The following is a 71023-nucleotide window of genomic DNA, read 5'->3' as shown; positions in this document are numbered from 1 at the left end:
ATTTACAAAATACTCAGCTGAAATCAATGATTCACTCAACAAAAGAATCAGCCACCCTACTGGCAGGGGTAGATTACTGGATCTCAAGGGACCAAAGTCACCCCAAGGTGTTTGATTTGCATAGGAATTGTTGTGACATGGCTATGGTGTAATTGACTACATGCCTCTGAAGGTGAGCCGCTGCAGGCTCAATCACATGGCGAATTTACAGCTCGTACTGCATGCTGCTGCGCTCTCTCAGTTTGATTTGTTGTTGGTCCTAGAAAGCAGAGCTGAAAAAAAAACCTCTGATTTATGGGTTTGGTCCTGCGTACAGTTCTGATGATTTTGTTTAATGTTAATTTCACATTGTTAACAGGCGTGCACGAGGGGTTGCACTTGTTGCGAAAATGTCGGTTGACTTTAATTTTACTCGGCCTTGTTTTCAAGGATTGCATCAATATCATTTGAATGGGGAACAGATCAGAGGCCAATTAGGCTTTATGTAACACTCACCGATTGTTCTCGTTTACAAAAATGACGTCTGTTTTTGCAGTGATCTGAAAAATTAAATAAACACTGTGTGTCGTCAAAACCACAGATGGTTCAGTTGGTGTGGAGTAACTCCATCCCCACTTCCCATCACCCATCTGTTTACAGCAGCTCACAACCAACATTACCAGTGCAACATAAACAGCGAGCAAAACTGGAGCTATCCAGCTGTATAGCTTTGAGCCAGATTCCAGCTCAGACGAGGAAAACGAAGACAAAAATAAATCTGTGTCTGCAAATGGATGCAGTAGATTTTAATGGACCAAGGAGCTTGTGGCCCACCCATTGTATTTCTACATAAGAAATAAACTCCTTTTCTAACAGTATTTTTTCCCGTCTTCTTCTGATTCACAACTTGAATGAAAAAATACTCAGAAATACAATTTTAGGCCCATTTTTTTTTAAATAATCTATTTCATCAGAAAACTGCCACAAGAACATATTAAAAACACGAAAAAACAAAATTTTCATCCGAGTGGGTCTTCAAGCCACTAGTAGAGCTGGGTTAAAAAAAATCTAATTATACATTTATATCAAATTTTGCTTTCTTCATACTGATTCACGAAATCCCAGATAATTCATGTCTCTTTTCCTGAATTTAAAGATCTTCAGTTGATAAAAAAAAAATACTGAACTGTTCATTTTTAGCAAGAGCAACACCAATTTACTCATGTAATCTTTGTCTGGGTTAGATTACTTGTTATATGGAGACTCATTCTTTTAATCAGGCAACAATGTTTTTTACGGAAGAGAAGAAAATTTACGTTGAATTTGATCATAATAAATCATGAATCAAAAATTAAGTCATAACTTCAAAATTTCCAAACAAATCAACTAAAGAACAAGCGCCACTTCTTCTTCCTGAGTCTCACTGTATTTCTTGATGTGATTCTTTGTTAAATTCCAGTCTAGATAAAGCTTATTGTTATTACTGCAATTAATTCTAGGAGCAATAGAAATAATGCCCTTTAACATCATCGCTGGGTTCATTTGAGACAAGTTCATCTGCCTGGTGTTAATCTGTAAAACTGAAAAAGAGAGTTCAGACTCTTTGTCATCTGATCATGAATAAAATGTGTTTTTTCATACCTTAAACTGCACCAGGTGTAAAAATCTAAAGGAGGAAAGGGTCTTGTTCTGAGATTAAGCTAAGTAACAGAATGATTGTCATTGATGTCGTGGGAAGAAAGAAGTGACAGATTTGGTCGAAGGTGGGCTGTAATCAGAACTCGGATGCAGTGATGACAAATTATGCACAGCAGCGGATGACAGAGATGAAGTGGAGATGAGTGGATCAACCCCGAAAGACAGATTTAGGTGGAGAAGACTTCAAATTCATCAAGATTCCCTTGCCATTTTCTTCTCTCATGTTGGCGCTGTTCTTGAGCCTTGTATACTTGATCATTAACAGACTGTGAAATTAAAAAAAGTAATAACATTATCTGTAACAACAGTATGAGGAATGAAGCTTTTGTGTTGCAGTGCAGTGGGCAGAATGCAATTAAAAAGAAAACAAAGAGCTGGAGCCTGGAGATTTGTGAAGACTTGCATCTAAATCGTCGGGATGAGTTGTCAGTAGGATGATACCTCATCCCCGGCCTGACCCGCATCACAAAGGTCACCTGGTCTTAGAATGTTAGCTTGACACGTAACACCGTCATCTTTCCCTAACAATCTGCAAGTGTTCGGGGGAGATTAAAAATGGAGTAAAAAGTGAGTCGGGAATTGATCCGATCCTTTACGGCCCTCATCTGTCACGCCTGGTTTACTTTCAGCTGAACATCCATTTTTATCTGGATATTGTACCGTACATCACTGAATGCAAATGGAGCGGTTCATCTTTCTGTCACTGTACGGATCAGCTGCTTTCTCCTTGGTGTGGCCGTGTTCTGTGATGGAGATTGTTATGTGGTCAATGGCACTGAGGGCTCGTGAAACTGAGGTCTTTAATAACTGTCAGAGGAAATTGTACAGCTGAATTCTAATCACATTGATTAAAAGTATTGACCATTCGGTCTAAAGAGGTTTTTTACGGCTCTTTCCCTTTTATCAATCACCCACCATTGAGCCACAGCACTCTCAGTGAGTCCTGATACTATTTGCTCAGTGGCGATTTTTCTCATTTCAGTGACTATATGACTACAGTGTCCATAAATTATACAGTGTCATACCTTGTATGTCAGTTCTCTTGCCATACAATGCTGTGTATTTACTGTCCTCTCATTTACTAAAAGCACAGCCCAGTCACAGCATAAAACTGATACATGTTTCCTATTAGCATCAAGCTAATTCACAGGGACCTCTTTTCTGTTTTTACTTATTACTAACCTAAATTTTACAGTTCCTATTTTTTTTTCTCTATTGATATTTAGATAATCCCACTAAAACTATCATCTCTCCTTACACGGTGTCTACAGATATAGTGGAGGACATAAATATTTGATCCCTTGCTGATTTTGTAAGTTTGCCCACTTAAAAATAGATCAACAGTGTGTCATCCTAATGGTAGGTTCATTTGAACAATGAGCGATAAAAAATGACAAAGAAAAGACACATGTCCACAGAATCGGATTAGACAGACTCCAAACTCTCCAACATGGGAAAAATTAAAGAGCTTTCAGTCGATTTAAGGGAGAAGATTGTAGATCTGCACAAGGCTGGAATGGACTACAAAACAATCAGCAAGAAGCTGGAGGTTGAGGTGACAACTACTGGTGCAATGGTGCCAAAATACAAGAACATGACCATCAATCCACCTTTAGGTCTGGGGCTCAAAACTACATCTCACCTGGTAGGGTTTCCATGATCATGAGAGCAGTGAGGCCACGCAACAGGAGTTAGTTGATTATCTAAAAGCAGCTGGAACCACTCACACCAAGAAAACCATTGGGAGTACTTTACACCACAATGTCTTAACATCTTGCAGAGCTTAAAAAGTCCCAATGCGTGAGAAGGCACGTGTGCAGGCCCGCCCGAAGTTTGCCAGTGAACACCTTCATGATTTAGAGAGTGATTGGGAGAAGGTGCTGTGAACAGATGAGACCAAAATTGAGCTCTTTGGCATCAACTCCAACCCATCCTGTTTTGAGGAAGAGAAATGCTGCCAATCACCCCAAGAACACCATCCCAGTTGCCAAAGCATGCTTTGGGGTGTTTTTCTACACAGAGCTATTTCGCCGTGTGGATGGGAGGATGGGTGGAGCCATGTAATGTCAAATCCTAAGTGAGAACCTCCTTCTCTCCACCAGGGGGGTATTCCAGAAAGCAGGTTATGCTAGCTCCCACGATAAGTTTGAGGCTAAGGAAGTTGATAACCTCAGTTTTCGGTTCCAGAAATGGAGGTATGTTTCAGGGTAGGTCAAGTTGCCATAGCAACTCATGCTCTGAACATAATCTGGTCCGGAGCAGGTTTAGTTGAAGCTTAGTTTGTTTACAGAGAGATGAAGCAGCATGGCGTGTCCATTTGAAGATGATTTAGTGGATGAAGAAGCTCAGATAATACTTTTTCCACCATGAGAGGGTGATAAGACCACATATGGATGTTGGAAAAATAAACTTTTTAACTTTGATCTAACTTAATTATTTGCTTCAGTTAAGATAAATCCTTTTTTGTTAGGTCACCTTAAAAATAACACGTAGTTTTCAGACAATTATTTTCCTTTCATTCAAATTAATTCAATTAAGTAGGTGTAACTTTGGTGCTGCTGTTAGATCGGCACCGCAAGGGATTCTGGGATATCATTCCCTTTGCCTGTCTGGACGGATTTGGGTTTAAGTGTGGCTTTTTGACAAAATGTTTTTGTTGTTTAACTGTTTTAGCTGTTTTACTGTGTTTTGCTGAGTTATTTTGTCCTACTATACTTACGTCTCTGCACCATAAGTGAGAGTGAAGGAGAGGATGATGAGTTTATATAGCACTCCTACCTTCTCTGGCTGTAAGTATAATGATGGAGAATTCTTTCATGAATTTTGCACTCCGTGCATTTTTTCCCCCCGTCCTTTTAATTGTTATAAAAATGAGTATATCTGCTGGCTCAAACGTAAACATATGAGAGTTCAAGAATGATAATTATTTAAGATGGAAAAAAGATTAATTGAATTGGAGTAATGTGACATTTAGTTAAATAAATATGTAAATTTGAGTTGTAAAAAAAATTACTGAGTTTTATAGACGTAAGAAATGAGGTTGAATAAATTTAACTCAATTACTTGTTACCAATAGAACTAATTCATTTAAGTTGGCAAAATTGGATAAGTTATATATATATGCGTCACAAGGAAAATGAAAATAAGATCAGAAACTCGTGCGTTTACTTTGTCTGTTCTTCTACTACAAGCAGAAACTCTTTTTTTTGATGATGCAGCCGTATTACTTTTTTGATGGACGTATAATCTTCATACGCCGTCATTAAAATCTCAGACTCCGCCTCACTGAAGTGTCGCGCTCTCTTTTTTTCTCCACGCGTTTCCATGGTGACTCCGTAAATCGGCGATCCATTGAGAATGCCTTTATGTACCTGCCGCGCACGTGCACTAACCCAGGGTTACCAAGTCGAGAGTAATTACGCCAACTTATATCCGGTCTTTTGGAACCGACATACCCCGAGTAAGCAAGTTCAGGCGGATTTCCGCCAGAGTTCAGGCTTAAACTCAGGCTAGTTTAAACATGCTTCCTGGAATACCCCCCCAGGAGGCTTGGTCTTCCAACAAGATAATGACCCACAACATACAGTTAAGATACCCAAGTAAAGGCTGAAGAGGTCATGGAGTGGCCCAGCCAGTTTCTGGACCTCAACCCTAATGAAAACCTATGGAGAAAACTAAAGCTCAGACTTGCTAAACAACAGGAAACCTGCTCATGAAATACAGGAAACGTCTGACCTGACAAAAGCCGTCTTTCCAGCAAGGGGGTTTAAATACATATGTCCATCAAATAAATGCAAATTAATGTCTAAAAATTCTGTAAAATTGATTTTCTTTGTAACTTTCAATCTCTCACTGCTCAAAAGAACTCCCCATTAGGATGACAAACTGCCAATTTATTTAGTGGGCAAACCTACAGAATCAGCAAATCAAATACTTGTGTTTTACCCTGTGACAGAATTAGTGCACTTGCAGGGGACCAAATATTTTATGGTGCTCTGAGAATTGAATCAGTTTTTTTATTTTATTTTTTTGCTTTGGCAAGAGTCTTTGTCTCTGTGGCTTCACGAACATTATAGAAAAAGATCCTCCAGTTTGTTCTGTGTGCCATATTTCTGGTAGGTGTACAGACAAGATTTAGAGTTCTTTACCAGCAGGAGGAAATTGTGTTATATTATCCCCCTTTAATCCTTCTCTTTTTTCCCCTTACAGGGCATCTACAGCTGCATCCACGGAGTGCAGATTGAGGAAAAAAGCAGTTCTGCTTTGAACTCCCCATCAGCAACCATGAACAACACCCATTCCAACATTATGCGGCTCTTACGTACTGCCAAGAACATGGCCTCTCTGTCTGGGGTGAACGGATCGCCACACAGCGCTTTGGACTTCATTCGTCGAGAATCCTCAGTTTATGACATCTCTGAGCATCGACGCAGCTTAGCTGGACATTCTGACTGCAAACCTCCGTACTTACCAGAAGACAACATGTTCAGTGACTACATCAGTGAGGTGGAGAGGACATTTGGCAACCTTCACCTCAAGGATAGCAATGTTTACCAGGATCACTACCTGCACCACCATGGCTCAACCCTGGGGCTGACTGGCCCTCCACCCAACAGGCCCCACAGTCTTGGAGGCAGTGTGAGTTCCCTGGAGGGGGGCATGTTTGATTGTGATAGCCTCGGAGGAGGGGTGGCCCCCATCTTTGCCACCCAGCCCTGCTCTGCATTGACACACAGAAACATGAGCAAGTTTGACCTGCTGTCCGGACAGACTCCCCCTTCAGGCCAAGGATTCAAAGGAGGACTGCCTGACGTGTACGGGAAGTTCTCCTTCAAGGGCGGTGCTTCAAGTTCCACGTACATCCCAGGACATAGCTACTGTGGAGGGAGGGGAGGGGAAGAAGATGGAAATGTACGCTCGGATGTTTCAGACATTTCCACGCACACAGTAACTTACGGAAACTTGGAGGGTAATGCCAAGAAGCGTAAACAGTACCGAGACAGTCTGAAGAAGAGGCCGGCCTCTGCAAAGTCCAGACGAGAGCTGGACGAGATTGAGCTGGGCTACAGGAGGAAACCCTACCATATCAGTCACCACCACTACCACAGTCAACGCTCTGCCTCCCCACCATTCTTGCCCCCAGAACGAAAGAGAGGAACTGGAGGAGGGGGAAACAATGACGGGAACTCGTATCTTTTCAGAGAAAAGGAGAGCGTTAGGGATTTTTATTTGGATCAGTTTCGTCCCAAAGAGGGTGTCCCTCAGTGGGAGCATGTGGATTTGACTGAGGGCCCTGGGAGTCGAGATGGAGTTGTTGGAACCTGTACCTCACTGGTGCCAGTGGAGGATTTTCTCAAGAGTAAACCCAAAAAGACAGATTCAAAGAGTGGTGGAGGATCTGGGTTGGCTGGAGGAGAGTGGGAATGCAGAAACTGTCGGGCCAGTGGGGGAGGAGGGGGAAAGCAAATGTCCATCCACGGAGGTGGAAATGGCGGCTATGGCAGTGGAATGGGCTGCGGTTCCTCGGGAGGAGGAAACAGCCGACCAAGCTCTGCAACTTGCATGCGCTGCGAAGGTTGTAAAAAGACAGGAAACCTCTATGATATCAGTGAGGACAACAACCACCTCTTGGAACAGATGGGGGGAGGAACGGGTGGGGGAGGAGTTGGAGGTATGGTTGGAGGCCCTCAGTCTCAATCTCAGGTCCAGCAGAGAAGGAAGAGTGGAGGACTTGGTAAGCAGTTGAGGCGCCAACATTCGTACGACACATTTGTGGACCTCCAGAAAGAGGAATCTGGTGGGATGGGAAGTTTGATCGGGGGTTTGGGAGGAGGTGGAGGGATGAGTGGACCAGGCATGGTGGGAATGTTGCCCCCACCTAGGAGTGTCAGTTTGAAGGAAAAGGAGCGCTACATGGAGGGTAACAGTCCGTTTGCACACATATTTGAGCGACATGGGGGCTCAGAGAGAGACAGAGACAGAGACCCACTGTTTTATGGAGGTGACAGTCGAAAAGGTCCTGGATCACCATTTGGCCTTTTCAGGGGTGGTGAAGGCCCCCATCGTCGCTCCATTGGAGAAAGAGACATGAGGGACAGAGACAGATCTTTGATGGAAGGAGGAGGTGGGGCAGGATTCTCTCTATCCAAATCCCTTTACCCTGACCGGGTAAACCAAAACCCTTTTATACCCACCTTTGGCGACGATCAGTGTCTGATGCATGGAGCCAAACAATATTACATGACAAAGCAACAGCAGCAGCAACAAGCTGCCAAAAACAGCCGTAGTGACTTCAGGAGCCAGTTAAGTACAACGACTTATATGCCGGCGCCTGCCTCAGCCGGCGTTATGTCTAATGTGACTCCCCGGTTCCCGAAAGAGCTCAGCCTTGGTGGAATGAACCACCATGGCTCCATGCTGGGGGTTGGTCCCCCACGTCCCTTCAATGGAAGCAATGGCCATGTGTATGAGAAACTCTCCAGCATCGAGTCTGATGTGTAAAAAATGAAGCGGGGAGGAGAAGGAGGAGAGCAATACAGGCATCAGATGTTAGGTGTGATTAAGACATTGTACACACATAGAAACCAGAAATGATTAAAAAAACAGTTCTCAAAAAGGGATACAACTCTGATGTAGAAGAATGAAAGGTAAGAATGTCAACAAACAACTGGGTAAATAAAATCAGGACATCCTGAGGAGGTGTGGGATGCTATCTCTTAACTGGCCAAAGCTATTCTGCATCATCATCAAAGAACATTCCCCTCAACCCCATGCATCCTCTAAACCCCAGCTCCATCAATTGTCCCAGCAGTATTTGAGAAGCCACTGTCCTTTGTTGATTTTGTATTGATGCAACATCTCATCTTCGCCACTGGCCTTGTGGTGCGTTGGCAGTCTGAGGGCTCCTGCTGGGTGCTACTGAGGAAGGAATGAACTGTCCATCTGCCCCTGTGTCAAAGCAGAAAGTAGACACTGTCACATTTACCAGATCCACGGCGCCGCCTGGATCTGCTCCCATCCCACCCTTCTTCCTCTCGCCCTTGCTCCTCCTCATCATCCTCCCTAAAGAGCTGTTTGTTACGAGAAATACAATCATGGATGAAAATGATATTCTTATAGAAAAACAGGGTATAAGAACAACAAAAATGTTGTGAATAACAAAGACGTCAATGCTGTTTATGGTAACTCATGATGATATCACTAAGTTGTTCTTGTTTTCTGTTCTACTAATATGATATTTCATAAATTTCTTGCTATCTCTAGTTGTTTCATCTGCTCCTGGTAGCAGCAGGGTGGTCGTTCTTACTTTGACCAACAAGCCAGAAAGACTGAGTCTTCAACTCCAGTTTTTTTTCCTCTTTCTTTAATATTTTACATCCCTCTTATTTGTGTTTTTTGCCCTTTGTGGAAAGCCTGGTTTTCAAGACATTGCAGTTTTTTTGTTGGTCTGAACTTGTGTTACTGTGAATAACAAAGTTTTGTCAGAAGCTGCTGGGTGGATGGACGTGCCTTACAGGTCTCCAGTGGAAATGTCCCCCACGCGTGGCAGCACCAGGACTGACCGGCACACTTTCAGGCTGCTTGTGTTTTCATCACATATGAGCCAAAACCGCAGCAGGCATCGACAGCAGACTGCTGCTGCCGGTTTCAATAAATAATGTAAGGTCTTTTATGCCTTTGTTTAAGAAAACGTTTGGTTTGGGAAGTGTGTTATGAACCTGTAGAATTCAGGATGTCCCAGTGTTCCTGATAGACTGGCGTGTCTCGCTTCACAACAGCCTTTCGGCCACTTCTTTTATTCAGGTTACATAACACTCACCAGACTCTTACTTTTTCAGCCTCTGACTATTGTGTTCTGTGAAAGGCGTTACTTTGAAACGGTCTTAGATGCTCATGCAGAAGGCTTTGCTTGAACAATGTGCGTTGATTCATCACAATGTAAACCTGTGAATAAGTCACATCCTTATTCAAAACGAGTTGTGGGTGTAAAGATGGTTTCATCGAGCTGCATCAGTTTCTAACTCATTGTGTCCAGCAGAGTTCACCTCTTTAAGTCCCTTATGGTTGCACCACTGTGGTTGTACTTTGGAGCAGCTGACCTTTTTTCCTTTGTTACTGCAGCTGTTTGACTCTCCATTTTGTGTACTTTCTTTTAATGGCTATTTACAACAAAGTTAGTCTCAAAATGCTTCCCAAAATAGCAAGAAAAACAACAAACCAAGAAAAAAATATGTAATATAATTCTCCAAATTAGCCAAGCTAGCTACAGTCCAACTGGGTTCAGACCTTTCCTGTAAAATAGTATCAACTTTAATTCATAAAGTCTATAGTGACCAACAGATTACATGGAGGCATATTTTCTCCACACTAAAAGATGAAATCTTGTGACCACAGAGAAAAACTTTTAAAAGCAAGAACAGAAAGAATACTTATTCTGTTTGGCTGACCATCTGCTGCAACCAGATGAGGTCTGAGAAGACCAGGAGGAGATAAAAAAAACCTGGAACATCCAAATAAAAGTCAAATGAGAGACGAGTTAGCAACTGCAATAATCATGTACTACTGCACATTCATGGATGGGAAATAAAATCCTCATTACTTTACAGATAGCAGCAAAAGTTTTTGCTATATTTTTTTGAATGTTCAGGTTAAATGCTGAATATATAACCATCATATTGTGTAGTGACTGTAATATTTTTGCATTTCTGTACATGTTTTAATATATATCCTCTTTTAGGGTCAAAACACCTGGCCTCCTTTCCGTCAGTTGTACAAAAAAGCAGTAAACACAAATGAATGCAACAAGTACACAGGCATTTAATATTAGATATTGAACAGTTACATGTTGTGAGAAAATAAGAAATGTAACTCTAAAAAGCAAGGACATTTTGTGTTTTTTTTTTCTTTTTTTGGGGAGGGGTTATGTCCCTTTAAACATTTCATGAACAGTTTAAAAGTGAAGTTTCTGCTTTTTCTCCTGCTTGTCAATAAAGAACTTTGTTTTTACATTACTTAATATATGCCGAAAATTTCCCAGTTTAAGCTTCCATTAGCAGCCTAAAACACAGGATTTAGGCTCTACTGTTCAGCTGACAAACACATATATACATATGGTACAATTCAGCGGGCAGAATTATTTCCTCAACACTGTAAAGACAATTCTGTTCATTTTAAACAATTTTTACCCTATTTTATACAAAAAAGTAGGTCAGGACAGGTCAAGCAGAGCATTTTTGTTATTCTTCATAAATATGAAGATTATTTTAGTGTAGTTAGCTCAAACCATTTGATTAAACCCATAACAAACTAACTTTGAGAATTTAGCAAACTTGTCTCCAAATGGAAAAAGTTAAAGAGCATCTGGACCATGGTGGAATTACAGGATGTAAAGAAACTCAAGCTTGGGGTTGTACCTCAAACTGAGCCACAAACTATGAATGCAACAAGAAAATTAGTTGATAAGAAAGCCTAATATGTTTGTGAGAGAGTGAGAGAGCTTCAGAACACAATTTCTTTTCCTGAAACCGGTGCAACCTTGATAGGCTGTCTTAAACGTATTTTAACAGCTCCTAATTTAGTTTCTGTGAGAAAGACGATACAAGAACGACATTTTGAAGAGCTGCAGAAATGTGAAACAAAGTTGTGAGAAATAAAATCTTAAATGAGAATCTGAAAATAAGTGTTTTACGTCATCACCTAACTAGTCATTGATGGACCTTCCAAGTCTGTTTTATTCCAAATTCCCACAACATTCCTTTTCTACAGCTGCAATCTAAATCCGAGTCAAACTTGTCTCTAATTTGCATGATTATTTATCAAGTCTGAGTTTTTCCAACTAGTCTTCAGCTGTTCCTTCCCAGTGGTACACAACCGTTACAGTGCCCTCTGCTGGACACATGTTGCATAACCCTAACAGTACAGTTTGTGAGTGTTGCATATTTTTATGGAGAAAAAATAAAGATGCATCTTATTTACAGGTTTGGTGAGTAGAAAAATGCTTGAAAAAACTGAAACTGAGAAGAAACACTGTCCCGGGAAAACCATGAGGATGAGAATTTGAGCTGTGGAGGCCTCGCTCCTTAAGGAGACGGTTTTTGTCTGATTTTTAGGTGAAGAGGCCTCATTTATTGCACAGAAATTTTTACTTAGTGTACAGTTGACATGCCTTATCATTCCCATTATTCTCTTCTCCAATGCTGTCTGATAATGACTTGTCATGCTTGAAACAAGGAGATCTCCATCCGTTTTTTGATCTTCGATTAGTTGGGGTCAGAAGGTAAAGGGCTGTGAGATGTTAGCTGGAGGAGGAAATGTGATCGTGGACATCGATGACCCTGATTTTTAGCCTCCGTCTCCACACATCTATAATAGCTGTCTCTGTGAAATTGTTAGTGCTGCTTCTTCCCACTAACTCTGCTAGCTGAGTGAAAAAAACTCAGCGTTCACGATAAAGCAGGACTGATCGAGTTGGCCTTAAATAAGACTCATCCAGCCTCTCACTATCCCCCATGACTTTCCTAATAAACAGATCGGGATCTCTGGAATTTTTATACGCACACACCTTTGAAAGTTCAGGTCAACCATTATCAGCAAGACAGTGCCGGAAGGAGGCGGAGGTACAGAGGAGAAGAGCGTGGAGCGAGCGTCAATCAGCATCAGTGTGTTCAGTCTCTCCCTTGTAAATATTCTGTTTGAAAAACCATCTCACTCTGTACAGTAAAGAGACAGACAGGATGTAACTTTCACTATGTTTTACAGCTGTTTAAGAAATAAGCAAAACCACAATAAAAACGTGTAAAAACTAGAAAATGCACCAACAAAAATATGCAAAATGTAGTTAACACGCAAATATTACTAGACATAAGTGATATAATTGAACCTCTTTTTCTTTGAATCTCATGTTAATTCTGATAGTTTACCGATTATGTTAAGAATAATGCTTTTTTCTTCTTTTCACTGTTAAAATTTGAGGATAATTTACTGTAGGTGTAGACGTTTGGTGATTTAAGGGGAAAGGTTTAGTTTTAGCAGTCTTTGTTAAGTTGAATTGTGTTAGAATCTCTCTTTTTAAGGTAAGCTACTCTTAATGCTTTTTGAGATCAATTATCTACACATTTATGTAATACAATATTACACTTATACAGAGGTATTTGCATATAGAGGCAGTATATTGTGATCCTTTTTTCTTCTTTTTTTCGGCGGCGGTTGCTTTCGCTGCCCGGTTTTTGATCTGGTCTCTTTAACGGTGATTGCGCACAGAATTTAGAGCCATTGTCGGCCTGGCCTGTCCTGTTCCCTCTCTGTGTTTGGGAGTGACATCACTGTGGTAAAGGAATTTAGAAAAATATATGTATATAAAAAATGCATTCATGAAACTCACATGTGCATACACTGGATGTTTGCCAGTGTCGATTTTGCTGAGAAATCCAGCACAATAGCACAGAGAAGCCAAGCTGAAATGCATTTGTGCAACCCCTTATTAAAGATAAGCAGTTGTGTCTCATCTTATGTGGTTTTGCTCCAAAAGAATCAGCTGGAGTTGCTTTATTTGAATCCATCTATTACTAAACTGTGTTCCTTGACAGCTGAACGCCCTTAAATGTGTTGCTTTCTTGTTTATTTTGCTTAGCCGTGCGTCTCTCCATATGAGGCTGCAAATATTATCTGTAATTTGCTGTGTGCATAGGCAATTTTGTCACCATGCATCCAGAAGTTATTTCCTCTCTCTCATTTTGTGTGCTACTAATTCCAATAAGTCGCTGTAATCTTCTCCTGTGCCCTGAGAGAAGAAACTCTGTTTTTCTCCTCTGCTGCTTTCACGTCCACAGTGGTGATTGAAAAGTGAAAAAATGCACCCTTGTGCACATAAACCCTATTAGGTTTCCATATTTTTCTCACTGGCTGACCGAAATTATTTCCTGTCGTTTGCAATAAATGTCGCCACCAAAACTGAAAATGCTCAGATTGGCACGCCGAATGTGCCGATAAATCAGTTCCTGTTTTTAAAGAGCTAAAACCTTCCCTATCAGATGTTCAGCACCTGCAACCAGCACGCAGAGAAAGCAGGGCTTGTCCAGACTCTCCAGTTCCCTTTAGGCCAGACTGGTTCCAGTTTCATCATGCGGGGCAAAACTTTCTGTTACAGCTCCAGAAATTGACTCATTGAGCCAGAACATCCTGATCCTGGAGGGGCTTAAATCTATCACATCAGCTGAGGTTTGTGTTTTTTTTTCTGTCAGGGAAACTGACGCTCGGGACCAACTACCATCACGCTGCAGGGATGGACATACCAGTGAATCTGACAAGTGAAAACGTGTGAGAAAAAAGCTGGACTTGACTTTAAAACATGGAATTTTTTATGAATGAGTCACTGGTGTGAGTCCTTCTACAAACTGGAAGAACTAAACTGTTCCTTTCCTAGTCTGTCATTACAAAACCTGTTTACTGGTATTATTTATTGATTTACTAGACAATAATGCACAAAAATGTGTTTGTTCATATTCCTTGTTTTCATTCTTCTCAGACCTAATATCAATTAAGTCAAAATCACATAAGGGGTTGCTACTAAATGTATTTCACACATTTATGAAAGAACCGACTGTCACTGAAACAACATAATAATTACGAATAACTGTGGGTGACAAAATTGTACCTTATAAATAGCATCACTTGTATACATAATACTATACAGAAATATTATTCTTGGCCGTTCTTTTCTCTTTTTGTGGCCCGTTTTTCTTTTGAAATAATACCAAAACTTTTACACCATACAAACAGAAAACCACACAAAAAAAGTTGTACAGGCTGTGTAAATACTGGACACCAGGGAACACTCCCCTTCACCTTTTTTGTATGGAAAACGAACAAAGTAATATCAATAACAAATGGAACCATTTCATGACAAAATGGCAAAAAAGGAAAAAAAAAACCACATCATTAAGGTACTTCTAATAAGGATAATATCTACAATTATAAGTGCTGAAATAAGCCAATTCTTTCTCTTTGTACATGATAAACAACTGGAGTGTTGAGTATTATTAATAAAAGACTATAAGTTTCACACCTATGGCATTGAGTCTTTGATTTTTTTCTTCTTGATTCATGCGGTTTAGCAGCGTCCAACTTTTACGATGTGATGGACAACTAAAGCAAAATAAAGTGACACAACCGTCATAAAACTGGTATTTTCTAAATATTATACTAAACAGGAATTTTTCGTGTCTGCAACTTTATTACTAAAGTATGTGAAACAGTCAAGAGTCAGTTGTCGCTTATTAGGCTGAGCGGCTTCTGGTACGTGGGAACAACCGTCTCCATATTTCAAGGAAGGCTCCTGGTTTTGTCTGTATATAGCAGAGAGGACAAATATGTCCTCTAGTGTTGGACATATTTTACTGTTACAACAGGGATTGTGGATCTTCTGGCACACAAGGGGGGACCATTGCTCCACAGTCGTGGCCAAACGTTTTAAGTTTGACACAAAGATTAGTTTTGACAAAGTTTGCTGCTAAACTGGTTAGATTTTTGTTTCAGTTGTTTCTGTGATGTATTGAAATATTACTACAAGCACTTCATATGTTTCAAAGACATTTAGCGATAATTACATGACGTTTCTGCAAAGTCAGTGTTTGCTGTGTTGGTCCTTCTTTTTCAGGACCTCTGCAATTCGACTGGGCGTGCTCTCAATCAACTTCTGAGCCAAATCCTGACTGATAGCATCCCATTCTTTCATAATCACTTTTTGGTGTTTGTCAGAATTAGTGGGTTTTTGTTTGTCCGCCCGCCTCTCGAGGATTGACCACAAGTTCTCCAAATGATTAAGATCTGGGGGGTTTCCATGCCATGGACCCAAAATGTCAACGTTTTGGTCCCCCAGTCACTTAGTTATCACTTTTGGCTGATAGCACGGTGCTCCATCCTGCTGGAAAATGTATTGTTTGTCACCAAACTTTTGTTGGATTGTTGGCAGAAGTTGCTGTTTTGGTACCGTTCTTTATTCATGGCTGTGTTTTTGGGCAAAATTGTGGGTGAGCCTACTCCCTTGGATGAGAAGCAACCCCCCACATGAATGGTCTCAGGATGCGTTGCTGTTGGCGTGACACAGGACTGATGGTGACGCTCACCTTTTTTTCTACGAACAAGCCTTTTTCCAGATGCCCCAGAAATCAGAAAGAGGCTTCATGGAAGAATATGACTTTGCCCCAGTCCTCTGCAGTCCATTCACCATACATTTAGCAGAAGAGCAATCTGTCCCTGATGTTTGTTTTTTTTGGAGAGAAGTGGCTTCTCTGCTGCCCTTCTTGTCACCAGGCTATCTTCCAAAAGTCTTGGCCTCGCTGTGCGTTCAGATGCGCTCACACCTGGCTGCTGCCATTCCTGAGCTAGCTCTGCACTAGTGGCACTCCTATCCCGCAGCGGAATCCTCTTTAGGAGACCATCCCGGTGCCTGATGGACTTTCTTGGACAAGAATTGAACCTCTTACCTTGAAGTTCTTGATGATCCTATAAATTGTTGATTTGTAGTATCTTTGCCTGTGAAGCCATTTTTATGCAACACAATGATGGCTGCACGTGTTTCTTTGCAGGTCACCGTGGTTATCAATAGAAGAGCAATGATTTCAAACATCGCCCTCCTTTTAACATGTCAAATCTGCCATTCTACCCCAATGAGCCTGACATTGTGATCTCCAGCCTTGTCCGCACCAACAAAAGACCTGCTTAACTCTTATGCTATCTTAAATGACCCCACCCTAACATTGACGTGTTCTCCCCTAACATGACAAAGGTGGATCAAGGTGGAAAGATTTCATGTAATCCATGGACACCAGTGAAGATCATAAATCATCGCAGAAAAAAGGTTGAACGCACTGTCTAGTGGGTCTAGATGACCCAACTCCCAAAGTTAAAGTGCCTAGGATAGCACAAGGGTTAAAGATGGAGGAAATCTCCTGTTCAGGCTTGAAATAGATCTAGAACTTCCACTATTGTCTCACAAGTGTCTGGTTCAAATCCTGACAGCAGTGTTACTGTGGGGAGGTTCTCTTTACTCTCCATATAAATGTAAAGCGTTGTTTGAGTGAAAGTCTGGTGAACTCCCAGCTCCCTTTTGATAAATAAATACAACCTGTAACACATTTCTACACATGCAGAGGGAAAATTAGCACACGATGCACTAAATAAAAACATTTAGCTCAACTTATTTCCTGTTTCTAAAAGTACATTTTTGGAAATAATGAGTTTGCGTCTGCGTATTCATCAAAGCTTTTTCTATTTAAAAAAAAAACTTCCAGGGATGCTCAGCTCCTCTGACGGCAAGTTCTTAATGATCCTAAATGTGAAAACAAACACATATGGCGAAGCCTCTTTTTCCCACCATGCATCACATCCCTGTAGACCTGAGTGTGAGGCTGAGTGCTTCTTCTTGGTCTTGTTGTTGGAGTGTTAGGCTGTATGAGTATTCAAAGGGAAGGTAGAAAGCATTTTATGTGGCATTTTTGGTATTTAAAGTGTCCTAAATGACTGTTGGAACCAAGATTAAGCTTTAAATCATTGACGTTTTGTCATAATCACTTGAATGCAGCTTCAATTTGTTAGCTTTATTCTGTTTTACTGCAGAATTTGCAGCTCAGGTACTTTAGTAATCAAGCCAAGAGTGCTTGATTACTGTTTAGCAACAGGAAAAACGTCAAAGGTGTGAGAGATGGATTAAAACCATGTTTTCCTGGAACTAAAGCATTTGAAAAAACCTCACACCGCACAAGGATAAAACTCTTTCTTTTACAGCAAGATCATTGAAATTCACCTCTGAGTTGTGAGCGGGACCGTTGGTCCACAGCAACCCGCCACCTTCCGCACCCTGCTGGTGGAAACTCGGAGCAGGGAGCTTGTGGTCTACCCAGTGTATTTTCTATGTAATGAATGAAATCTTTTCAATTAGATTAGAACAAAGAAATCCTCAAATATACTATTTTGACTTCAATTTTCTTTAAATACGTACTAGAAGATGTTAAAAACACCAAAAACACAATTTTTATCGGAGTGGGTCTTAAGTTCTTAGTGATGAAAAGTTCTGCATCAAACCTGAATCAAACCCTCCTGGAATATTTGATGTAGACTCAGTTTTATTATGAGTTTCTATTTAGTCAGTTGTACAGTCAGAGTAAACAGAACAAAGATTTTCTGCATTTACTGCATTTTTGTCAGATTCGGGACTCTAGTAGAGGTTAATTGAATAATAAATGAACGCACTGGTTGATAAAAACAGAACAAGCAGCTAAACCTTAGCAGCAAGTAGATAAAAGTGAGTGCAGTAAAATGGTAAATTATTATACAATTGCAGAAGCCAGACATTAACACTTTGGTGAAATGTCATGGAGGACGCAGAGGGATCTCCTCCTCTGACCTCACCACTCTGCACACCTTCCTCCAATCAGAGGAGTTCCAGCCTCCACGCCACAGACATGTTGCCGCTGCTGATCCCCTCCACTCTTTCACCTCAGCTGAGTGGTTCGATGGCATAATTTCTTTCTGAAGTCAGTATTGATCTCTGTGCTTTTGTCCACATTCAGGATCAGGAAGTTCTCTCTGCGCCAGACCACTCATCCTTCCACTTCTCTCTGTAGACTGGTCTGTTATGAGGCTCACCACTACAGTGTTGTCGGCATGACATCTGATGACATCTGACGTCTGTCAGTGAGGAAGTCTAGCACGTGACAGCAGGGCGGTGCTAAACGGCAGGTTTTCCACCAGTTGATGAGAGATAATGGTAGCATCTGGTGTTTTTCTTTGCCAGATGTGCCAGGTCCTGCTGAAGGACGAATGAAATGGCGCCATCTGTGGAGTGATTTGGAAATGCAAGTTGGAGAGGGTCAAAAAAGGGCAGGAGTCTCTAGACCATGAGTTCCTTCACAAGCTCCTCAAAGCTCTTTATTGTTATGGGAGTGAGGGCAACAGGGCTGAAATCATTTCATAACAGCAGTTTTTGCCACTGCTATAAGAATGAAGGCCCTTTTGCTCAGACCAGAGAGGTAGTTTGTGAAGTTTTTCTTGGTTCTAAAATAATTCATGTTTTTAGAAATAAAATTACGTTTATAATTACGTTTAAAATATGTCCGATTTTGTGTTGACGTTTAAAAAAAATGTGGACTTTAGAGACTCCCTGCACCTGTCCGACACCTTTCACCGGGCGGCCGTGGTGCAGCGGTGGGGCGGTCGACCCATGATCGTAAGATTGCAGGTTCGATTCCCGCGTTGCACGCCCATGTGTCGAAGTGTCCTTGGGCAAGACACTGAACCCCTCCTTGCCTCTGGTGGGAGGTTGGTGCCAGTGCTCGGCAGTGGAGCCGCCATCAGTGTGTGAATGTGTGTGTGCATGGGTGAATGGGACTATGACTGTAAAGCGCTTTGGGCCTTCGTAAGAAGGTAGAAAGCGCTATATAAGTATACGCCATTTACCATTTACCCGAAAACAAGAGAGCCGACAGCTGAAACAGTGGAGCGGACCATAAGCGCCCTTTCAGAAAAGAGTTTGGCCCCCAGATGCAGGTTGTGCCTGAAATTCTGCTTTAACAGCAGAGCAACATTTCAGATGGACTTTTCAAATCATGGGATAGAAAATAACTCTTGTTTTTAAAAAGTGATGGTGAATGACAGATAGAAAGGAACAATGTAGAAATGATGAGGTAGTCATATTGTATCTTGATTAGAAGTTACCCACTTTAGGCTCCTTTTTTAAAATGTGTACAAACTATTTTCAGATTTACTTCTTCATCGAGCCAAAAAAGAGCAACAGTAAAAACAGTTTTCAGGTTTGTTGCAAATAAAGTTTGGTGCATCTTCATAAAACTAATTTTAAAAATACACATTAAATATATATACAACATTTCTATTCTATTAGTAAATCATTTGAATATAAATTGTCACAAAAGAGGGATGAGATTTAGTGTGTCATCGTTCTACAGCACAACCAGCTGGTTAATTAGCTGATTTTGCATGGAGCGTGATTGAATTGACATTTTCTCTGTTTTCCTTTTACTTCGTCTTCCCTGCGCCATCGTTTGACCTTTTTGACGAGCTTTTAAGCCAAATTATGCTGGATTTTTATGGTCAACGATGTTAGGCCTTAAAGCTAAGTGAGAAGATTTCTTTTAAAGGAGGCAACGCAGCATTTCTCAGAATTTGTTCCTTAATAGGAAGACTTGATTTTGAAATTGTTGCAAAATAAAAAAAAATATTTATTGGTCCTTGGCAATACATTTGGCACTGTTAGAGAAGCAAAAAGAAGCAGTTTGATTTTTTTTAACGCTTATTTTTTATTTTTCTAACTGTTTTATTATTCATTAACAAAATGTAGTCAAACCTAAACTCAGTGAAATAGAATTGTTAAGAAAAGGAATGAAGACAAAAGAAAAAATGAGCAAAAACTTAAAATATGATAAAAATATACATACATTTATTTTAAGATTCTGATACGTTGAAAAACATGCAAAAACTTTACTTTCTCTCGTTTCTGTAGTTTGTGTCATTGCTTCTCTTTTTGTTTCATCTACAGATTTAGTTTTTACATGAAGGAACGTCATCCATCCTCTCTGGCTCCGCCCCATCACGACTTCCATCTTAGCCAGAGGTTTCAGCTCACATGCATTTTTTAACTTTTCTGCTATGTGCGACTTTTGTTAATTATTGACGGAGATGGCAAGGTTAGGGGAGGATGGTTGAAATGTTTTTGGAACATTCATAACTGAGAGTGTGAGGTGGAACCTCCAAAACGGGCACATTTTAACCTCCTCCCATGCTGCTGTAACCCTTGTGCTATCCTTGGCACTTTAACTTTGGGAGTTGGGTCATCTAGACCCACTAGACAGTGCGCTGAACCTTTTTTCTTCAATGATTTGTGATCTTCACTGGTGTCCATGGATTACATGAAATCTTTCCACCTTTATCCACCTTTGTCATGGTAGGGAGAACACGTCAATGTAAGGGTGGGGGCATCTAAGATAGCACAAGGGTTAAGTCTTCCAAAACTTTCACAGCTAAAAGTCAATCTCCTGTTTTTTTCTCCCTCAAAACATCAGCCGGATCTTTTTATATGTGTTGTTCTACTCAAATGTTTTTTCTTCAAACATTTCCTTCTTCCAGTTGGACATTATGAGCTGAAAAGTTTGTTTATTGCACATCAGGCTATTACAAAAGGTAAAAAAAGGAAATCAAATTTGTAAGTAACAACAAAAAGTGCCGTGGTTTACAGAGAAATGTAAAATTACAACCAGCAGATTAGCCACTCAAAGCTTTCTGCATCTTAGTCTTTAGAAACATTGAAACCGACGTCCTTCTCTCACGTCTTTTCCCTTTCTTTCACTGCTGGTCTCCTTGATTTCTACTTTTCATGAAGTGCCTGAATAATAACAATTAACAGTTACCTAGCAACACTTTGTCAAAGAGGGACGGAGCAGAAGGATCTGAGGCAGCCTTGTGTGTACAGTGCTTACGTTTGAGTGAAACCACTTTGTTCAGTCAGACACGACATTTGAAAGATCAAGAACAGCAAATTAAACTTCATTCCAGCATTTACTGTAATGCAATGCAGATGCTTTGTCTTGTTATTTTTCTGTTAATGTAAGTAAAACTCTTCTGTGAGATTTCATTTGGCTAAAAGCTGTAATTAACTATAATGACACATTGGGTTCTTCTGCTTGAACATACATCAGAATATGCATCAAGTGCTTCTCCATGACTGATTTAGGTTTTACTTTGACTTTGTTTATTCTTATCATTATTATTATTATTATTACTGTTACTGTTACTGTTACTGTTACTGTTACTATTACTATTACTATTATTATTATTTCAAAATACAATGATGTAAAATAAATATACACTTTTTTACTCAGATAAACTAAAAAAGGAAAAACCGCTTTAAGTACAGCTATGAACTTTCATTTACATTTAAGAAAAAAAAGTTAAGCTGTAGATTTAGTGATTCAACAACTTGTTTTAATCAAATGAACATATCATGTCTACAAGGCAATCTTACAGATTATTAGACAAGATAAGTATATCAGTCAACACATCCAAGTCACTCTATCCAGCACTTTTTTTTTTTTGCATTTTGGAAATAAATAAATAAAATAATAGTCATTTTTTTAATTCTTTTTTTCAGCAAACAATACAGACAGTACAATATCAAACAACATAAACAACAACAAAAAAGGGCAACAGAAAAATGAAAGGAAAAAAAACGTTTTACTATTAAGTGTTTAAGTAGAGGTTGACTTGTCTATACACCGTTGAAATAATCAATAAATGGTTGCCATGTTTCATAAAAAAGATTTTCTTGCTGTCTCAATGAAAATGTAATCTTTTCTAAATTTAAGTATTGCATTATGTTTCTTATCAAATGAAGATGTGTTGGGGGAAATTTGCTTTTCCAATTAAGTAGGATTAGACGTCTAGCCAATAGGGTTACATAATTTAAGACATTTATTTGTTTACCATTTAAACAAATTCCAGTAGTTGGCACTCCAAATAATACAGCACTTTTTTGTTCTTTTTTAGGTCAAATATCAGGTGAGAAAGCTCACCTGAACTCTTAATGATATCTTGTCTCTCTAAAAATGATGGTCCAATGGTGAGTACATCTGGTTTAGAAGAAAAAAACTGTTTTCAATACAAATCTGAAAATGAGCAAAAGACGAAAAAGAGATCAGAGCTTGTTTTAGTCAACACTGCCTCTAAACCACAGTGTGATTTTTCCAGAAAGTTTAGTCCTCTGTCGTGGTCCTTCAGGGAAATAAAGGCAGAGGAGCCAAGGAGAGAATATATGGATGCGTAAGAGAATATATGTATGCGAAAGAGAGTATATATGACTGTGAGAGCAAGAATGTATGAATGTGAATGGTTCAGAATAAATAATGTCTTATACGGCCCCTCATAAGAGAGCGTTCTTTCTTTATTTCAAGAACCCGAGCACTACAATTGCTCCACGCAGGGCACATCAGCACATGACACCCTCCAACTCTCTCTTTTCATTTCCTGTGACGCTCCCTTTTGAATGATAAGCCCCTCCTATTGGGCGTTGCTCTTCATTACCTCCCAGGAAACATCACATGAAACAGTCTTACATTCTCTAGCAGGACATATTTAAGCATAAATAAATAAACAGTGTGGGTACCACCATCAGCTGACTGTGCCACGCTGTCACATCCTCTCTCAAGAGTTCAGTGTGAAAAAAAAATCCCTGATTGTGAACTTTTTTTCCATCCGCAGTCAGATTTTTCTAATGGCTTTTGAACACCACATTCAAGTGTTTTATTGTGCTCCAGATGAATGGAGTTTGTACTTTAAGATACTTTTAGATTTGCTTTAGGTTTGCATGTTTAAAGTCCCACTCTGATCTTTTTATGTCTGTTGTAAAAGCGTACCCAGTGGTCTTTTTAATTATGATTATGCATTTTTTTGCTAAAATCAAAAAACCTGTGTCATGTGTTCACCAGAAGTTCACCCTTTTACGGGAAGACCGAAATAATCCATCAGAAAACTGCAGCTTATTCAGAGCTCTGCTGCTCGGGTTCTCAGGAAGACCAAAAAAGTAGACCACATCTGTCCAGTTTTGAGGTCTTAACACTGGCTGCCTGTCTGCCAGGGGATAGATTTTAAAGTTCTGCTGCTGGATTATAAAGCTTTGAATGGTTCAGCCCCAAAATATATGATTGACCTCCTGACCGAGTATGTACCAGCCAGACCTTTCCTGTCATCTGGATTCAGTCGGTTGTAAGTTTTTAGAGGCCAAACCAAACATGGAACAGCGACATTCAGCTTCTATGCTCCACAGCTCTGGAGCAGAAAGCCTTAGATCAGCTGAAACAGTTTATTTAAATCCAGTTTACAGACTCACCTGTTCTCAGCTGAATTTGATTCATTGTTATTCAAAAGTTTACATCCGCAGTGTTATTTTAAGCTCACTTTAAATCATTTTTCACCTGTTTTACATTTTTATTATCAATTAGTACCCCTTTAACATGTATTTAATTGTTTAATTTCTTGTTTTATGGTAGGCACTTTAAATTGTCTCCGTACAGGAAATGGTATGGAAGTTTTCTGTTCCATCAGATTCAGAATTTTTTCAAACCCTTGAATTTTCTGTCTGAATTTGGCTAATTGCCTTGCCTTTCCTCCTCAAATAAAGAAATACCCAGAACTGCAATTTTAAACATATTATTCTTTACATATGTCCTCCATCATGAGAAAAATGCCACAAGAATGACACCAAAAACACAATTTTCTTCTGAGTGGATCTTTTAATGATCACAGATAACAATTTTAAATAAAAGGAAACCCATTTGTACCAATGCACCATCTATAAGCACCTTATTTCACTATTATGGTGGACACTATTGTAAAAAACACATTAAGGTAATAATTTACTCTCTGGGATTTAACCCACATTGATGCAGAACATGCGTCAAACCAATTTGGCTCCAAAATCACCTTAATTTGGTATCTGCTTGAAAGCAAAACCTGAAGTGATTTTTTTTTTCTCATAGCTGGAAATAACTGTAGGTGGTGAGAGAGGTTAAATCTCTGGTTGGGGCAAAATTACAAGATAGCAAAAAATTTCTCCAAAGTTTTGGAAGTTTTTAACCACAATGCCATTTGTATGACCACACTTCATAAGTCATTAAAAACTTGAACATTTGACGTTTGACAATTTAAAGAATCGTTGCCAAAAGCTTCCTAATTTTGTCCACACCACTCTGAATGCAGATAAACACGGGGGGCGTGTTTGTCAGGGTTTGCCACCTGAGACGAGGCAATGACCGATTGGAGAGAAACTCTGACAGAAACACTTGATGATTGCTGCACAGTAAACTGTAGCACATTGTTTTCATTGGTTTATTAGTGAAAAGACATGCTCTCATCTCGAATTTGTGTTTCCATCTAGTTGCTTGCTATCCCAGACCAGTAAGAAAAAGGCTTTGACCCATCTTAAACATCAGCCATTAGGTTTGTTGTTCACCGAAAACATTTTTAAAGATTTTTATTCCATTATGCTGACTCATCTGTAAACCTTAATCTAGATTTCTCCAAGTCTTTTTCAAAATATCTCCAATAGATCACCCATGACTGTCACGGTGCGGGGGGCTCGAGAGCCGGTAGGACCCAGACGCAATGACGGGAGGCCAACGGGTTCGGGACTAAAGGTTTAATTAACAAAAAGCGCTGCCGAGCAGGATGACCAAACAAAACAAAAACTTACTGTGGCGTGGCAAGGGACATGGAACAAGGATGCTAGACAAGAAGACGTTAACAACGTGAGCAGAAGTTAATGGACCAGCACAAGAGGAAGGCAGAGACAAGGCAGGGCAGACAAGACACAGTTGAACACGATCAGGGCAGATGGGGACCAAAGGAAGTACAACTCAAAACATGACAAGACAGGAACCCTTTCAAAATAAAACAGGAAACAGAACCAAACAAGACAGAACAAGAACTAAAACAAAAACCAAGACAAAACAAACTCAAACCATGACAATGAAAACAATAGCATTTATAAAAATGGTATGATCATTTCACTTGATTACAAAATTTTGGGTAAGGAATTACAGAATTCGCTTTTACTCCACTTTTTAGGTTATTTTATGTTATTAGACTTCAAATTAAGCCATGGAACAGTTTCTTACTCTGTGGTTTTAAATAATCAACAGAAAAACAGAAAAAAATTTACTAATGACAACTGAATGGGTTTTTTTTTAAAAGAAGAAGCTCCAGCCGCTTTATCCTGCAGGAAGAAGTAGGTTTCAGGCTTAACAATAGGTTTCTGGAACAAAAGCCATATTTGGCTGCATGACACTGATTTTACATGTTTTTGAAAGATTTGATGTCAAAGGAGCACTTTAGTTTGTACATCATTTATTGTCTGGCCACGTGTCAGAAGTGATGTCAAACTGTGAAATTGTGTATTTTTACTTATTGACACAATTTAAAATTTACTATAAGAAAAAGTAGAAGGCACAGGGGCAATTTGGCTCGACTACAATAGTTTGCAAATACTGTAAATACTGTCATCAGTTCATCCAAACCTTTCAAATGATTTCTGCTCCACGCCTTAAACTTCTTTCAATACCAGAAGTAATGACTGGCTACTGTTCCTTTGCACATACCGAGATAACAAAGAGTGCGTGTGCTGCTGACGTGACGAGGGCCTTTGATCAAAATAAAGATAACCCCCAGCGGCTCACAAATCGGAACTGTGCATCGCAGAAAGCAGCGTGGAGATAAAGAGAGGCGCAGATGGAGTGATGGAGCATCAAAAAGTGAGAGATCGCTGTGATAGTAAAAGACAGAAGGTGAAAAGGAGGCGCTGATGAGAAATGGTTTAAAGAGGAGGATTGAGAGGGAGGTTGCCTCGGCAACTGCAACCAATTTTCCCTGTCTGTAACAATCACTTAAACACACATTTTTCTCTTTCTCCATTCTGATTCTCTCTGCTGTTTTTCGTCATTCATTTTCATGTTATATTGGGATTTTCCATTTGTTCTCACTTTGGGAAGCTAAAGATGATCACACACATTTTTTCTTGTTAGCAGGATGCATCAGGAACTGAGCTTTCAATCCTGTGACTCCAGCAGAGCTTCAACCTCACACTGATTCCACCTCAGTCTTCCTGACCTGGTATGCATGTGTGCATGCGTGTGTGGCACATGACAGCTGCCTCAGGGTGGTGGAGATCCAGTGTCTAAGGTCAGAGCCTCACACAATGCATGTGTTGAAGCTTGCACAGAGGTGTGTGTGTCCACACAATGCAACACAATCCTATGTTGTGTGTGAGTTCACGTCATCTTCAGAAAAATGACACATGCTTAACATCGCAGAGAACGACGCCGTGCTCGCAGTAAACATCTTTATCTCTGCACATGCATCCAGGCTCTATACGTGAGACAGACCCATAGATCACTCAGAGGGAGAAAGACTGCAGACCCCCGAGGAGGACTGGAGTCATCAAGTGCAGAGGCCCATCATGAGTCACAAGGACAGTGCAGAGATGATGAGGCCTCCATCAAATTTAATGTGCAGGAGTGAGTATTAGAAGACAAGATAGGAGGAGATGCTGAGAGAGAAGAGACCAGGAATCTAAGGAGACCCTCAAGACAAACTGGTTTAATTGAAGCAATCACTCCCCTCCACTTCACATTATTTAATATCACTGATTTGAATTATGATCTCCGTGTGTCCCTGAGACACACAGCTCTGTGATTCAGCTCTCCCACTCAGCTCTCACCATCCAGCATGATCCACCTCTAAAAACCCTTGTGCCGACTTGTTACCTGGCACTCCAGCTTTGCACGCTTTCAAATTCTCTGCTTGAGATGCTGATGCCGAGCCAGCCTCCCCCCCACCATTCCCCCTCTTTCACACTCTCCCATCCTCCCTCCATCCCTCCCGGTATCCGTAGTGATTGCAGGCACGGTTCGGGAGTTGCTAGGCAACGAGGAGAGTGTAGCAGCAGGTCTCAGTGTGAGAGAGTGATGGGAGAAAGTGGCAAGGAACTTTGGGAGAGAGCGCCCCCTTCTGTTTACTGCTGGTCACCGGTTCACAGTTTGCCTTGGATAATTTAAAAGCTCTAAAACACCTTTCGTCTTTGAAAAACGAAGAGGTAAGTTTCCGTGCCTCTCTGATTACATGAGATATCTGACATTAGTGGTTGTTTGCTGCATACCATTTATTCATTGAATCGTTAAAAATGATGCAAATCTCTCCTCTCTCAGGAGGATGTTCGTTTGCATCACCAGATTGATCAGGATTTAAAGACTTCCTGTTGCATGTGTATTTCAGCTAAGCTACATCATTCTCTTTGATCTGAAAGAGTTTTAGTGAGTCTGTGAGAGGCCTGCTGCAACTATGACAGCAGTCAGGGTTCAACGTCCCATTTCTCTGTCCTCAGACTCACATCAGTCATTTATTATCAAAGCTGCACTTATCATACTGGCAGAACACCTCCTGTCCTCCAGACTCTAATTGTGATGTTGTGAGACCCTCTGGAAGAAGACAGATTAAAGACTGGAAAATTACACCAAAGTGTAGCTGAAGAAGCGCTCACTTCAAAGCTGCTGATGGACTGGGACTTTCAAACCAAATAATTTAAGGGTTATGTTTCATCTTATTAAGCTCTTTCAGAAGCCCACTTCTGGGAAGGAGATGATGGCCGCTTGTTTTTTGTGTGACTCTGACTCCATGTGGTCATTGATGAAAATGCTGCTTGAAATATTGTGTGCTGTGATCAGCACATTTTAGGATACCTTTCTATTTTCCACCAAAATGTAATCCATCATTTCAAAAAACATTGAAAGAATAAATGGTTTATAGTATAAACAGATGATCCAAAAAGTAGTACCTCTAAGCACAGAACTACAAGGGTGTCTGATTGTTTAATCAAATGGTTTTAAACCGTTTTTTTTTTTATTGCATTGGATTGCAATATTTGTATTGCAATTGTGGCCAGTCCTCCAATCACACTGAAATTCCAGCATACATTTTCAACCCGTTCATATCACAGATGATTGAGAAACCTCTGTGTTTTTCACATTATAATTACAGATAATGAAACAAGAAACAACATTTTTTAGAGACGAAACAAAAAACTCGTCAATTTGACAAGATAAGGACAACAAAACAGAACAGTGAAGTCCCAAAGTAGTTTGTTCTTTTTTATTAAAATATGTTGTGCACATTTTTCAGTTTCCTTTTGTTTTTCTTTTTATGCTTTGCCAGGATTGCAACATGCTTTCATCCGGCCCCGTTGTTTATTGTTTGTGTTGCTTTACAAAAAAAGTTAGGAAAAAAAAACTTTCTTTTAAACACATTTTAAATGCGTTGTTATTGTTTGCAACATGTATATAAATAAGCAGATGCCTGTATTTTGCCCCAAAAGTATGAAGTTGTCAAAACAAGCCCTAAAATCAATAAGAATGCATCTGGACTTGCAATTATTCTGATGGCCACTGGAGGTTGGCTGCATAAGTGAATTAACTTTCATACAAGGATATCAAATTTTGCAGGAAAACACACATAATTGTTGTCAAAAACATTTTTTTTCTGAAGTTAGACTTTAACTTATTGACATAACTTGTGCATTAGAATTTTCTCTAATAGTTTCTCTAATAGTCCACTAAGAGCTTTCCCCAGTTTTTTTCCACTGTCCTTAATATACTAGTAGTGGCCATAAAAACTCATTACAACTTAAAAATGATCTTTTGGAATGTGTCCCAACCTTGACCCCAACCATCAACACTAATGCACAAGTACTCCACTGACAACAACGTTGTCCAGTTTTTAGACCTTTGAATGCTTTTTTATAACACATGACCAACTTAGCATTGAAGCTGATAATAAAACCTAATTGTTCATATTTTAAGATATTCTGCCTGTGCTGCTGTTAACAGAAAGGTGAAGATGTGGTTCTGATTAAGGAGAATAGGATGAAAGTATGTCAAACACAGTGATTTAAAAACTAGATTTAAACAGCATGCCAAATGCAGCTGTAATGCTACCCTAAAAAAGACATTACCATTAAAAAAAAACTGTGATTTTAACATGCTCTTGAAATGTTTTTCTGATGATGGAGGACAAATATAAAGACAAATAAGTTTAAATTTTTGCATTTCTGAGTATTTCTTTAATCATTGCGAGTCAGGAGCAGATGAAAAAATACCATTTGAAAAACCTTGTAGTTGTGACTTAGAAACTCCAATCAACAGACCACAAGCTCCCTTCTCCACTCTTTTCTCATGCATCCACTCATACGCAAATGGATTCATGAACGTCTTTGTTTTCCTCGTCTGAGCTGGCATCTGGCTTTAAACTGTATGACTGGATAGATCTGATATTCCTCGCAAATTTTGTTGCACCGGGGCTGTTAGGTTGTAGTTGTGAGGGGCTGTAAGCTAGCGGTAGAGCATGTAAACACATGGATGATGGGAAATGAGGATGTGCCTTCTCCCCGCCAACAGTCCCACCCACAACTCAGAGGTGAATTTCTAATTGATTCCTGCTGATCTGCAGAAACTATGTCCTAGAATTTTGGCTAAAAACAAAATGATCAAAATTAAAAGACCACTGGGAATACTTTGAAAATAGATCTAACGATGGTTGGAGTGGGACTTCAACCGCAGCTTTAGCACCTTAAGTTTTGTTTTTCAGTGTGTTTTTGTTCACATATGTGGCAGCGGACCTTAGGTAGTTAGATTCCTAAAGGTAAATCATTATACATTTTTGGATGATACAGTCTGTACAGAAGACTTGTGAATATTATGAACTTAATTTGTTAATTGCCATCTGGCTTGCTTCAGTAAAACGATGCACAAGGTGTAGCATATCAAATCATTATATAGTCGATAACACTTGAATAGACAATTTGAGACACATAAAAAGTTATAAATTTGAGTTATTTTGTGATTCTGATGCTCTTTTGTTTTTAAAACGTTCATATACATTTTCATTCATCCATCCATCTTCAGAACCTGCTGAATCCCTTTTGGAGTCACATGGCTGCTGGAGCCTATCCCAGCTACTGTTAGAGAAAGGCAGGGTACACCCTGAAAAGGTTTCCAGTCTGTTGCAGGTCGATATATCTTCAAAAACTTGAATATTCTAAAGCAATTTAATTATTTCAGTAATTTGTAAAGAAGAAAAAAATTAGACAGATGTAGAAGAAGTTCAAAATAATTATTTTTAAAACCCTTACAACATTTGCCGGGCCTTTAAATGGGCTGTAAATCAGAATCTGTCAGCCACAAAACCATGGGGAAGACTGCAGACTTAGTAACACGAGGGCTTAAAAATGTTGGCTGGGCATACTAGCACATAAGAAGGAGCTGGAGATCAAACCACCACCCTTCCTATTGGAAAGGCACCCATTCATCTGTGCGAGTCAGCCAGCCCCAAGTTAGTACACTGAACGCTGCAGGAGTCAATCAGCAGCAGCATCACGTAGCAAACACATCTGCGTTTGCAGTTTTAAAGATAAACAGTGATTAGAATACATTTTTATTTTTTTTTATCATGGTTTTGAATGGAATAAATGCAACACAGACAACAAAGCACTGACACGTTGTATTCTGTATAAAAGATGCAATATTGATTTGGTTTCAAATTGGGAGTTTCTTCTGCAGCCGTGTTCTTTCAGTCTCCTCTGTGGAAGATGTGGTGACCTTGTCCGTGATGGAAAGAGTCTGACTGTTTCCCAGCAGGCGTCCCTGTTGATTGGACAGGCCTGGCTGCCTGACTTACTGGCTCAGAGGATCATTCCCCTTTATCTCGCCTCTCAGCTTTTTTCACTTCTTCTGGCAATAGAAGTACACAGGTGATGAACGACCAGCCATTCGACCAAAAGAGAAGAAACAAAAGAGCAGTAGAGGTTAGATTAAATCGTTTTTGAAAATTAGAAGGCAAAACAAATCAAATGAAGATACGCAGCTTAAAAATTATCCAGTTGAAGCTCTGTGATGCAGTTGCTATGGCAACTATGATGGAACTAGACGTGTATCTGCAAAGGAATGAAATGTATTGACCTGTTGGTTGGGAAAAAAGATGGTATTTCTGTGATTGGCCGGTTAAATGAGTGGATGCATTCTGGTATTTGTGAATTACAGACTGGACTTCAGTGGTTGTGAGTCTGCCTTTGCCCGTGTGTGCCTTTTGTGTGCCTCTGGTTTGGTGCGGAAGTGCATATGTGAGTGAGACTGCATGTGTGACACCCTGCAGTATATTAAAAGTGCAGCGCCGTGGACGGAGGGCATAGGGCACATCATTACTGTGACGAGAGTGTGTGAGCGGGTCGGCGCTGCATTCACCAGGCCCTGTGTGAGTACAGATAAGAAGAGCCAGAGACAACACAATAAATTTAATGGGAGCAGCATTTTGTTTTCTAGCACCTCCCTTGTTATTCTGGCAGTAATGATGCTCTAAGAGTGCTGAGTGAGACATCAGTCAACAGAGCGCTGGCTATCATTTTTAACTTCTGCAAAGCAATTTGGCTCCTTTAGGTTTGCATTTAACCTTTACGAGAATGATGCTACCAACGTTTATTTCACATTTTTTTCACACTGATGTCTTGCTTTGTTCATAGAAGACCTAATTTTTTTATTCTTTTCACATTGACACCCATTCCACAATGCATATGGGATGTAATGATTAATCAACCTAATCAATGAATTCGTATTTCTACAATCCAACCAGATTGATCTGACTGAGGCAAGTTATCAATCCAATCGACCTATATCATTATAAAATTGTTTCAAGTAAAACAAATCGATTATATCAATATTGTAAAATGGTATTTGGATTGAGTTTGTTTTACGATAACGTAGAATCGATCAAGTGACATCACAGCGGACAACACACATGATGGCAGCAAAAACGATCAAGTCATCATCACAGTCAATGTGTGGAAACACTGAATTTTGCAAACGTGATCATACAATTAAAACAACAGTAGGCTTTGTGAAACTAAAATGTGAATGGATTTGCCATTCATTCTGATTTACTTGTTGGTACACAGATTTAATTTATACTTCATCAATCGCAAGAAATGCAAGGAACCTGGAAAACTTCACCTGCAATGTTTGGTATCCAGGTATTTATCTCTGAGTCGCAGTGGTGAAATATTTTGGCCAAAGATGTCCTGGATGGTTGCATGAATGAATGGTTACACCCCTACCATGAATGCATCCTGATGGCTTCATGAGTCTATTTTGCCTTCATTTGGCGTAAAATTCTAACAAAAGAGGCCATGGCTGCAAAAGGCATTTGCACTTTTTGGATAATCCCAGATTTTATTGAAGAAAAACAAGAAAATCAATTATCAAGCAAAAGCTTGATGGTGGGAGGGGCGGTGGAGCGATGTGATGGAGTAAGATGAGGGAGGGGGTGCAGGAATATGAGTGTGTGCATTTTCAAGGCGGTCTTTCTGCTGCGAGGAGGGAGGAAAAAAAACTGTAGTCTGACAGGAAAACGAATAGCCGCTGATCAAAGCATGGAATGGCTGTTTTAGCGGCTGGGGACGGAGGCTGCATGCCCAGAGATGTGCGGGATTTGCGTGGTTAAGGTGGAATCACCTCAGCGGCGCGCGTGAAAGAGGGAACAAGAGGAGCGGGGAGGGGGCGGGGGTGCGTGGACCTCGCTTGGACCCACAGGCGCCCCGATTGTGCTCCGCTCCCATCATTTTTGGAGGTGAGGACAAAAGAAAGGAGCAAGAAGAAGAAAGGAGGGGAAATCGGAAGAAAGGCCCGGGATTGTGGGTGTCGTGACGGGGCCCCCCGGATTCTCGCCGCCGCTGGTCGGGGTCGTCTGGACTCCGAAGGCTGAGGCGGGAGCGGCGGAGCGGTCGACTCGAGGCTGGGGTTTCCTGCCACAGCTGCGGGATTGTCACAGAACAGCCTTTCAGTCTTCGTGGGGCCTCGTATTGCTGCGTTTTCAGGTATGCATCCAGGGAGAGTTAGCTAGCCTGTCTCCTGCTGACTTTCCTCTGCCTGGCAAATGTTTATACGAGGAAAATAATGTCAGTCTGCGTGACGGCAGTTTTTAACGCCACTCGCTTGATAGAATACGTTATTTGGGCTAGCTAACCCACTGAGTGGGTTTCTGGAGGGGTCACATCTGCACCTAATCACCTCTCTTTTAGCAGCTAAACGCTGCTCGGCTGCCTCTACAGCTAGAACTATAGCAGCTCACAATGTTAATAAATATGACCAGTCTGGTGGAATAAATGCTAACGAGGGGGTTCTAGCCTAGCTTGTGTTGCTAGCTGGAATATTTAATTTGCAGTGTCTGAGGTATTTGAGCTAAAGCTAGCCCGAGAACAGGCAGCCTTCCAGGGCTAATTGTAATGCGTATACCTCGCTGTTTTCGGCTAATGTGTAGCAGCGACGGCTACAGCTTTGTTGATGTGACACAGAAATAAAACTAAACCAGCGTCCGATCATCATTCACACTCATTACGGCTCCAGCAGAGATTATTGGGGTTCTGACAGACCCGTTTTTGGGATCGCCGCACTCTCCGTGAGCCTGTTCCTTCCCCAGTGAGATGTTGTGATTAGATTCGTCCACACAGGGGCTAATAAGTGACTGCATGTTAATCTACATTGCACACATCCCTCTAAGATTTACTGGACTTGCATGTGGGATTTCTTGATCAGCTGTTATTCTCTTTATTGGCTTGTTTTCCCTAAAGGTTATCACTTGTCATTAGGTGGCCTTTGTAAGTTTATAACCTAATTGTTTCTGACAAAGGAGGCTGTATCTCTACTGGCTGTTAAACATACCATAAAGGTTGTTTGCATCCATTTAAGCTCTATTAAAAACAAATTATTATCATGTTGACATTTGGTTAAGCTTTGGGGTGAATGGTATCTCCACCAGGTTGTTTGTTTACCAGGAAATCTTTATTTTTTTTATCCACCTTGTTGCCATAACGGTTTCCTACTTTTCTCTTGAACAAAGCGGCTTCTTATGAACTGGAGGAAGCAGCTGAAGCTTGTAATGTTGCAGCCACAGTCTGCGTAAAAGCTGCATTTAGAGAGCGTATTAGAATCAGAACCATAAAGACAGTGAAGCATTAGAAAGGCTTTTTAATTAAGCCGGTTGAATGAACTGCATGAAGTATTGTTTACATTACTCTTGTTGTGGAGAACTATCTACGTTTCATTTGGACTTAAGTGATTATATTGTATTTGATCGCTAAAGAATGTCCCTAATAAGGAATGTTTGACTCACTCTGTAGTAAGATTATCCAAATGTAAATATAACGGAGCTTTCTTTGCGGTGAACTTTATTTGAAAAGCGCTTTCTGTTTTCTAACCCTTTTGTTGTTTTGTCTTTTGTTTTTACAGAACTGTGCAGAGCTCTGATCAGCTGCTCATGGAAAGAAAACTTCCATGCTTGGATGGACTGAAAAAGAAAGACGGAGAACAGAAACGGGAGCTGATGGAACCTGAGATGGACTGAATGGATTACAGTTGTTCTGCTCAGGTTTTCCATGGATTTATTTAAGCTGAAATGACGATATAAAGGAAAAGGAAAAGAAGAAAAAAGCGAAAGCATGCTGAAGATACCACCACCACGAAAACTCTGAAGTCAGAGGGGGAAAAGGAGTCAAACTACGTACGGACCAAACACTTTTCTCAACCCTGCATGAATCTGGAGAAACATTTCAAGAGCTGACGAAGGCATCCATGGAGTTTTTATCTCTTGGAGTGTTTAGAAAGGATCTGCAATCAAAACTCAGTTTTGTTTCTGGAGCTTTTGTCTCACGCTGGTGTGAGTCAAATCCAGGGAATCTTTCAAATGTTGACAAACTGAAGGGTTGGTTAGCGTAGCAAAGCAGTGTACTTTTTTAAAGATTTAGATGATCAAACATTAATTCAACCCAGTTTTATCCTAAAATAGCATCTTTGGGTTGAGGTTTCACAGTGCGGTGGATCCATGTAAAGACATTTCAAGTTTAGTGATGTGGATCATGATAACGCCTTCTCACTTCTTTGGATTCACATTTTGGAAATCTGCGTTAAGTCTCTGAAAACATTTTTGAAGATCAAGTTTGAATGCAAGCAGAAGAAGAAAATTTATGAGTGTTCAACCTCATCCTCTACACGTTGTGCTCCAAAAAAGACAACATTTATGTGTCTTTGCTTCAGTGGATTTCAAAAGATTTGGTTGTTTTACCGCCTGGCTGTGAACTTTTTTTTTTTTTTTTTAATCGTGACAGCCATAAACTTTCCAGATTTTGATTTGAGTCATTCCCACCATCAAACGGACACTGACAGTTTTTTTTAACCAATCCTTGGACAGATAATGCAGAATTTTTCGAACAGTCCGGCTCCTCCTACCCTCCCCCCCGGGTTTAGTGGGAGAGGTGTGGGTGGACCTTCATATCCCCCTCAGCCGACTGAGCCCCAGATCTCCCCAAGGATGACAGATGATTATGTGGGGATGCAACAGCAAAGCATGCACAGAGGCCTTCCCCACCCAGGTCAGGCCAGCCACATGCTTAGCTACAGTGCCAGAAGCAGAGGAGTTCTGGAGCCAACTCCAACACAGGGTAACATTCACAGCGGCGGCGGCAGCAACAACCCCTACAGGAAGGACGCTATGGATTATTATTTTTCAATGGGTGGAAAGGACAGACACAGACGGGGAGGGATGAGTTATGGCGGAGGTTTTGGGTATCCCGGTATTGATGGACATATATCCCACCAGTACCGGCACCCTGGACCTAGTTCTGCCCCGTCTTCTGGCCTGATGTCGCCTTATCCAGTAGACTATGCTTCAAGTGTTGGATCGGGTGGAGGTGCAGGAGCCTTCTCTCCTTCTCATCAGTATAGTATGAATCAGAGCCCTTCAATGCAGCCAGTGCCAGGAGCTCAGATGCAACACCGCCAGCACGGGCAGAATTTCCCTGCTGTCCACCATGGACAGCAACATCGAAGCTATCCACACTCCGGGCACAGGATGACCCCACAGTACCCACAGTACTCTCCACAGGGTGGAGCCTCCACAGGGTCATCAGGAATGTATAGCCCTCCTCTTCAGCGATATCTGGATGGAGCTGCCAACACTGGCTTTGATCCCAAAGTCAACAGTTCTCCCAGTGTCAACTCAAGCTTAAACTCTGTGTCAAGTTCAGTTGCTGCTAACAATGTGGGACTAACAGAGACTGTTCCACAGAGTTACCACGCTACAAACTATCCAGGATATTCCCCACAGTCACTTCACAAGCAAGCCACGCTACAGCACCGCAACTCGCAGCATAGTTTAGGTCCAGCTTATGACACCCCTCTCAAAATGCAGCACCAGGGTCCATCTCCAAGCTCTGCTTATGTGAAGCATCATCAAGCCTCTAGCACTAGTATAACTCAACCAGCATCTCAAGACATAGCAAAATCCCCAATGAATCCCAGCGCACAGCAAACCCAGATCAACCAAAACTTTAGCCCAATCTCCAACCCCTCTCCAGCTGCCTCTGCATTGCATTCACCAAGCTGTAGCTCCTCTCCGTCCCCATTGATGGGGATTCCAGATGCACACGCAAACCCCCCAGGTCTTGGTTCTTCGCATCCTCCTTCGTCAAACCCCCGTAGCAGCCATAGTCAAGGTAGATTACTGCAGACCATGCCTCAGTTGAGCCCCACACCCAACTCAAATAGCAGCATCAGTAGTTCTGGTAGTAGTGGCAGCCATAAAGCTCTCAGTGTGACTTCTGTCGGAGGGAGCGGTCTTCCTCCAACTGGTCGCAGCAAAATGAGTCGAGGTGTGGGGATCGCATCCCGTGAGGAGTATTCGGCTTCTGCGCTTGATAAAATGCAAGATGCTGGTCTGAATAGTCTCAATGCCTTGAGCTCACAAGTAGCTAATATACCAAACACTGTTCAGCACATGCTCCTCACCAACACAGTACTCTCGCAAAAGAAGAAAGATATGGGACAGATGCAGCCGGGCCCACATACTGTTCCTCAGTCTCTACCAAGGAGTCGAAATGAAAGTATTGCCTCGAGTGCTAGCACAGTCAAAGATGGAAGCGTAGCCGGGACCTCTGATGGCGCCACCCTTGATGTTGGTGTTGATGAAGACTCTTCCTTAGCATCAGGTGGAGCCTGTTCAGGGACCAAGATGGAGCGAGAAGAGCAGCTTTCTGAAGGAGAACATCAGAGAGTGAGGCAGATGAGTGGTGCGAGCAGTGGTTCAGAGACTAATTGCTATATTCAAACACAGACTGGGGAGCCATTAAATATTAAATCCTCTGATATACCACCAAGAGAAACATCTGCGACAGAAACAGAATTAAATGAAGCTAACGTTCCATCCCCATCACCATCATCTCCATCTTTTAGGTGTCAGACGTCAGAAAATGCTCCAACTCAGCAATTATCATCAGCAGGCTCCTCTTCTCCAGCCTTTACTGTCTCCAGTATTCCTCCTTCTCAGTCCAACTGCGTCTCACAAAGCGGTTTGACATATAATGACAACAGTGGTGGGGAGATAAAAACTGAAAATGAAACTGCTGTTGAGAAAACCCAGAAGGTCAGCAGCCAAATGCAGCAAGATGCAGAAGTCAATATTCAAAGTGACCAGGACAAAGAAAATAGATTGCACTTCGCATCCAATTCACATAGTAATAAGAAGAAGGACAAATGCACATCAGAGGAGCAACAAAACACAAGCGGCGTCGGTGTGATCGTCTCGGCTCGTTCTGAAGGAAGTCATGCTGAAAAGAGGAAGCATCACCAAGACAACTGTGTGGAGGAGAAACAGCCACACTCAAGGGAGTCAAGCAGTCATAACGGGGAGGAAGGTGTAGACCTGAGTCTTTATTCCTCCCACCACCCAAAATCAAACTCTGGAAGATCTCAAAACCCTCCCCAGTCTGCCCCACATAAATATTCATATCCAGAGTCCACATATGGCTCAGATTTGTCCATGAAGAGCAGAGTGAGGCCTGGACCTGCGGGTGGAATGGAACCAAACCCCAGATACTTGGGGTACCAACAGTCGCAGATTGCTTATGGTCCCATGCATCCGAAAGAATCCGGGTCTGTAGCCGAGGCTTTGGTGAAGAGGGGCCAAGGTGCCGGACCTAAAGGTCAGGAAGAAAATTCCCAGATGCAGCCATTCCAAAGTCTTTTGCAAGAAGTTCTTCAGGGTTACAATTTAGATAGACGCTACGGTAGACCAGAGCAGGCCTTTCCTGCCCATCATCAAATGCAGCAGCAGTTTTCGAGCAGGCACCAGTTTGGCATGACTGAGGGCACAAGAATGCAAAGTGGATTATCTGAGGGTTCGGCTTATTCTGCCCACATGGACAGCTCAGGAAAGCCCCCAAACCAGAGGCATGGAAATGAGGCAATAGATCTACAATCTTCGGTCAAAACAGAAGTGTCTAATGCTAAGGTTCCTCAAAATATAGAAAAAACAGAGGCAGGTGTCTCCCACAGTCATTTATTACAAGAGTCCCAGCACACTCCTCCCAAACATATAAACTTAGCCGACTATTCTCTGCCTCATAAAAAAGTATTATCTAATTTTCCCACTACCTCTTCTGCTGTGCAGGAGCTCCTTTTGCAAGAGCCAGAGCCGATAACTGGCTCCATTGGTCAAAGTGAGGCTCAGAAATCATCAGGCTCCACATTAGCCCCATCAGAGAGGCGCTCTGTCATATGTGATGTGTCGCCAAAGAGACGCAGCACACCGGAGAGGGACAGGGAGGGTGGAAGGGAAAAAAGTCAGAGCGGAGCCTCTGTGATTCAACAGCAATTTTCCTCTCCAGCAGCAGCCAATGATCTGAGTAAAAAGGATCCTAAAGAGAGGCAAGTTGGGAAAATAGAAGCGGCGTCAAAAGAGGCTGGAATGGAGGCTGTAAACGTACAAGCTAAGCATCATTCTAGCAGTGAAGTTAGTGAAAATGACGTGGAGTATCCGTCCAAATCCGCCCATTCATCGGCTGAGATGGCTGCTGACCCCTTCGGGCGAAGCAGCGTGGATATGAATCCAATGGCCTCTCACTCTGTAAGCACCAATCCTTTGTCTTCACCATCAAGACATCAGTCATATCTTCACGGTGTTGATCTGTCAACTAGCAGCAGGACTTTTCCTGGATTCCGATATGGAGATACAAGAGAAGGCAGTATGAGGTCACGTAACAATCCGCATTTTCCCTCTCACCATCCATACCAGCATTTACCCCCTCAGTCTCAAGCCACAAACAAGCTTCACATGTATCCACACCCCCGTGGCCTTCCTCATCACCCGCATGAAATGAGTGACTGGGTCAAAGCCATGAACAGACCTTTTAAGGAGATGATGATCATGCAGCCTGGCTCTTCTCCTGGAAGACACAAAGCCTCCCAGTCAGAGCAAAGACAGCAAGGAACCGACATGCCCAGTGAGCAACTTGCCGGCAACGCGTCGCTCCATCATCAAAGCGGCTACTATGATATGAAAATGTGGGATTCAGCTCACAGCGGAGGAGACGGCGTCCGAATGATGGAAGGGGACTCTTACTACAGAATGCAACCCTCCCCTTCACTTCCACCTCCATCCTCTGCTCCCAGAAGTTCACACGGCCCCGTCCCTCCAAAAATTCCTCATAGCCAAAACGCTGCTGAACCTGAGGTCTCCAAGAGCGGCCCAGAGGAGGCCAAACATCCCTGCCAGCCTCCTCCTCCAAGCTCCACTAAGCTTCGAGCCGATACAAACTCCACTCACCCACAGCTACAGCGTCACACTAAAGCTGGCGTTTCAGGAGACACAAACCCACTAATGCTAAGGAGGAGGGTTCGCTCTTTTATCTCTCCAATTCCTGCCAAAAGACAACTCCAGGATTCTTCTCAGCAGAGAGTAAATACAAACTTAAACCACTCTCCTGCTGTTAAACCAGAACCCAGCCATCACCAAGAAGATGACCCATCCAGCTCAGATATGCCATGTCCCAGGCTCTCTTCCCCTCTGGCAGGAGAGACCACTTTTTCACAACCTCTGTCTCCATCAAGTGGTCACACCAAGGCTATCCCTTCCAGAAAAGGAAGAGGGTTGAAGCTGGAGGCAATAGTGCAGAAGATCACCCCAAATATTAAAAAGCCAGTAGGGCATACAGATGATGAGTCCAACCATTACCCGGGCTTTCAATCAGAAATGGCAGCATTCAGTGACCCACAGGAGCCAGACTTGGGACATTTCTCCAGGGCTGCCGGAGGGGATGATAGTTACATGGAGGAAAGTCACTCGCTAAACGAAATGATTCCTTTTCGAGGTGTTGATGACACTTTAGCTCCACCTGCCTACACCTGTGAACCCCATCAGACACCTCAAGTCATCAAACAAGATTTTGATTTTGGATTGGGAGCCGCTGTCGCTTCAGCGTCTGGTGACAAGGAAGACTTTGCTCTGCTCGGACCTTTACCCCCTCCTCCCCCGCTTCCTCGCCCGGTCCAGGGCTCTCCCCCTCCGTCTTCATCCGCCCTGTCCGATATTCAGCATTTCACCAACACTTATCAGCAGCTGGAGACACGAAGAGGGGAGCAGTCTGCTGCTAACCTTCTTCGGCAGAAACTTCAAGAAACTGGCATGGGATTTGACGATTACCCTGGCAGTGACTACTACGGGACCACCCCTCCCCACCAAGGACACATGCTGAACAGACAACATCAGATGTCTCAAAGATCCAGTCTGTCGCCGCAAGACTCCAAGCCTCTGGAGAATCTTGTGCCTAAAGGCTATTTCCCTTCTGGAAAGAAAAAGGGCCGGCCCGTGGGGAGCGTGAATAAACAAAAACGGGCTCAGAACCAAGTTCAAACACAGGCCCAGGCTCCAGTCCAGATGCAGAACACCACTCCGAGTGCTCCTCAAGCTCCACCCGTGTCCACTCCAGCTGCTCCCACACTCCCAGCAGCAGCACAGCCTGCCAGCAGCAGCGCCACCCCCACAGCACCCACTCTGCCAGAGAGCGAAAGCACTCCACCGCCAGACCCACCCGTTCTAACCCAGGTGGTGAAAGCAGATGTGGAGAGCGAGGACACGCAGCCAGAAGCCGAGGCGAAAGCTGCACGCCGCAGACGCAGAGGAGTGAAAGACGAGCCCTCGGAAGCGAGAGGCCGACAGAGGAGGAGAAGAAGAGTGGCTGTCCCTCCGACACCATCGGTGGCCAAAGAGGACCCTGATGAAGCTGTGGGGGGTGGAGGAATCCAAGTTTTCCTGGATCCTAACAGAAGAGGCCCGTTTATCCCACACATACACGTGGAGAAAAAAGTGCCAGAGATCGGGGCAGTGTGTACCATTGTTAATGCAGAGGAGGACAAAATGAAAGGGGAGCGCAGTGCAGTCGGAGGGAAAGCCAGCGGGAGTGGAATAGATTCCCTCCTGACCTCAGCGCTTTCCTCTCAGGTATCCAGGCGAGACAGAGAAACGGAGAAAAGAGACACAGACGAAGTAGAAACCACGCTTCAAACAGGCAAAGCCCTTCCCTCCTCTGGTTATGTCATTTCAGGCCCGGTGATAACAGAGAGTAACCACTCAGGCCGCCTGCTCTGCTGCCTGTGTCAAAAATGGGCAAATTATAAACACCTGGGAGATCTCTATGGGCCGTACTATCCAGCTGAATATGCTGCAAAGCTGCCTAAGAACCAGCCCCAGATCAGACAGGGTCAGGCCAGCACAGGCAGAACTGGACCAAATTCAGACACGAGCTCCAATGCTTCCAGCACAAACCAAGACACAAAACCCCACAGTGTTGACGCCAACAGCCTAGATTTAAACCTGACTCCTGCAGTAAGTACGGCCTCCCCGGCTGGAACAGAGGAGTTGATGTTCATGGCCAGCAAGCTTTTTAACGCCACTTCATCTTCCTCCTCGTCCTCCTCCTCTTCCACCGTAAAAACATCTGTGACCTGGGATGCGAATGTGGATAGCCGACCTATCCCTGAGCTCAAAAGAGAGCCAGATATTGAAATTGAGCCGCAGCAGTCACAGAAACAGCCCACAGATGAAGCTCAGCAGCGCGCTCAACACAGAAAGCTGACTTCCCATCCCCGCTTCAAAAGAAGACACAAGTCCCGGGAAGATTCCCCCAGGATGGTGCCCTCCAACAGCAAGGCATCCCTACCCTTTCAGCCCCCTCCACCCGCCTTGGACTCCCTGGGACCTTTGGCACAACTTGCACAGCTGCCCCAGATGCCCCTGGATCCAGAGGAACTATGGGTACACGAAGGGTGTATAGTGTGGACCAGTGGAGTGTACCTCGTCAATGGCCGACTGTACGGCCTCCAGGAGGCACTAGATGGCGCCAGAGAGACGGTAAGTGTGGCCTTTTGCAGCCTTTGAGCCATTTGTGTGTCTTGTGAAGTTTGTGAGCTTCTGGTTGAGCTCTTGAGTTTTTTTCTGTCCCAACCTTGAAACATTTTTTCATGTGCCCCTTGCACTCAGAGCTGCTCATACTGTGAGATGCTCGGCTCGACTTTGGGCTGCTACAGCAAAGGCTGCACACTACGCTATCACTACCTTTGTGCCATTGAAGCAGGTGGGTAGATGTGAAGAATGCAGTGGCTCCGACCCAGACGTAAGATCAAACTGATTTAAATTATTTCAAATATTCTCTAACAAGTTTACATGCTTTCTTTTCTCCAGATTGTGCTCTGAATGAGGATAACTTCTCTTTGAGGTGTCCGAAGCACAAGGTAAAAAAGGAGAGGTTGGTTTTCATTTATGTAGTTCTTTGATGATCCTCATTTTTCTTTGTATGAAGTTTCACGCCATCCCATTAATGCTATTTGTCTTAAATCAGTTTATCCAAAGCCTCCGGCCAGCCAAGGCTGTGGAGCAGTCAGAGAGAGGCTGAGGAAACCGGAGAGAAAGAAGACACACTTGAACCTGGGATCTGTGAGTTCAAGCTCTTCTTGATGCTTTTGTGTCGTCGTGTGCTCAGCTATCTCCAAACCAAATTCATCTTTATTTATAAAGCACTTTGGAACAGACAAAATAAAAGCACAAAAGATAAAATATCGACAAAGAAAAAAATATATATATATTTTATAAAACTTTATTAGTCCCTCAAAGGGAAATTATCTTGTTATAGCTCTATTACAAAAACAGCAGATCAAGAATAAATAACAAATGTACATTTAAAAAAATGAATACAACCAATATTTATTGTCTAGAGTCTAGCTGACAGGAAGAAAGATCTGTGAAAGCGCTCCTTCCTGCAGGGAGCTCCTCAGTGCAGCCATGATGCAGAGGATGATGATGAAGATGAGTGTCCATGATGGATTCCAGTTTCAGCAGCATCCTCTTCTGACCCACCACAGCCTCAGACTTTAGGGGACATCTCAGAGACAGATGAGACAATGGACAGGCTGCCAGATCTTCTGACAGGCTTTCATCTCAGCGTGGCAATTAACGAATACAGCATAACGTAAAGAAATGTGACTAAATTCAGAAAAGCCTTTTAAAGCTGAATAACCCGTTGGGTTCTATTTGAAGTCACTCAGCTCTTGTCTGAAAAGCAAACCGGTTAGTTGACTATTTTGACTTAAAGACATTTGAAAGCATTACTTTTTCTTTCGGTTTCATTATTTTGAAGCTGTTCAAAATAAATGATAATTTCATGAGTTACTGTCATCCAAATTTAGCTAAAAGACAGAACAAAAACACTTAGCTGGGTTACTTCCTGTATTTTAATTTAAAAAGAAAAAAAAAGGATATTTGGAAGATTTAAAATCATTTCTGACAGGTTCAAGTTACAGCCGACGCATAATAGTAAATAAAGCATACAGAAAGTATTCAGAAAGACTCAAAGCACTTAACAGTCACAGTCACACCATCATAGCGACTCTAAAAGTCTAAATAGTAGACTTAGATTTGAAGTATCTGTTAGTTAATAGTCATTTTCTTCTTTTTCTGTTTATGAAACCCTTCTTTTCTGGAGAAGACAGTCAGCCAGTCATGTTGAACAGCCATTCACTTCAGTTTTCTCAGTAACAGAAGCAACATTTTAACATGTAAAACTACATGTTTGGGTTTTTTTTGTTGGGTTTTGATGTGTAAAGTTTCACAACTGTCCTCCTTTATAAATCCTGGCTGGTGTTCAGGATTCTGTTTATGCAGCACTCATTGATGTGACCCCGATGTCCTCACATCTGTTGTTCCATCACATTCAAACCAGCCTGTCACCATAGAAACGCGCTCCATCCCATCTTCTTTTAGTTTATCATTGCAGGATTTTTACAATCCTTATGAAAGGCGTTTCAGCATCTATGAAGCAGGGAGCTTTGGGGGAATTTTAATTGTAATAAAGTTTGATTTGTCAGATACTTTTGTGCTTCATTTACAAAAACATGTCTTAGATTTTTCTGAAAATGCTTCCTGATAGACTCGTATTCATGTTGTGTTCTTAGGAAGCAGAAATGCTTGGCTCCTCCTGCCTTTGATCCGTGAGTCTAAGGTTTGAAGTGGAAACAGTTCTTCCTCATAAAGATAGTGTTACCGTAGAAACACGGCTCATATAAGGCCCCTAACACTGGAAAGGCTGACAGGAAGATCCTACTGGTAAAAAAGCAGGGATGTGGATCCTCCACCAAAACTGATTGGTCATATGCCAGAAGACACGCCTCCCTAGAATATCCAAACTTAGAATTTAGGAGTGAAATAAAAATCAAATAATATTAAAAAAACACTTGAGGAGGAGCAAAATAAGCAACAACGAAATTTTCCAGATAGTAAAATGAAAAATGTAATGATCTTAAGAAATAGCATCAAGGCTTTTTTTTTTACTTTTTTTTTCCTGAATTCCTGTTTTTGATTTTGTTTTTTAAGGTTAGATGTTTATCTGCCTTACATCACTGCTGATGAACAAACAGGAAGTTGGTTGTGTGTCTGAAAACACCCCCACATGGTCAGTTACACCAACTTCTCTTAGTGTCAGAATTTCTTTCTTGGATGTAATATTTTTCTTTCTAGCTGATCTATCTTAAATGTTGTGAAACTTAAAACCATAACCCACTCAAATTAGCAGTCTGGCACTCGTATCCCCTTACTTTATCCCCCTCTCTCTTTTTCTTCTATTCCCCCCCCCCTCCCCCCCCCACACTTTTTCCCTCTGTCTTACCTCTGTAAAAAAGAGAAAAAATATATATATCTACATCAAGCTCCCAGGCCTCTGGTAGAGGACCCGAGCTTGGGTGAGATATATATAGATAGATTTCATAGAGTTCACCTATCGCAGTATATTTTTGGAACATAACCTCCGCGATAAGCGAGGAAACGCTGTAGCCCCTTGTTACTGAGCAAAGGTATTATTTTTTAAGTAATAATTTACTCAAATAAAGTGTTAAGGATGGTACTATTAAAATACTTTTGAGAGCAAAAATGTACTTGGGTAAATGTTGCCTGGAGTTACCCATCTGCTGCTCAGTACTGAGAAGAACAACCAGCCTCCTCTTCATCAACACAGAGAGATGTTTGGTTGTTTGCTTTGCCTTCACACTGTTGTTATGCTTGAGTGTGTATTTGCTTTGCAGCATCAACGCCTGAAGCTTGCTATCAAAAAGCTGCAGGTAACGGTTTCAATCAGGCCCAGTGCTCATTTAAATCTGTGAATTTCCTTTTATTCTGTCTAGAAATTGTTCAGCAGAAAAGTTTCTTTGCATTTGTGTACGTAGGAATACAGCTAGATCCTCAATGAACCGACTTTGGTTTTTGAAATGAAACCAACTTTTTTTCTCTTCTAGGTTACATTGGACAATGAGAGTCTGGAAGGCGGGACGATGCTGGACTGGCATTTTGCAGGAGATCAACTAAAGGGAATGTACAATTTCTTTACCGGAATCAGCATTATTTACATTCAAGACAATGGAGAACAGATTTCTTTTCTTTTTTTTTTACATTGATCTTTAAAAAAAAAGGACAAAAACACAGAGGAACAAGAAAGAGACTTTGATCAAAGTGGGATGAAATGAGACATCAAGACCAACAAAGGAATTAAAGGAACTTTTATACCAAGAACAAAAGAAACAGACCTTCTCTCTAGGCTTATTTTCATTTCTCAGACGCCCTTTAGAGTTTTTGCCTCTTGTTTAACATCATCTACAATATCGTTTCTCTTTTTTTTGTTTGCTTTGAATAAGTGAACTGGGAGAAAGTTGGGTGTCCAGTTATTACTTTAGTCCTTATTATCATTTTGTATCCTTGCTAGTATTTACTCATATCAAAGGAAACGGATGTATCTCGCATTGTATTTAGTCAAAGGTTTTGTTTTGCATTCCTAGAGAAGAAGAAGTGATGATGTCTGGAATGTCAGGGTCAAGTTTACCACAAAGACATTATTGCCTTGGAGAACGGACATCTGTTGCCTTTAAAAAAAAAATCCTGTATGAGTGAACAAGGAGCGTGTGAGGAAAAAAAACAAAAACATGTCTGAGTCTTTGATTCCGTTTTGGTCCTTTTGAAAAGTGTTCTTATTTTTCATCGCTGGGGGTTTTTACGGTACAGATAGTAATCATGAAAAATTAGATGAAGAGTCTTATTTTTCAAAAACAAAACGTTACAAGAGATGGAGAGACACTTGGCAGCAGGAAAAGGCAAAACCGTGGACGAGTGTTTGCCACCTTTATGAAGAGGACAGAAAAAAGATGGAGGACATTGAAAAACGTTGTTCTAGGTGAAACTTTGTATGTGGCTTTCTTTTGACTAACACACCTGAGGCGTGGATGCATCATCATCATCATCACACCTGTGACTGGGCCAGCCTTCCTGGCCAGAGTGAACTGAGCCAAACCAAGGACTTTTGAACAGTTTGGACGTTTGGTCACACAGACGCTGAATCCATTCAAACCAAGCATTGCCATCTGATGTCAAAGTGAGTCATACATGGTGTCGTCTTTCTCATTTTTTATTGTTATTCTTGTACAAAAGATAAAAGAAAAAAAAAGGTCAAAGGAAACAGTTACATTATCAAAAACATGCTGTATAACAAACCTGTCAATATGTATATGAATTATGAATACACTTAAAAATGCTTCAAGTACCCTCTTATTTATTTTGGATCATTTGAATTTCTCATGTTAAACCAACTTTTTGGGGGAAAAACAGCACATTATAAGATGCGATAAGTCTCCATATTGACTTTTTTCTGTCATAAGTGAGAAAAAAAACAAAAAGCTTCATGAGCACGCCCACATTTGACTGAGTCAACTCATTCTTCACTCAGATCCTGTGGACTTTGTTTCAGGAGGTTCATAGTGTTAACCCCTTCACGGCTTGATTTTTGCCCGTTTTATGAAAAATATACTGTTGGTTTTGGGGTTTTTTTTCTGTTAAAGGTGATGCTAAATTAAGTGGAGTCCTGGATTAGAGGGTGTGTTGCAAATTAACAATGTACAACATGATGGGGTTAACACAAAGGTAGGGTTTGCTGACAACTTCTTCAATATTTAATACAAATTCAAAATTTACGTTTTTCAGATTTGATTTACTATGGTGAACAATTTGATGATTATTTTTTTCTGATTTAAATTCCCAAACATTTTGGCCTAGATACTGTATCTGTATGCTGACATCATTTATAGAATGACAAATGAATTAAGTTTCATCAACAAGATTCTGAAGATTAAATATTATAGATGGATGGATACATTATTCTGTTACAGATCCATGAAGTTTTAAGGAGCTCTTCCGTTGTCACAGATTGAACACCTTTTACTCTTTTTACAAGTGTTTGTGTTCCAGCGATTTAATGATATCAGGCATCAATGTTTGACAGGAACCTTTGTTTGTTTTGACCAGTGAAGGTCTTCCATTCCACAAGATGTTAATATGAGCACAACACTGTCCAGCTGGGAAAAAAATTATTCCCAATCCACTAAAACAATGTTGGTCAAGGCCCATTTCATGAAGCCCCACAAAGCCCAGGAAACCCCCATAAAGCTCCTTGAAGCTCCACGAAGCTCCATGAATTTCTACAATGTACCAATAAGCTCCTGAAATCTTCAGGAAGCTGCAGTACAATTGTGGAATAATGCAAATTTGGACTGAGGGCTTTAAAACACCAAAGCCCTTTACCAGCCGTTCACCTGCTCAGAGTTGAAGAGATCTTTTTATTTCAATAGCTACATTTCAGGTGTTTACCCAAAAACATTTATAGTGTATTTTGTACTTCTTTGGGTTACAGTCATGGGGATATTTTTCTGGAGTTTCCCCTATTTTTTTTTTTTTTTTTTTTATGCATTGCCATAACAACAAACATCTGATGCACACAAGGTTGCATGAAAGGCTGTTTTATAAGTGGATATGAATGTTGAAAAGGCCTGAAAACTACAACTATGTAGAAGAGGTCCGGCAAAAACGCAATTACGATAGAAGAATCCAATACAAAGATAAGACATGAAAGCAGCAAGGTGAGTCGGTGATTAAAAAAAAAAGGGAGTATCTGTGCCTGTTATCAACAGATGGCCTCATCTAGGTGACTCACCTATAAGCAGATATACCAAACACGTAAAGTTATCTTTCAGTTAGGATCTGTTATTTATTTTGTAAATAGTACACATTCCATCCTCAGCTATCGTCAACGATGCATGCAATTTTTGTTGCCAAGATACAGTTACAACACTACAATCCAGGCAGCATTTCAAGATTTCTGCCACTCCTCTCTCTGTAATTTCCACAGCCTTCCTGCAGTTAGTCAGCTGCTCCAAAACAGCAAATCCAGAGGTCTTGGAAGACCTGTGAAGATGCTTTTTTTGAATTTATGGGTGTATCCAGACTGGACACATTTGGTTTGCTTAAAGCAAACCAGAGCTCGTTTCCCCCGATAATCTGGAACAAATTTTGAGTCTGAATACACCGAAGCAGACCCTGGTCCGGGACCTGGAACCACTCACTGACCCATCTTTGGAGATGGTCCCAATCGGTTTGCTCTGAGATTCCTGAGTTTCAATACAATCCATCCTCTGAGCGAAACAACTGAATCAAAACAGCCAACTTAGCCAGTGATTACGTGATCTAAACACAGTCAGAATGTAGCAACAGATGAGCCTCAAACAAACGTAAAGCAACGATTGTCGTGTTTTCAAAGAGGAAAAAGGGTCCAACTCCTTACTTGTTATGTTTATTTTAAAACCGCTGAAAACGCTTCTTACATGCTTTTCTGTATCTCGTTACACGGCACATGCTGCTGTGACATCATCCTAAAAGCTACCTTGTAGTTCCTAAACAGAATTCTCTCAAAACAATGCCATAACACCACAACGATCAGACACAGCATTCATTCAGTCATTCATTTTTTTGACCGTTTTTCCCTTTCGGGGTCACAGAGCTGCCGGAGCCTATCCCGGCCACTTGTGGGCGAAGGCAGGGGACAACCTGGACAGGTCGCCAGTCTGTCGCAGGGTAGAATGTCCACAAACACACACCCATTTACTCTCACACTCACACCTAGGAAAAATTTAGAGTTGCCAATCAACCTATGAAGCATGTTTTTGGACGGTGGGAGGAAGCCGGAGACCCCGGAGAAAACCCACGCATGCACGGGGAGAACATGCAAACTCCACACAGAAAGGTCCCCCGTGGATGTAGTTTTTCAGGTCCCCCAGCCGGGACTTGAACCGGAGGCCTTCTTGCTGTGAGGCAAGAGCGCTAACCACTGCGCCACCGTGCAGCAAGTCATTGAAATTTGATTGGATGAATGCAGGCTCATCAAAACATCTTTAAAACCTTGTGCTATCCTAGGCACGTTAACATTGGGAGTTCGGTCATCTAGACACACTAGACAGTGTGCTGAACCTTTTTTCTTCAATGATTTGTGATCTTCACTGGTGTCCATGGATTACATGAAATCTTTCCATCTTTATCCACCTTTGTCATGGTAGGGAGAACACGTCAATGCTCATCTTGACCCCATAGGATAGCACAAGGGTTAACGCGGTATGAATTGCTTTTAACTGTTTTCCTGACAATCTATACGTCATCAACACTTATCAGCGGGCCTTCTTAGAGGTCTCCTTGCCAGAAACCGCGCTGCAGCAGGACTCCACCGGACCAAAGCAGCAGTAAAATATGTTGTGCCTGACGTTGATACAGGCGTTTAAAACAATCAGCAAAATATAAAGTTTAAATTAACTACACCAAGAAGAACTGCAAAGCGCAGGACTTTCATAATTTCTGCCTCTAGCTGCTTTGTCCCGCCATCATAATTCCTGACCAATGAATGAACAGATTTTGATTGTCGTGGTTTTGTTCATAAGCTTTGGTTCGAAACAGGAAAGGCCGCTTGGCAGTCTCAATACAGACCAAATGCAAGGTTCAGAGCTCCATCCGGACCGAATTAAGCAGACTGGGTCCAGAACAAACAGTTTTCCCAGTCTGAATTCACCCAAAAATGTATATACTTTACTTAAAAGGAACCCTAAAAAAAGACCATAACATTCTACTTAAAAAAATCTTTTCACAATAGCACTTTTTTGTAAACATAATTAGCTAATATTTTTGATTTAAACAAAAAGGTGCTGGCTTCTCTGGTTTCTGCCCCTTGTCCCTGCCCACACTGATTCAGGTCTATCCTGATTGATTGCTTTTTTCGGGGTTTGAACCTATGTTGGTAATGTCTGTTTTTGAAATAGCTCACAGCTCATTTGTAGACTCCATCAGAAAATCAGAAGAACCATTTGTAAACAGGTATTGTTTAGAGGCACAGTTAGCATGACTTAGATTGCTGAGTTTTTATGTTAGGATCACTTATCAAAAGACAATTTGTTTTATTTAATTAATTTTTTAATGAAATGTGGCTTTAGGGAAATATAGCGGACTAACCATCACCATAAAACGTATTTTTTATGAATCACTGGGTTCAACTACGTTGATTTGTTACAAACAGCAAAACACAGACTAGATCTTTTCCAGCAGACTCCTGGTCAGTTAAAATCTTCCTAATAAGAAAACATTTGTGACATTCTGGATACCAGTTTACAAAGTTGTCTTCTGTGAAAAGGCACAAACAAACTTCCCCTTCTTTCTGTTGATAACAAAAAAAAAACTGCTTCCACTTATTCTGGTATAAAAATCAATTTTGACCTGCAGAGTCAAACTGAAGTCCACTCCGATTATCATTTCATCTATTTTCAAAGTGTTCCCAGTGGTCTCTAATTATGATTTTGCAACTTTTAGTCAAAATAAAAAACCTGTGTCGTTTCTGCAGAGTGGCAATAGTTCATTAGAAATTCACCTCTGAGTTGTGGTATTGATATCCTTCAAAATATCAAAATCTAAAGAGTTTTATAAAAACAAACTGTTAAATTATCCTAATAGCCTAGCTTTGGACTGTTGGCATGGAGTAAGCCTGCCCCCACTTCCCATCATCCCTTTGTTTACACTTCCCGCTAGCTTGCAGCCCTCGACTCCCCCAACCTAACATTACTGCTGTTCATCAGAGTGGGTCTTTAGGGTTCCTCACACACATTAAAGACGATTTGGAATCTCACTTTACTGCTGGTGAATTAACACATAATTCCACTTCCTGTAGGCTTGCTTGACTTTTAACAGTCCAAGTGCCTGAAAACCAGCGCTGTTGTTGTTTTAAAACTTGTCAAATTCTTTTGCGGTTCAGCAAACAGGAAGTACAGTACAGACCAAAAATTTAGGACACACCGTCCCCATTCATTTGAATGAGAAGGTGTGTCCAAACTTTTGGTCTATACTGAATGTTTGCAGAAAGAAAAGTGAGGCCTTGGCAAAGCTGTAAGTTGTGTGGTGGAAATAACAGCCATAAATGGTGGTCTTCTCCAAAACCCAGACCTCACATTGTCCAGTCTCACACATCAGCAGTTGGACTTGTTTTTCTGCGGACTGCTTTTGTTTACTGTGTCAAGGTCGCATTGAAACTATGCCACACACTTTTGCAGGATATGAAGTATCACCGTGTTTTTATGCGGATTGGGAGGAGGCTGTGAATGAAAGGGACCAGATTGAGTCTAGGAATCAAAATGAAAACAGAACCGTCTGTTTTGGATTTGTAAGGCTGGATTAAATAGGAGGTTGTGTGTGTGTGTGTTGGTGTGTGATATCCTCACACTTGTTTCTATCTGGGAGATTGGCTCATAAAGAGTGATGGTCACGGCTCGCAGAGGTCAGTGTGACTCGCCGTCACTCTCGCTGTCCGATGTGGAGGGAAAGCGGGCGCGGACAGCAGATTTATTTGTTTGCCTTCTACTCTTGACTTGAAGAGGAGTGTGAAGACTGTTACAAAAAAAGACAATCTTGTAAGTTTTAGCCTTTTTCTTTTATTCTGTCTACCCACCAACTGTGCCTTTTTCTGTTTTTTATTTATTTATTTTCCTTCAACATGTCATCTGGCTCTGCTTCAGTTTGTCAGATTCTCCTTGGAAACTAAAACCAGCAACCTAAGCTACAAGCCTGTTTCTGTCAAAATGAAAGAAACATGTCTTTTTTCCCTCTCCTACCAGCCTCCATGATGACTTTCCTGCAGAAGATGCGTTCTCCTTCCCTTTCCTTCTTCCAGACGGTTTTGTCTCTCCTCCTGAGCACCTTGGCTCTTGTGTCCTCCTTCTGGTGCTCGGGTAAACAGAAGGTGCCAAAGCCGCTCTGCTCGGCCACCAAGCACACCAACTGCATCCCCGTCCCCGGCCTGAACAACTACTCCAACGTCCAGTTCTTCTGGGAGACCGGGGACGACCGCTTCGTCTTCCCCACCTTCCACACGGGGCTGTTTTTCATCTGTGAGGAGAACATCTATGCAGACGGAGGAGGTGAGGCAGAGAAGGAGAACAGTCACGATTGAAGTTCAAGCAAAGGGAGTCCTTTTCTGACAAAAGCACAGAAGCGTTCCCCTGAAAGGCTTTATGCTTAAAAATGAACGGAAGAGCTCTGGTTCAAAGCAAACTAAGCACAGCAGGTGGTCAAATGTAAATACTGCAGTGCCTCCATGATGAATGAAGCATCTCTATTAGGGAGCTCATCTTCATGCTCATCACTACGAGGGCTGAACAGAGCCAAAGCAATGAGATGGAGGACAGGAAGGATGATGCAGACTCCTGTGTTTTTGCTTGTAGCTGTACATGTCTGATTGTGAGCGTCTGTATGTGTTTGGCCCTAAGAGGATTATCATCAGTGTGTTCGGCTGCACAGATTTCAAGCAGCAGGACTCAATAATGGATTAAAGCCCGAAGAGAAAAACGTTAACAGGATTTAGTGTTTTGTATCATTCTGCAACTTTAAGGGCTAAAAATAAGGTTGAACTACAGTTTGCAGGATGTTTTTATCTATATTTATCTGTTGTGAAAATTGGAACATCTTTCTCCTTTAGATTTATTTGTAGTACAAGGCGCACAAACATGATAAAGTTCTAGAAATCTAAAATCTTCGCAACTATAAAGCAAACTTGCTTATAAGGGAAATAAAGCAAAATTATTTAGCTAAAAAATAAGGTCATACTCTACAACAGGGGTCACCAACCCTGTGCTCGCGGGCGGCAGTGCGCCCGCGAGCACCCCTTGTGGCGCCCACAGGGAATGCACCCATTTTTTTATTAAAGCAAATATTCAACAAACAACCACGGCATGTCTGTCAATGACAACAATATCAATTCTGAGATAAAGGTAGACAAAGAAAACCCAAATATGTAAACAAATATAACTTAAAAAATAATCACTAAAAGTAAGGGTCTATTACAAAAGTTTAAATAGATCAAATAAATTACACAATTTCTGGACATTCTTATGATTCATGTAATGTAAAGATTTTGAGAATAGGTTGAGGTGGTTGAGTAATCCATTAATGTGAGGATTAATATTCCTGTCTGTTTTTATTTACATTTATGTTTAAAAAGTTAAAATTAAGTTAAAGTTCTAAAGGTTTAAAAGTTTAGCTTTAGTGTGTTCAATAAATATTTATCTTGTTCGGCTGCAACCTAAAGTCTGTTTTGAAATTAGGCTCCCTCTGCAACTGAGTTTGACCCCCCCCTGTAATACGAGTCTAGAAAATTCATGCATGTTTTTGTGTGTAAAATGAGCAAATAAAAATAGGGCACAAAAGGAAGTCCTCAAATTGTGTTGGTTTTTTTTTGGGGGGGGGTAGGAGGTTTTTAGTGGCGCCCTTCATACCACTTGGTGCCCATGAAATAGCCCTCGGTCTCAAAAAGGTTGGTGAACCCTGCTCTACAAGCCCCAAGGTGCATCCTTAGAGCCAAAATAACGACTTAAATTGATTATATAATTTGTTATAAAAGAAATAGGTTGACGTCATTTGGTTGAAACATCAAAGGGCATATTAGCGTCAATCATGTGAGTGGTGGGATTTTCTGAAATTTGGTCTCACAAGAAGATGCTGTTCCCAGGCGTTTGAAAAAGGGTGTTGGGAAATTAACTGTAAAATATTGCAATAACCAAAGCAAATTCTCAAAGGTCCTGCAGCTTTAAAGAGAGCTTGATCAGCTAAATCTCTGGTACAGGAATGGCGAAACAAGTAGGAACAGCGTACAGAGGAGCTGGCCAAAATTCCTTTGTGGATGTGTGAAAAATGGAAAACGTCATACAAAACTGAAGGTGGTTTCACACCTGGATCACAGAAAAAAATGCTTATAGATCACTATTTGATCAAATTTTAAATTCTAGTAGTGTCACTTGTAAATTCTTAGGAGTAAAGACGCTTTTCCACACATCACATTTAGATTAAATTTCTATTTATGAAAGACAAATTGACTTTGAAATTACCTAAATTAAATAACATCACCTTAGCAAAAAAAAACACCATAATAGCACAAAGTTTGTTTCTGTAAAATGCAGGCCAGTCACTTTTTTTCCCATCTGCTTGTGCTCTCACCATAAGCAGCTGTTATCTTAAAGCTCAGATGTTGGTTAAACCATGGCCATAAGAGATTATTGGAGCTATCATGTAAACAGTTTGGTAATCAGGCCACAAAGAAGCTTAACTGACTCAAAACTGCTTTCATTTTTCCCAACTTTTATTTATCTTTGTAGCATTTCTAATGTGTGTTTGCCGCACACACAGATTTGTTTGTCAAATACCAATGAAATAGATAAAAAATAAATGCTAAATACTCCAGCTAATATATTGCTTTAAACCTCCGTCCTTCCAGATCTGTGCCAAACAAATCCTATAATCTCCTGTGAGGTTACTCCAGGCAGTTGGCAGGTCTTTGTGCCAACTCCCTTCAGTCTTATTGCTGGATAATTAGGTCGTAGCATCAAATTTGATTAAAAACACAAATACACGAGCTGCTGGATAGTTTTTAAAGTCTGATTATGCTGTGGAAGGAGAAAAATATCCAGGAACTTCACTGTACTAATATATGGACACATTACCCCATTTTTACTACATATTGACAATATTAAAAATGATTTTTGTTTTTTTCAGAGGAGAAGTGTCGGGAGTTTTATACGTTGCCTCCAGGATCAGAAAAAGGTTGGTATTTTTTAGTGTTTGCGCATTTGAAGTCTATTCTTTCATGGAGTCATGACATTCAGCATTGCCTTTCCTCCACAGCAATCATGTGGCTGTCGCTGTCGCTGGAGCTTATGTACATCGGCCTGCTGGTCATCAGCTGCATGCTGCTGTCTGTGCAGCTGTGCATCAAGGCCTGGTTCCCGTCCACGCTGCGCTGGGGCCAGCTGCTCAACGCGTTTGCCGCCATCTTCACAGTCCTGGGAGGTACTCCGTTTCTTTTCTTCAGAAAGATTTGAGCAGCTTTTTCTGAATAACACATATTTTTTTTATGTTTCTTTTATAGGTTTGCTTGGAATGGTGGGTCACATGATGTACATGCAGGTGTTTCAGACCACCGTCACAATGGGGCCGGAAAACTTCAAACCTCATAGCTATGGCTATTCCTGGGCTTTCTAGTGAGTATTTTAGAATTTAATATTTCACTCGTATTCATGTCAAGTCATTTGGTTTTCTGAGATTTATAAAAAGAGTGTGTCTCAGTTCATATTCATCACAGTCATTTGGGTCTCTCAGTTAGGTTTACAACAACTTTATGTGGAGCTAAACCCTCACATTAAAAATGTTGCAGTTCCTCAAATGACCACTGGGGGCTGGTATCAAAAAGGAGCAATTTCTTATTGACTCTCATGTTAAAAAACTCACAATTATACTCAAATATAGTACGTGTGTTAAATCAGCTAATGTGGTTTTATTAGAAATCCAATTGTGTTTCTTTGATTGACAGCGCACTTTATTAAAAGGTCAGTCAGATTTTGACTCGAAAAGGTGGTTTTGAATTTTTTTTTTCATGAATTTTTATTTTTATTTTTTGAAGTTTTTTATTGATTTCTGATGGATGTACAGTTTTTTTGCTATGCTCTTTCCTTAGCAACTCATGTTTACAATTGCCACATTGCTATATTTTTTACATAAAAAAGACACTTTGTTTTATAGAAATAACAAACTAATGATACTTTTTTGATCTATTAAGCTTTACTACTTTTGTATTCAGAATAACTGAAGGTCTTACTTTATCAAAGCTAAAGTTTGTGGTTATTATAATATCACATTATATGTGACAAACGAGAACATTTGTAGCTTCTAAATTGTTTACTAAAAATTTTACATAATGCATGTTAATGTACTCTTACCATGCTTTTGAATGACGTTACTGACTATAAAGCTTCAGAAATAAGAAAAAAAATATCTTTATGGGTTTAACTATTTTCCTTTTGCCCTCATTCTGAAGGTTAAAGCCAAAATTCCAATGACTCTGTCTTCTTTAAAATGAGGTTAGACAGATGAGGGGCTTAAATCTGTTGGGGGAAACATTATTATTCATTATAGTCTGGCTGGTGTGTCAGAGAGTGCAAAGCTTTAATCTGCTGCAAAAGACCCACACATACACAGGTGAGGGAAAATCCTCCGACCGGATGTTGAAGGTTGAAATATTTTTTAACTTTGCTGAAGAAACAAACTGAAAAACAATCCATTTAAATATTAAACACCAATTTTCCCTTATATTAAAATAAAAAAATGATATATAAAATCACATAAAAACCTTTTGGAGCCACTCTGCTAAAGAGCACAAAGTTTTTGAAAAAATTGTTTTCAATCTTGGTGCTGAACTTATCAGTTTAGAGGGCTCGCTGTGTCTTATTTCTGTGTTTTCATTTCACTGAAATCACTAAGAACTGACACTTCAGCAACTAAAATGAGGATAAAAAACACTTATTAATCAATAATTTAAAGATTGTAATAAGTGATTGAAAACTTCTTTAAGCAACAGAAAGATTAAATGAGAACACAGGTTTGCTGTATATTTTATTTTAAATTTTTAAGAGTTTGGCCTCATTTTAACCTCAACATTGCTATTTTTTGTGAATTATAAAAGAAAAAGCTCAAAATATCTGAAGAACACACATTAGTGTCAGGGATTAGTCTTTATGAATTCCTTAAAGATCCTTTTGGAAGGATTGTTTGACTTTTATTAAAACTTTATTGGCAGCTTGAGAAGAAAAAAGCCTCCATCTTGCTTAACGAACTAATTTTATCATTTATGCACCCCACCTGTCTTCATCACTTGCTCCTCTTCCTCAGTGTGGCCTGGGTTGCCTTCACTGTCTGCATGTCGGCCGGAGTCTCCACCCTCAACAACTACACTAAGAAGGTCCTGATGGTGGGTCCCAGGCGGAGCTCCAGCCTCAACCCCTGCAGCTTCAACTTTGTGGGAATCCTGCCCCCCTACTACACCCCTCCAAACCCAGCCCTCGCCCCAACCCTGTCTGCCCCTCTGATCTCCCACCTGTCTCCTTATTATGAGCCACCATCGGAGGGGTCCCCGCCCTCCCCTCGAAGGCTAATGCACTCCAAGTCCTTCCCTCCTCCTCCAACCCACCAAGCACCCCCATCTCCATTCCACCGCATGTCCCTGCACTCCCCGTCTCTTCTGCACGCACCCCCCCGTTCTATGCACCTGACTCTGCCCGGACAGAACCACCCCAATCAGGGCGAGGAATACAGCCCACTCTGATCTCCGGATTCGGTCCGAAAACCTCTCTGATCCAAACTTTCAAAGGCTCCTTTAAGATCCGTGTTCATTCTTATATCGTAGAGCTGCTCAGAAATAACTGGATGCAAATGTTATTATTGGCAAAAAGGAAACAGCATCATGGGAAACATAATTCATATTTACACAGTACAGTCATGCTTGAAGATTCCTGCCAGTTGCCTTTCTGTCACACTCTGCAGTCAAACGATGTGAGTGATTGAAGGGCTGTTACGCTTCAAACGCCTCATCAGTTTGTCACAATGAGGAGCCATTCTGGCCTCAGAGCCTGGACTGTGTCACGTTTGTGTGTGCTTTACTCAGAGATTTTCTTGTGTTGTTTTTAATTCTCTTTTTTTTTGCATCTTTACAAATATATTATATTGTGTGGTAGCACGGCCCTACCTCACCTGTGGGGGAGACACCTACAAACCACCCTACAGCCACTACGCATGTTACAGAAATGAGCCATAAGACTAATTCTAAATACACTTCTGCAGAACATACACAACCTGTTTCAGTTGTGTAATAATGTAGGAATGCTTAGTTTTCAACACTTAAGCCGGCTCTTTGCTTTGCTCAGATTGATTTGCTTATGTCATATACAGTTAGCTATCACTAAGGTCTAAACCTCCTCTTCACCCATGCATAGACTAAATAACCCTTGTGCTATCCTAGGCACTTTACCGTTGGGAGTTGGGTCATCTGGACCCAGTAGACCAGTGTTTTTCAACCTTTTTTGAGCCACGGCACACTTTAACCTTGACAAAAATCCCGCGGCACACCAGCACCCCCCCCCCCCCAAAAAAAGAAGCAGAAACTCATAGTCTGTTTTGATCTACAGCCCCCCCCCCCCCCCCCCCCCGGCAATCTGACGTGCATTTTTGTGATAATTGTGGCATAAAAAGCAGGAAGTTGCAGATGTTTTTTCTAAAAGATGTAATAAAAGTTAAGTTACATACAAACTGTTCGTTCGTTGTGGTTTCAATCCGTGTAACAAGGACGACTCATTGTACGCTAAGGCGCTGTCCCTTTAAGCCAATGCATCATGGGAGATGTAGTGTGAATACGGCGAGAAAACGGCAGAAACACTTGCGTCTCTGAGTTTCATGGTTTTGTTCACTTGTTCCACGGTCTGATACCGGATTCTGTGGAAAGCTACACCGCTAAAGACGAGCTTTAGCTGGTGTTTTTGTTGGAAATGAGTGAGTTATGAGCTAAATTGGAACAAGGAAGTTTAGACTTTAAACACTTCTGATTGGTCAGACTGATGACATGTGATTAAGCCTTCAAGAATGATTGGTGGAGTCGTGGAGACAGTAAAAGCTGCGGGACTTTTCAGAAAACAGTTATAGCTGCAGGTAAATCGCGGTGCCGTCATTCTTATCAAAATGTCTTTAATAGAATCAGTTAAACACAAAGAAATAAGTATTTTATGATCTTTCATATTCCTAACTACTCAGTGTTTTATCAGGACCTGTTTGGATGAACAAAGAGCTGATTTCCTGGAGATGGTTAATGTTTTTAGATCAGTTAATGAGGGCAATTTTCCACGGCACACTTGACCATCTCCCACGGCACACTAGTGTGCCGCGGCACACTGGTTGAAAAACACTGCACTAGACAGTGCTCTGAACCTTTTTTCTTCAATGATTTGTGATCTTCACTGGTGTCCATGGATTACATGAAATCTTTCCACCTTTATCCACCTTTGTCATGGTATGGAGAACACGTCAATGTAAGGGTGGGGTCATCTAAGATAGCACAAGGGTTAAACTCTCACCCCTCCAGTAGACTTGTACCGGCACTTTATTCTAAATTGATGTCCGGTCCACAGGAATATTTGCTGGTGTTTACCACCTGGAGGAGAGACGACAATGAAATACCTAAGTGGAATTTCAAATCAACAGCTTATACACTTTAAGTTAAGACCCAGAATTGTTAATTGTGAACAAATGATGTCCCCCTGTCCTCGAGTTTTGGAGTTGAATATCGAAAGTTAAAAGCATTCCATGTGATCATATTGTGTTACTTCTCAACGGTGACTCTCAGCTAGAGTGCAACAAGCCACAACTGCTGCTGGCAGGACTTACAGCAGCCAACAAATTGTTATCGCAAAGATCTGAGCGCCAGGAAATGTTCAGCATCTTCTCTTGACATGTTTTTTTGTTTTGTTTCACAGTCAATTACTGTTATTAATTTGGTGTGTCTAACACATTGTCCCTTCTTTGGATTATTTGTTGTTGTAGGGAAGCCCCTGTGCCACCATGGGAAGTGAAGGGGTGGGGGTTAAATTGTTTCAGTCATGATAAACTGTCACTTGCATTGATTCATGACAAAATTATTCACCATGAAACTGATTCAGGAAAGAGAAGGAAAATATTTACAAAGAAAGAAAAATGGGAGAACAACACAAAAAAGTTTCTGTCTGTGCTGTGAGGTTACACAAGAACAGAAAAGTATCAAAATGTGTCAAAATGTTACACAATTTAATAAAAACTAAAACTCAAAATCATGGAACATTCATGACCTGTGGAGTTATTTTGGTATCTTGATGCTTATCTTGTTTTTTTTCTTTAATTCTTTTGTATTTATGTGAGAAAATGATTTATGTTTTTTTTAAAAATGTATGCATGAAATAGATTGGGGTGGCATTTAACCTGATTTTCTTCTACCCACTTCTTTTTTTGAGCACTTTGTTTATTTGAACTTTTTTATTCACTTCATTTAATTTTATTTTTATTAAGGTTTTGAAGCAATCAATCATCTATGCAGGAGCATAGACAGATGTATAAACACACACACACACACGCACATTTACCGAGACAACACATTAGACACAAGAAAGCATTTTATTTGTGATAAATTTATACAAAAAAAAAAAACACAAACTGAAAGTCACACCCTGTTTCAACCTGACTCCACATATTTAACAATAATACAATAAAAATGACTTTAATTTTCCACTATTTTCTTATAATATTGACTCATTTGAAAGATAACACAATATTATGAGGGTTTTACACTCATGTCTGCATTGTTTGCTCCTAGAGGACTTGTGTTTATCACATGTGAAGGTGGGTTTTGCTAAAACTAATTTATAAAAAAAAAAAGACTGGGCAAATAAATAAATGAACTATTTCAAACAAGTCCTTATAATAAAGTGTTATCAACTTTCTTTATAATAGTAGAAAAAATAGTTGTTTTTCATTTAATTGGCAAGAAATCATTCCTTGGATACAATGAAAAGATTCGACTGTGGAATCGAATACATCTGTGATTCATTGACGGCGTTCACAACAGTCTAGAGTCCAAAACCTTTACTGTCTGAGCAAAGGCCCAGTCAGACAGACAGCACCAGATGATCAGCTGGTCTTTGCTCCTCCTCACGCTGACTTCTTACGTAGCACAAAGTAAGTTATGGAGGAGACGAATGACAGGCCAAAGGCGATCCATGCCAGGATGTAGCTGTGGCCGTAGCTGCCCTGACTCTCGTTGACATGGAAACGGTTTGTGTAGATGGAAGCTGCGATCATGATGAACACGCCTGAGGAAAGAAACCCCTCATCAGAATCAGGGAGGGTCACCAGAGTAAGAGGAACGCCATCAAAGAAATACTCACAGGCCAGCAACTGAAATGCACCGGTAATGGTAAACCTTTGGCCCTTTGGGAGGGTGAAGAGCTGAGCCAAAAACACAAATGCGGCGATGAAGGAGAAAATGCATGCCAGTACAGAGGTGGCCTGCACTGCATGGAGGTAGTCTGCAGGGGGAGCCAGAGAGCACATTCACTGCTTTTTTTATGTGTGATTTATTTATACATTTTTCAAAATAAGAAAAACAAAAAACAATTCAAAACCACAATTGCAAAGAAAGAAAAGAAAAGGAAGAAAAAAATGTACACAAATGAATGAATAAAATCTTACAAACAATATACTGTGAACAGCAGAGACACTGCACACTGCTGTGTCTGAATCATCCACATTTGTCACTCGTGTTGGAAAAACTACAATCAGCTCAACTGTATTTGATGAAAATATTAACTTTATGATATGATGAGGAACATTCTTGGGAAATCAATCAAACAGTTGCAGAAAGAGCTCAAATTTAAGCTAAAATAAAGATAAAAAGACACTAAGAGGGAAAAAGTTTCTTCGTCCACCTTTTTACATTTCCTACTGTAATCATAAATGATCACATACAAATATAAATAAAGACGTTTTGCTTACCTTGTGGGTAGTCTGTCCCTGTGGGGAGGTCTGTGAGGTTCCAAACTCCATTGATCTTCAGCCACCGACCCCACACATCAGTGCGCATGGTGTCTGTTACCCACCAGGCCTGAGGAGAATTCCATCATGTCACAAACCACCAACTCAGGAGGAAATGAGAGATGGCAGAAAGCCACACGCCAAACTCCTGTCACTTACATTGTCAATGGTAGCCACCAGGAGCAGCACGATGGCTGAGATGTGAAGGATGAAGATGCCGATAAGGAAGAGCATGATGACTGTTCTGGATAAACAAGAAAATTGTTTTATTTTGATTGCATGCCTACTCCTACATAGCAGCTACCGACACATCTAACTCATGGGTGAGGAGAGCTCAGGCTAATCTGGGCCATCAATCACTCAGCGGCACGTCCAGTTTGTGGACTCTCAGGGAGGAGTGAGCTTCATCAAAGCTAGATGAGTTTGGGCTTGTCTGATGAAAACCCGCCCCTCCTTCATGCAACAGAAAACATGCAACTTGATTTTTTCTTTTTCTCACAAAACAGCACTTAAACATTTCTAAAACTCGTCAAATTTGTGCTTTTCTTATTTTCAGTCAATTTCTTCAGCTTTAACAAATCCCCAGAGCTGCTTCAGACACACTGAGGCCTCGCTGACAGTGGAGGAATGTCTCCTCTGTAAAGGAGTGGTTCAGGGTTGGGTTCTCACAGGCATACACCCTATTGCTTCATTTGACATGAGGCGCAGAGCAATAATGAAAAACTATTCAATCAAATATCTTTCAAAACTTCCAAAAGATTCAAAGAGACAACAAAAAAATGATTTTTTTTATTTTTGTCATTTTTTCTTCTTTTATTGGAATTTATAGAAAATCCAAGCTGGGTTTAAATCTGTCTTTATGCTTTAAGCAAATTTAATTATTTGTAGATATATATATTTTTATATAAAAGCCTATTTTTATATCAAGTTAAACCCCAAAAGTCTGAATCAGAGCTTTCTGCATTTATACTTAAAGTTTATTTTAAAGCTGCAGAATAAACTGAACAAGAAAAGGAAAAAGCATCATTCAAAGAAGGAGGACTTACTGTCAGACGGACGTGGTTCTCCTCAAGTCTAATTCCTTCTGCTGGAACTAATTTCAGGCTTGGACTCCAAATGTACAAACAGCAGCACCAACCGCTTCACCCTCTTGTACCCTGCCCTGTTCTTATGTCCACACCCCTGACAAGCCTCCACATAATCTCTGCCTCTTTTCTAGTCTTCCCCCTCTTCTCCTCCTCCTCCTCCTCCTCCTCCTGTCCCAGCCTGTTCTTCCTGGGTTGTGTTTGGGGTCCCACGGCTTTGTTGCTCAGGGAGAGTGGCTGATGACTCACTGGGGATTCCTCAAACCATGACTTTTTTATTGACAACCGCTGTAACCATGGCCACAGACTGATGAAAACTGCCCTGTGGTTCCTGTCCGTGATGAACCATCAAAACGTAACATTCAGAGTTTCCTCTTTCACTCTTTTCCCCTTTGTCCTTCTTTTGCTACAGAGCGGAAAATCTCAGGATGAAGGAATGTTGTTGACAGCAATCGAGGGATGAGGAAGGGGGGGGGGGGTCAAATGAGTGCTCAAGGGGAAAAAAAGGAGATTTTTCTAAAAGTTCCTTAGTTATGACAAACGGAGCAACTTGTCTGCTGTTTGTTTGAATCACATCTTGTAATGTCAAGCTTTACTGTTCCAAGTGTGTCTTCTTTAACAGATATTTGTTGCTCCGACATTCTTCCCTTCTGACATGAGCAGGATTGCTGCCCTGCATGTGTGGAGGTTTGGCTTTCTTTTCATTGGCTTCCTGTTCAAAGGTGGGAGCAACCATATTCTCCTTGTACAAAAACACAAACAGCTACACAAAAAGACAAAAAAAAAGTTTTCTGCTGTTTTCAGTAAAATCCTTTTATTTGTTATTTGATCATTGTTAATCGTTTCTATTATTTATGGTTTTTATCTTCTGTCTAAAATGAAATTAGAACTTTAACGAAGCACATTTACTGAAAAACTCAAGACGAACATAACAGACTTTTTTCAGCAGACTCCTGGCCAGTTAAAATACTCCTTGATTTAAAAAGCAGCTTCACACAGACTTTTTCAGGGGGCTGTCAACGATGACATGTTGCAAACAGAAATATCTCTCTAGCCTTGTAACTGTAAACTGCATACAGAAATGTACTGTGGGTATTGATAAATGTAAGAAGTCATGGTACGTGTTCTGAGCAGACTCGAATTTCATGGGTGGGTCTTCGGCACTGCCCCACTGAGGTCTGCCTGGGACTTTATTCTAGTTTATATGCATATAAGATGTATTATAACATAACTGGGAGATGGGGAAGAAACTGTTGTAAAATCATATTCAGAAATATGGTTGACATTGATTTTGACCTTTAGGCCACATATATTACAGATTTGTAATGTTATGATAAATCATTGTTAGTTAATACCATACAAAATATATTGTAAGTCTTTAATTTTGAGGTGAACGTCTAGCAACAACAGTTATGGTAACATTAAAAAGAGGAAAAATAAATAAAATATATATTAATGATTTCAATAAACCATGAACATCAAACCATGAAGATGAATTTTAAAAACAGACTTTCCTTAAACCCAATATGTCTTACTGTCCAAACAGTTCCTCATAAAAAAAAGGAGGTGAACGTAGTGTAACAGACTATTAGCAGGACAGGATCTCTGTAATGAATATAAATGTCAGTTATTGTGCAAAGGTGAAAACAATTGAATTTCAATGGGAGCCGGAAAGTCAAGCATGTGAGGTGTGGCCGGCTGAGTCTCACATACGGCTGCTGCAAATTGCATGTCTTTGTGAAGCGCTAAGAGTCGCCTCGGTGTGTGAAGGGTGCCTTCTGAACTGAGTGACTTGTCTTAATGAAAGCTTAAGATGTGCTGCATGAGAGAAAACGAGTGAGGACGAACGAAGTGTGGAGGGAAAATACAAAGGTGAACCTGCAGCGATATTTGCTTTCTGACGGTTTGCCTGAAGCACAAAAGGTGGAGAAAGTTTTCCTATTTTAGCATGCTAGATGTTTTGGTGTTTAAGAAAAATGAGTTCATTCATTTTTGTTTTACTTTACACGTACAAATGTCTCTGAAGTCTCAGGAAAGGTCAAATGGATTATCTGAAGCTGCTACTTGATAGACGATCCAGTTCAAAAAAGTCAAACACTTCCATAGAAACATGTATGAAGTATTGTTTATGTGAACAGGGAGACTCAACATAAATGTGTGGTGGAGACCAAACAAACCACTGAGTCAAGAATTCTTCAGGCTCCTCTTATGGTAACAAGAGGCTCAAATAACTCAAATCTTTGGTTTGAACAAAACTCTGCTTTGTTACTCTATCAGGAAAAGAAAAGAAGTTAAAGAAACTTTTAAACGGGAGTTTCTAACAAATTCTCCCAACAAGCATCATTCAGGGTGTATCGGTGCACTAACCATGTCCATAGTTTACATAATTAGTTTGTTTTCAGAGCTAGCAGAGGCTTTCAAGAGGCTGCAGGCACATTCCTCCTCTTCTTCTGCATTTTGACACCAGAATGTTTCTTATCTGTTCATCTTTGTGCTCTGTCATCCGGTCCTATGCTTGTTAAGCAGACATTCATTTGGTATCCAAGTCCAACATGCACTAACAAAAAATTGTTGGTTTACTTTTTGTGAGGCTGCATTCTGCCAAAGACATCAAGCTAAACATAAACTCTACTCACAATAAGTTGGGGACATTGTCACTCCCATGAGTGCTTTTCCTATTTAGTTTGAATTTTATTTAAATACGTAAAAGTTCCCTTAGATATTACTAATAATGACTGAGAAGTAACACCATTTTAATTAGCTTGATATTTATTTCCCCAGAAGTTAGGATAATAATAAAGATCGCCCCAAATAACAAAAATTGACCGTGTCAATAGCAGGTTTTTCCTCCACTTACTGCAATGACAGCTTGACAGAGACGTCTTATGCTCCTTATGATGTTCTGACGTAAAGTCCTGACGTAAAGTCCTTTGTTCAGTTCTGCTGGGTCACTTGGTGGTGGGGTACGATCCTCCAGTGATGTGCTCTATGGGGTTCAGGTCAGGGGTCATACCATTTGATGCACTGCCACTTCCTGAAGCTGATTCTGGAAAATCAGCTTGGGGGTGTGCTGGTGGAATTGGGGGATGCTGATGGTTCTATGATGTCTCTGAGGTAAGAACGTGCAGTGACTGGAGAATCTAAAAAATTTTTTTAACCCTTGTGCTATCTTAGATGACCCCACCCTTACATTGACATGTCATCCCTACCATGACAAAGGTGGATAAAGGTGGAAGGATTTCATCTAATTCATGGACACCAGTGAAGATCACAAATCATTGAAGAAAAAAGGTTCAGCACACTGTCTAGTGGGTCTAGAGGACCCAACTCCCAATGGTAAAGTGCCTAGGATAGCACAAGGGTTACACGGCAGATATGACGTCATCGATTTCGCAAAATAAAAATCTAATTAACATGAGCATTTTGCGATGATTATTTATGAGTCCACTGTCTGAAGATAAAAACGATGATGATTTATTGAAAAAAATACATTTAAATACTTTTTTTTCTGGAAAAAATTGTTCCAACGCAATGCATTGTGGTCTATATTCGCCGATCTAGTGAGCATTGATGCACACTGGTTTTTTGCAGAAACTTTTGGGAAATTTCTAAGGCACTCAATATTGGAATTGTAGATTCGGACAGCACTACAAAATGGCGAACGCACTATACAGTGCACTATGTAGGGGTTAGGGTGTGAATTCGGACATAGCTTTGGTGTCAGTGGAGTCACCTGCAGTGGTTGTAAAGCGGTGTAGTTGGCTATGAGCGGTTTGTCCGGAAACCCTGGTACCTCTCACATCTGGTAAACGGCCTGCAGCTGTGTTGTGTTTGCTTAACTTCGTCTGAGTGCAGAGGTCCTTAAGTAATGTTCGTGGGAGCAGTCTGTCACTGGTGGGGCTCCTGGGTCTGCCCCAAACTCTGCCAGTCGTTCTGTTTCTTGATTCAAGTATGATGATGACACTTTGAGACTTGGAATGACTGGCAAAACCAGCTTTTTATACTCACATAATGTTGGAATTGAAGCCACACTGAAAAGGTTTTTTCTGTTTCTGCCCAAAGAGAAAAAGGACAGACTAAACACAGCGAGACCATTATGTGGAAAACTCTAAATGAGGTGTGGCCATCACCCCAATACAATCCCCTCCCTATCCTGAAGTGCAACAAACACTGTGTTTACGACATCCACTGAGTATTTCACAATATCCCGACCTTATTGTGTGAATGCATCTTAAAGCGATCCTTCGAAGGGTGAGAAGAGGAAAAGGGAGTTAAGAGTGAAGAAGCATTCAGAGTGTGAATTTCAGACACCACACCTTTAAACATGTTATGAACAGCCCTCCCAAATCCATGTGGGAAAGAATTTCAGTCTCCTCAAAATCTATGCAGCCTCTATTATAGGTCTGACTAAACCAAACAAATCCAACTGCATATCAGAGCTTCAGCAGGTTGAGAAATATGATCTGAGTGCCTAAAACATATTGTATTTCCAGAAAAGAAAACCCAAAAGATGAAGGCAGAGCCTGAGGAGGAGATGGAAGTGAAAACTGAATGCAGTTGGACCTGCTCGTTGGGCGTGTTGACCCAACCCTGAACGGCTGTGGGGATCTGAAGTGTGCAAGACGCCACTCCTTTTTGTCCCATCACTGTGTAATAAGCAGTCAAACTGTGGAGAGACTCCCGTCTTTTGTGCAACAAGGATGTATTTTAGGGAGAGGAAATGCCATGAGTCATGGATTGGTCCAAACTCTGCAGGCGTTTGGATGCACTGCTGTTTCTGCTGCATGGAGTTAAGAGGAAAGCTTTGCCAAAACACATTTTTTTAACGTGAAACAGGCATGTGTACTTGCTGAGAAGGACCAATAGGACAGCTTTCTTAGCAGCCACACCTCTGAGGAGATGTGAATGGGAATCAGTACTGGAAAAGCCAAAGTCATTCAGGATCAACGCAAGCATTTTGATCATCTGAGCAGACAAGAGTTTTCACAGGCATGAAAAATCCACCCCCAACAAAAAACATGTTTTTGGTGTCCTTAACATGTTCCAGTAGCATTTTCCTCATGATGGCAGACAAATTAAAATACAGTTTGAAAAAGATTGTGTCTATTACGTAGAAAATACGCTGGACGGGCCACAAACGTCCCGCTCCGCTCTATTCTGATGCATCTTGTAGACGACTAGATCCGTTTCCTTCTTTGTTTTCCTCGTCCAAGCTGGCACTTGGCTCCAAACTGTACGGCTGGATAGCTGGATAGCTGCAATACTGCTCCCCGTTTTTTGTTGCAGCAGCAGTGTTAGTTGGGGGGTGTGAGGGGGCTGTAAGTTAGTGGTAGAGTGTGTAAACAGATGGATGATGGGAGATGAGGCAGACTTAATCTGTGCCAACAGTCCCGCTCACAACCCAGAGGTGATGTGCTGCCGCTCTGCAGAAAATATTATCCTACAAAATGACTTGTTTTTTTTTTTTTTTTTATTTTGGCTAAAACAGCATAATCATAATTGAAAGACCCCTGGGAACGCCTTACAATAGGTCAAAAGATAATTGGAGGGGTTTTTTAACACCACTACCGTGTGTTAAAGACCCCTACCATATCTAATGGAACTGCACAGATGTGATTAGATCCATTAGATTTGAACATTTAATTAGCTTTGAGGCCTGCAGGAGGAGAGATCATCCTCAACAAGCCCTCCTCCATCATCGACCTTCACTTCTTCAGAGTTCCAGCAGAGCCGTTTTCTCCTAATGAACAGATGTTGAGTGCCTTGGTAATGTTAACCGTTCATCTCTTTGACACATGCTAAATCATTCTGAGAAAAAGCCGTCTGACATTAGCAGCCAAACAAAGCATGAATCAGAACGGACGGCTGCTTCTGCTCGAGCACTGGAATCCCTTAATGAAGGTGTTTGTGCAGAATCTCTGAAGGAGCATTTCAACACCACCGAGCCAAGCTGAGCCAGACGGCCTGACCGCAAACAACAAGGTGCTGCTTTACACAACAGTCAAGCAGCTCCTCGCTGTCTGTGGTCGGGCGTCTTGCTGCACTCAATCCTTCCACGTTTTGCGCAAAGCCTTGTCCTCACTGCTCCCATACAAAAAGCCTGAGAGAACATTAAAAGGAATTTGTGAGGCCGATGCTGTTGAAATGGCCCGTCCCTCTCTGAGCAATCAAACAAAGGGGGAGGGGAGTGACAAAGTGTGGCGAAACTCCCTCCTCACCCCTGGGCTGTTGAGTCAACCATCAGTACCAAACCTGCCCCTGGTCTGGCCAGGCGGGTTTTCATGATAAGTTACTACAAAAACATGTCATCCACACAAACACACACATCTGTCTTTATGGGAAGAAAAAACCGCCTTAGAGATGCAGAGAGGAAAAAAACACACAACATGATTTTCATCCCTTCTTCTGTTAATCCTTTTCAATCACAGTTTTTTCCAAGAGCTGGGATGCTTTTTCCAAACACTCTTAAACTGTTTCTACCACTGAATCACAATAAAGTGGAAAAGCCTTTTTTTGTTTGGAAGGAAATCAAATTCAAAAGTACTTTTATAATCCCCAAGGGGAAATTAAAACTGGTAGTAAGTCTGTTTTTTAACATTATTTTTGTTTTGGGGGATTAATACAACCTTACAGATGTTTGACTTTCTGTTGTTATATTTTTCAAAGTGGGGCTGCACTGTGGTGTAGTGGGCAGCACTCTCTCCTCACAGCAAGAAGGCCTTGATTCAAATCCCGTCTGGAGTTTGCATGTTCTCCTCGTGCATGTGTGGGTTTTCTCTGACTTCCTCCCACAGTCCAAAAACATGCTTCATAGGTTAATAGTCCCTAGGTGTGCATGTGAGTGTGGTTGTGTGGTGAGTTGTCCATTCTGTTTCTTACCTTCACCCAACAGTAGCCACCAGGTTAGACCCGGCGGCCCCGTGACCCCAGAAGGGACCCTTGGAAAATGGATGGATGGATGGATTTTCCAAAGAGTTCACTGAACCTGAAACTGAGAAGTTTTTAGGGTTTAGTTGATTTGTTATTTTTTTAGAGAAAAGGTCAATTTTCCTCTGGTGCTGCTGTTGAGCTTCCCCGTCATGTCGCTGGAATCATAAGCATGACCAGATCCTCGAGTCAGAAAGTCGGGCAACTTCATTTTTGACTTATGACGGGTTAGCAATTTGAGAAACTATGAGACAAAACTAAGAAATCATCTTTACAGATGGAAGAATATTGACAGACAGGCAAAACACTTCAACAAAAATCTGTTCAGGACTCAATATTACATTTGTGAAAAACCTTTTCTAGTGTAAATCCTAAGGTTGCTTTATTTTAGTTGGTTTTGGTTCTGCTATTAGTCACAGCAACAGAATCTTCAGCCATTATTTCCTGTTTCTTAATGTCCTCTTGTCAGCGTCAGCGGTTTGTGTCTGTGAATTCTATAAATATTTAAGGAGCTTCTGTTAAAATACAGTCACTAC

The 71023-nt window shown here is 41.1% G+C and overlaps 4 protein-coding genes across 9 annotated transcripts in view; 3 read left to right on the top strand and 1 right to left on the bottom strand.

Moving 5' to 3' along the window:
- Window positions 1–14434, top strand: part of grin2ba (glutamate receptor, ionotropic, N-methyl D-aspartate 2B, genome duplicate a) — a 156873-nt gene extending 142439 nt beyond the window's left edge. For all 4 annotated transcript variants that reach the window (XM_020705462.3, XM_020705461.3, XM_004071951.4 and 1 more), the window contains exon 17: window positions 5887–14434. In XM_020705462.3, coding sequence (XP_020561121.1) covers window positions 5887–8178 — 2292 coding nt within the window. In that variant the 3' untranslated portion in view covers window positions 8179–14434. The remainder of the gene's footprint in view (window positions 1–5886) is intronic.
- Window positions 14435–32694: 18260 nt separating this feature from the next.
- On the top strand, window positions 32695–47230 carry tcf20 (transcription factor 20). 2 transcript variants are annotated; one of them, XM_011478523.4, is made up of 6 exons: window positions 32695–33148; window positions 34560–42510; window positions 42640–42733; window positions 42841–42890; window positions 42998–43092; window positions 45939–47230. In XM_011478523.4, exons 2-5 carry the CDS (start codon window positions 35521–35523, stop codon window positions 43049–43051), a joined length of 7188 nt encoding a protein of 2395 aa, XP_011476825.1. In that variant the 5' UTR covers window positions 32695–33148; window positions 34560–35520; the 3' UTR covers window positions 43052–43092; window positions 45939–47230. The 2 variants fall into 2 exon arrangements, with proteins under 2 accessions (XP_011476825.1, XP_011476824.1); XM_011478522.4 differs by having other exon boundaries at window positions 42841–42904.
- gsg1 (germ cell associated 1) lies at window positions 46933–58873 on the top strand. 2 transcript variants are annotated; one of them, XM_023957978.2, is made up of 6 exons: window positions 46933–47065; window positions 52662–52964; window positions 55591–55638; window positions 55720–55884; window positions 55964–56075; window positions 57760–58873. In XM_023957978.2, exons 2-6 carry the CDS (start codon window positions 52667–52669, stop codon window positions 58190–58192), a joined length of 1056 nt encoding a protein of 351 aa, XP_023813746.2. In that variant the 5' UTR covers window positions 46933–47065; window positions 52662–52666; the 3' UTR covers window positions 58193–58873. The 2 variants fall into 2 exon arrangements, with proteins under 2 accessions (XP_023813746.2, XP_023813747.1); XM_023957979.2 differs by lacking the exon at window positions 46933–47065 and adding an exon at window positions 52324–52457.
- Window positions 58874–61040: 2167 nt separating this feature from the next.
- emp1b (epithelial membrane protein 1b) lies at window positions 61041–63682 on the bottom strand. Its single transcript, XM_004071809.5, has 5 exons — window positions 63522–63682; window positions 62635–62719; window positions 62437–62545; window positions 61830–61970; window positions 61041–61754 (listed from the first exon to the last, which is right to left on the bottom strand). The coding sequence occupies exons 2-5, from the start codon at window positions 62707–62709 to the stop codon at window positions 61594–61596; spliced, it is 486 nt and encodes a 161-aa protein (XP_004071857.1). The 5' UTR covers window positions 62710–62719; window positions 63522–63682; the 3' UTR covers window positions 61041–61593.
- Between the last annotated feature and the right edge of the window lie 7341 nt (window positions 63683–71023).

This window comes from Oryzias latipes, chromosome 8 (assembly GCF_053564925.1).
Source record: "Oryzias latipes strain Hd-rR chromosome 8, Olatipes_Hd-rR_3.1".
Taxonomy (NCBI): Eukaryota; Metazoa; Chordata; class Actinopteri; order Beloniformes; family Adrianichthyidae; genus Oryzias; species Oryzias latipes.
Note: the sequence above shows the minus strand (reverse complement) of the source record. Positions and strands in the feature narration are given on the sequence as shown.

What these genes read in the sequence shown, in the direction of transcription:
- tcf20 (XM_011478522.4), top strand. Translation starts at nt 35,521, where the DNA reads ATGCAGAATTTTTCGAACAGTCCGGCTCCTCCTACCCTCCCCCCCGGG. An exon ending in TAGATGGCGCCAGAGAGACG is followed by an intron (nt 42,511 to 42,639) that starts GTAAGTGTGGCC and finishes CCTTGCACTCAG; the next exon opens with AGCTGCTCATACTGTGAGAT. An exon ending in CCTTTGTGCCATTGAAGCAG is followed by an intron (nt 42,734 to 42,840) that starts GTGGGTAGATGT and finishes TCTTTTCTCCAG; the next exon opens with ATTGTGCTCTGAATGAGGAT.
- gsg1 (XM_023957978.2), top strand. Translation starts at nt 52,667, where the DNA reads ATGATGACTTTCCTGCAGAAGATGCGTTCTCCTTCCCTTTCCTTCTTC. An exon ending in GCCTCCAGGATCAGAAAAAG is followed by an intron (nt 55,639 to 55,719) that starts GTTGGTATTTTT and finishes TTTCCTCCACAG; the next exon opens with CAATCATGTGGCTGTCGCTG. An exon ending in GGCTATTCCTGGGCTTTCTA is followed by an intron (nt 56,076 to 57,759) that starts GTGAGTATTTTA and finishes CCTCTTCCTCAG; the next exon opens with TGTGGCCTGGGTTGCCTTCA.
- emp1b (XM_004071809.5), bottom strand. Translation starts at nt 62,709, where the DNA reads ATGCTCTTCCTTATCGGCATCTTCATCCTTCACATCTCAGCCATCGTG. An exon ending in TGGTGGCTACCATTGACAAT is followed by an intron (nt 62,546 to 62,634) that starts GTAAGTGACAGG and finishes AATTCTCCTCAG; the next exon opens with GCCTGGTGGGTAACAGACAC. An exon ending in TGCATTTCAGTTGCTGGCCT is followed by an intron (nt 61,755 to 61,829) that starts GTGAGTATTTCT and finishes TTCTTTCCTCAG; the next exon opens with GCGTGTTCATCATGATCGCA.